Source organism: Mauremys reevesii, linkage group 3, assembly GCF_016161935.1.
Source record: "Mauremys reevesii isolate NIE-2019 linkage group 3, ASM1616193v1, whole genome shotgun sequence".
Taxonomy (NCBI): Eukaryota; Metazoa; Chordata; order Testudines; family Geoemydidae; genus Mauremys; species Mauremys reevesii.
This window is the reverse complement of record NC_052625.1, coordinates 44072364-44143285: the sequence shown is the minus strand read 5'-3', so window position 1 is coordinate 44143285 and position 70922 is coordinate 44072364. Positions and strand designations below refer to the sequence as shown.

The 70922-nt window shown below is 49.2% G+C and overlaps 1 protein-coding gene and 2 long non-coding RNA genes across 4 annotated transcripts in view; 2 read left to right on the top strand and 1 right to left on the bottom strand.

Annotated features, from left to right (window-relative positions):
- Positions 1 to 32574: 32574 nt before the first annotated feature.
- Positions 32575 to 39643, bottom strand: LOC120401826. The gene is made up of 3 exons (XR_005596764.1): positions 39566 to 39643; positions 36843 to 36930; positions 32575 to 32761 (listed from the first exon to the last, which is right to left on the bottom strand). It is a non-coding gene; the product is annotated as an uncharacterized LOC120401826 (long non-coding RNA).
- A 6753-nt stretch (positions 39644 to 46396) lies between these two features.
- On the top strand, positions 46397 to 62010 carry LOC120400169. Its single transcript, XR_005595576.1, has 15 exons — positions 46397 to 46442; positions 49828 to 49964; positions 50633 to 51134; positions 51542 to 51631; positions 51987 to 52115; positions 52418 to 52497; positions 52919 to 53028; positions 53225 to 53338; positions 54032 to 54136; positions 54573 to 54709; positions 54962 to 55055; positions 56030 to 56152; positions 56571 to 56746; positions 56900 to 59431; positions 60593 to 62010. It is a non-coding gene; the product is annotated as an uncharacterized LOC120400169 (long non-coding RNA).
- Positions 62011 to 67034: 5024 nt separating this feature from the next.
- NEK2 (NIMA related kinase 2) overlaps positions 67035 to 70922 on the top strand; it is a 12007-nt gene continuing 8119 nt past the window's right edge. For both annotated transcript variants that reach the window (XM_039532591.1, XM_039532592.1), the window contains exons 1-3: positions 67035 to 67143; positions 67603 to 67820; positions 70299 to 70539. In XM_039532591.1, the coding sequence (XP_039388525.1) occupies positions 67048 to 67143; positions 67603 to 67820; positions 70299 to 70539 (555 nt within the window). In that variant the 5' untranslated portion in view covers positions 67035 to 67047. The remainder of the gene's footprint in view (positions 67144 to 67602; positions 67821 to 70298; positions 70540 to 70922) is intronic.

Here is a 70922-nt window from a genome sequence, read left to right as displayed (position 1 = left end):
GGGTAGGCCAAAGCAGCAGGTCCAAACCCTCCTTGCCAGTGATGAATAGGCTGATGCTGCAGTCTGCCCCAGGATGTGGGGCTAGACAATGACTGGCAGTAGCCATACACTGAGCCAAGGTGGGGATAGAGGGTGGGGGTTCCCTGGGGAGGGGAGACCCTGAGAGAAAGGGGTTACCGCCGGGGGGCAGCACCCCATGTAAAAGGGCACCGGGGTCCAGGGAGGGACCCGGGGCCAGAGAACAGGCGGATCACTGGCCTGCAGAGGGCGCTCCGTGTTGGAAACCAAGCTAATTCCCCGGAGTCACCAGCAGGAAGCGCCGCAGGGGTGAGTCCGGCCCGTCTACACCACGGTGAGTCGACTGCTGCCGTTCCCCCATCAACTCTGCCTGCGCCTCTTGCGGCGGTGGAGTGCAGGAGTCAACGGGAGAGCACTTGGGGATCGATTTATCGCATCTAGACTAGGTAACAGAAAAATAGAACTCTTTGGAGTACACTGAGGCATCTTGCACAATCTGTAGAACAGTGCAATGTTTGTAGTTACGTCTACCTCTTTATTTCCCTTCTGGGTTTTGTTTGTGTTGTGTTTTTCTGTAATCAGTGAAAAGTGTATAGAAAAAAGGAGGTGAGGGGAAATGTGAAAGCTGAATTTAAAGCACTACTAGATCCAGTGCTGACCAGCCCTGTTCTCATGTGTTGAAAAAAACCATTGTTTTTAATTCCTGCTTAATATGAAAATGTTTGGGTTTTTTAAAAAAAATTCCTGCTGGAAAAAAAATGTATTTTTAAAAGGAAAAAAATCCCTCTTTGGCTATGAGAATGTCAGCTGTATAAGCAGGTGTGACCATATCATAACATACTGATCAGATATAAATCAATAAATTTTTACCTCTCAGGACTCTGATAATCTTGTACTTTGCTTTTCTGGTAATCTATTAATTTGTCTGGTGGATTCCTGGCTCAGCAAACACCAAGAATTTCAGCTGAGGCAGCAAACAACAAAGGTGACGTGTGTGCGCGCGCACACACACACACGCAACTTACAAAGGAATATCTTTGGCAAAACATTATGTACAACTGTGTGAAACTGACTCAAAAGCAGTCCTTTTTGAGGCTGGTTCAGTGGTAATACTAGGATGCAAGAAAGACGGGATTCAATTTGCAGTCTCAAGTTTGTTTTTCTCTCATTCCCTGGTTCTTTTCATCCCCTACCCCAAGCTGATAAGGGCTCAGAATGCTGTAAATATAGTGCATTTAACCCATATAAAGGAGAGACGAAGTCAGTGCCCAGCAATGCATTTCTCAACTGCTACCTCTCCATCTCATTGAGTGTAGGTTTCTTTTTAAGGGAGTCATGGCTTCATGTCCATCTTTATAAGCATGGTGTCCACAATGTTGGGACCATGAGTTGGAGGTAAAACATAACTGTAAGAGCCTGACAAACTCTGAGAGCCTGTAACGGGGTCTACTCCAGAGCCTCCTCATGCCCAATATGGGAATTAGCTCTGGTAGCCAGTGTGCCTTGCTCTGGTGGTGCTCTGCCCATCATCTCTTCTGTTCCTGGAACCATGTCCCTCCAAGGACTGCGACATCCTTTTCATGACACAGCTCTCCGGCTTTGTTGCACTCTGTGCTCCCCCAGTTTCGGGGGAATGTTCTGCAGTCCGACGGTTCAGCCACTTCCCTCAGTGGTGAGGTGGGAGAGAGACCCGGGCCTGCACAGGGACCCTGTAGATGGCCACCACTTGCTGCTTCCCCTCCGACTCCTTAGTAGATCTCTCTGGGCCAATTCCCTGCGGCCCCAGCACCCTCTTTGCCCTTTCCTCAGGGCCTCAGCATTTAGCTCCCTGGGTCTCTGCCTGCAGCACTGTTCAGTCCATGGTGCTTGCTGCCTTCAGCCTGCAAGGCAGCTGGTGGTCCTCCCTCCTCGAGCCCTTTTTTTATATGGGCCACCCCGGCCCTGATTGGCTGCTGCTCACAGCCCCTCTCTGGATGCCTCCTGAGCAGCCTCCCAATGGCTCTATTAACCCCTTAAAGCCCAGTGTGGGGCAGGCGCCCCATCACAGAGCCCAATTGTAGGGAAAATGTGTGACCCTGAAAAGGTCAGCATGGCTTCAACCATTGCATGGTCAAAGGAGAGAACATGCTACTCACTGTTTCTGGGAAGGGGCCCTGTTACTAATATCCCTGTGTAGATGCACCCCTTTAGGGGACTTCAGCCCTAGCCATGCATAAATTGACAACTGGATCCATTTTGGTTCTTCATGCCTTTCTGTTTTATCTCTATTTTCATACATAGCTACCTAGCTGATGTGATTGTTCTGCCCATGAGAGTGGGGCTGTGATGTTCCATGGAACCTCAAAGATAACTGGTTCGAATATCTTAAGAGGTGGCTAGAAAATGCTTATTTACTAACATTCTTAAACATTTTTCATAACTGATTTTTTGAAACATTCCTTGGAAATACCTGTCAGTTTGAATATTGGAGAGGACAAGGTGGGTGAGGTAATATCTTTAGTGGACCAATTTTTGTTGGCGAGAGAGACAAGCTTTTGAGCTTACACAGAGCTCTTCAGGACTGGGATGGGAAATGTACTCAGGATGTCACATCTTAATACAAGTGGAACAGATTGTTTTGCATAAGTAAACAACACATTTCAAGGGACCATTCAAGGTGAAGTGCCTTGTTAACACCTTGTGTGGGGAAGGAAGGGGGAGAAGGCAGCTGTGGCGGGTGGGGGGTTGTTAGTGGGTTATAGATTGTTATAAGCCATAAATCCAATCCATGATTTTTAGTGTCTAGCAAAGCTACGAATTTCAGCTCCCAGGCTTGTCTTTTGAAGGTGTTGTACAGTTTTCCTTTTAGGATGAGGACTGAGAGGTCAGATATGGAGTGATCGCTTTGTGAAAAGTGTTCACCCACAGGTGATGTGGTGTTTGTCTTTTATCATTTTCCTCTGTGAATTAATTCAGTAATATAGTGATTGTTTCATTTCACCCACATAGTTATTGGAGCATTTAGTGCACTGGATGAAGTACACCACATGCTGTGATAGGCATGTGTAGGACCCATGCATATTATTGAATATTCAACATTTTTAAATTGGCAGGAACAGCCATCTTTCACCCAAGAGTATTGAAAGAATTGGCAGAGGTGCTCACTGAACCATTAACGTTGATTTTTTTTATAAGTTTTGGAATATTAGGGAAATGTGAAAGGACTGGAAAAAAGTTAATATTGTGCCAGTATTTAAAAAGAGTAAATGGGACGACTCAGATAACTATACACCAGTTAGCCTAAGCAATCAGTAAATAATTAAAAGATGGTAGCATAATTAAGGCCAACCAACATAGTGTTATGTGGAAAAAAAAGGTCTTGTCAAACCAACTTGATACTGTGTTTTGATGGGATTACAAATTTGGCTGACAAAGGTAACTATGTTGATGATGATAATATGCCTAGGCTTCTGTATGCATTTGCCTTATTCCTATATGGTCTGATTTTTTTTTAAAAAGCACTATACAAAAATCAGTGTAGCACATATGAAATGGATTAAAAAACTAGTTAACTGATAAATCTTAACTAATTTTAAACAAAGAATCATCATCTTGTGGGGTACCTCCATGGATCTGTTCTAAGCCCGGCGCTATTCCATATCATTGGCAATTATCTGGAAGAAAATATAAAATCACTGTTGGTAAAATTTGCAGATGACGCACACAATTGGTACAGGGTAAATGATGGGGACAGGTCAGTTATCTAGACCAACCTGGATCACTTGTTAAGATGGACTCATTTGCACAACCTAATTCAGCCAAATGCAAGCTCCTCCATCTAGGAACACAGAATTAAGGTCATGGTTAAAAAATGGGGGACTCCATTTACAAGCAGTTACTCTGAAAAGGACTTAAGGGTCATGGTAGGTAATGTGTTGAACATGAGCTCCCAGGGCAGTGCAGTAGCTAAGTGAGAACCTGATCCTTGAATACATACAAGGGTATAAGAAATAGGGGTACTGTCTCCAGTTGTGTGATCCTTGCTTCAGAAAGGATGTTGACAAATTGGAAAGGGATCAGTAAAAAGACCCACAAGAATAATTCCAGATCGCCAAAACCTGCCTTACAGTGAGAGTGAAATCTCAATCGATTTAGTTTCTCCAAGAGAAGGTGGAGAGGTGACATGACCACAGGCTACATGGAGAAGAGATTGCTGATAATAGACTGCTCTGTAATCTAGCGGGCAATGGCATAACTAGATTCAATGGTCGGCAGCTGAACCTAGACAAATTGAGTAGAAATAATGCACACTTTTAACAATGAGGGCAATTAACCCTTTGGCTACCATTTCATTGTTACTTCCCAGCAGTAAGTTCAGTCAACTGACATTATTTTCTGTTCCATGCACATGTGCTCCTTTTGTGTTGAGGGGGTGACAGATATACAAAGGAGGAGCCCAAATGGCATCATCCTTCCCCCAGATTCTGCAAATGCTGCTTTTTGAGAGTAAGGGCTGCAGAGTGACTGCTCTACATACCATCATCTCCTCCAAATTTGCTGACAGTGCTGTGGCTAGTCAACAAGCACTCAGTGGTAAGAGCCCAAATTATAGCAGACCTGCCCCTCTGCATGCGATTGGGGGGTTATGCCGCTGGCTCTTGTGTGAGAAGGACCCTCCCCTCTGGATGGGGTGATAGCTCACCTGCAGCCACCCTGGCCAGTTTAGAACCTCTCTTCCTCCGCTGATGCACCTTCACTGGGGACAGCACGGCTTGGATATCCAGACCATCTCATAACCCTACTCTGAGGCTGGTTAAAGCACTTGAGCCTTGAATATGCTAAGTCTGCACTGCTGCCACCACTGGTGAAGCTACAATGATAGTAAATCATGGATCTTAAATTTTGCCAGGTTAGGCCTGACCCTCCAGAGCTCAGAGCTGAACCTCATGGAGCTTCCTAAGGGAACGTTTTCAATGCAGTCCAAGGTGTGATTGCAGCATGGATAGACACATCCGTGCTAGCTTTATCTGCCCTAGCATGGCTAAAGTAGCAGTGTAAACATGGCAGCACAGACTTCAGTGTGGACTGTACAATCAGTCTGGGGACCTTGGGGACAAACATGCATTGATAGCCCACCCTGAATCCCATAGTGCTGCAGCTACACTGTTATTTTTAGCGATGTTAGTGCATGTAAAGCTAGCTTGGGTCTCATGCTGCAGTCACACCTCAGACTGTAGTGCAGACATACTTAGGGGTAAGTCAACACTGCAGTTGGGCGCAAGCTTCCCAGCCCAGGCAGACACACTTGTTGCATTAGCACACTAAAAACAGCCGTGTGGACATTGTGTCTTGGGTGGCAGCTCAGGCTGTCAAGCCCACCTGGCCACCCCGCCCCCCAACACCAGGTCTAAAGTGGGATGCCTAGCCCAAGTCCCCCTCGACCTCCAGCATCCACACTGCTATTTTTATCACGCTAGCTCAAGCTCTGCTAGCACTATTCCAGGGGTCTCAAACTCAAATGACCCCGAGGGCCGCATGAGGACTAGTGCATTGGCCCGAGGGCCACATCACTGATACGCCCCCTTGCTGCCCCTGGCCCCACCCCCAATCCACCCCCTCCATGAGGCCCCGCCCCTGCCCAGGGTCTTCGGCGGCGGGGGGCCCCTTCCGTTCCGGGACCCGCCGCCAAAGTGCCCCGAAGGCCTGCGGGGGGGGGGTCTTTGGGGCACTTAGGCGGCGGGTCCCGGAACGGAAGGGGCCCCCCGCCGCCGAAGACCGGGCTGCGCTTCGGCGGCGGCGGGTCCCTCTTTTCCCCACCCCGGCCGGTCCCGCTTCCCACCCCGGCCCCGGCGGGTCTCGCTTCCCTTCCCCCCCCCCGGCCCGGCCCCGGCGGGTCCCGCTTCCCTTCCCCCGGCCCCGGCGGGTCCCGCTTCCCTTCCCCCGGCCCGGCCTGGCCCCGGCGGGTCTCGCTTCCCCACGGCCCGGCCCGGCCCCGGCGGGTCCCGCTTCCACCCAGGCCCGGCCCGGCGCTCCACTTCCCCACCTTACCTGCGCGTCTCGGCGAGGCCTGAGCTTCATCCCACTCAGAGCCGCGTGGTGAGGGGCGGAGCTGTGAGCTCCACGCCGAGCGCAGCGCTCAGCCCAGAGCTCCCAGCCCCGCCCCCTCCCCACGCGGCTCGGATCGGGGCGGGGCTCAGGCGCTCGGACGGAGACTCGGCGCTCTATGCGCCGAGGCTCCAGGAGAGGGGCGTAGGCGGGAGCCTCTGCTTTTCTCTTGGGGGCCCCTGCGGAGCCCGGGCCTGGGGCAAATTGCCCCCTTTGCTCCCCCCCCTCTGGGCGGCCCTGGGGAGCTCCGCGGGCCGCAGGGAAGAGCGGGCCGCATGTTTGAGACCCCTGCACTATTCTGTCTACCCAGGCGATGACTGTTGTTATTGCTGGTGGATGCTGCTCTCCACCCCTTATCTCCCATGAGCGGCAGGCAGAGCCTCCAGGGGAAGAGGTTGAGTGGGGACAGGTCCTCGGGGCAGAGCGCAGGCAGAGCAGGAGGCGGGGCCATGGTTTGGGCACGCAGGGCCCACAAAAGATTAATCCAGCCCTGTGGGTGCTGAGCACCTCCTATTTTTTTTTTTTTTTGTCAGTGGGTGCTTGAGCCCCAGAGCACCTATGGAATCGGCGCCTGTGCTCCCAGCTGCAGTGTAGACATACCATAAATGGCACATCCCTTCCCAGGAGGAAGCAGACAGCCTGGGCCACTGCTGGTGATAAAGAAAAAACTAATTAGCAGCTGAGTGGGAGAGCAAATGAGGCACAGCTGGAGACTGTCACAACTGTTTAAAGGAAAGTTCTAATAGTTACTTGACAAAACATGCAGTAAATGATTTACCATATTCATAGCAAAACTGTTAGATTAAGAAGCAGCATTTTCTAATAGAACTTGACCCAGCTTCTCTTACTGATTCAAATGTGGAGCACAGCTTTCTTGTCACAAACTCCTGTGTTTCGATGGGAGTTTCCTGTCTCTAGCTATTCTTGTTATATTAATTTAAAAGGCATTGGTATGGTCTCACCATTATTGTAAAGGAAGAGATTGTAAAAACGTAAATTGCAGTTTTCATTTTTCACTAGCGTGTTTTTCAGACTGCCAACCAAAACACTGCTTAGGCAGGGGTGTTCCTAGGTTACAAACGGTTGTTACGGTATCTGGAGCCAAGACAGAAAAGCCCTCCAGTAAGTGTGATTATGGTGAAAAAGGGACCTACCTAAAATGTAATTTAACACGGAGTCCTCACGTCTTTGAGTCAAATCTGCTTGCTTCTGTGACAAAAACAAGTTATTTAATTTTGCTAGCACTGCCAATTCGATACAATTGTGGGATTGACACCACAATTCTGTTTTGCCTTGTGCATTGCAGACAGCAGTCAGCTAAGTCCTGATGGCGGAGTCAGCTTCAGAGGCAGACAGAGATCACCTTGGTTTTCTGACACCAACTGCAGTTGGAAGAATCTCTTTGGTTTGTACACTGAGAATAGTTAATATGAAAGTCCTTCAACAGGGTGTACTGGCCCTGTAAGCTAGAGGGGCCAGAAGACACTGTTCCAGAGAGTTGGACTGAACAAAGGCCCAGGAAATGGCCTGGTAGCAGAAGAGAGGAAGCTGCCCTACAGAATTAGGAGCTGGATAGGGGAAAACCAGGACAGTTCTTTTAAGAGCCCAGGATTAGGAACCCTGTGGTGGATCAGGGCTCCCCTCTCTTCCAGACAATTGGCAGGAGCTCTCTGGAGGAAAGCAGTGGATAGACTGCCTTCTCCCTCAGCCCAAGAGAGACCCTGAAAGTGAAGGAAGCGAGGTCTAGAGAGCTGAGCTCCAGTCAGAAAGGTCTGGGACTGGAGGCTTCGGGTGGAGCGCACTGACAGAGGAAGAGCTCCGGGTGTGGCAGAACTGGAGCGAAGTATGAACTGTTGGAGTAGAATTATGGACTTTATGTTGTGGACCCACTGAGGATTTTTTGGATTGTTTAGTGATTTAAGGCCTCTGAGGTTTGTATGAACTTATTTGATATTAAGCCACTGGTAGTGGTGCTGTGAGCTACAACCAAGACACTGGAGTGCTAAGGAGCCCACACAAGGAGTCAAACGGCCAGGGTGCCTGCAAAACAAGCCGTGGCCACAAGGGGGACTCAGATAGTGACCACCCTATTACAAAGCCATCTGGGGACAATGAGGGGCCTGCTCAGTAAGAGGCTAGGTTAGAGGTTTCCAAACTGTGGGGCACGCTCCCCTAGGGAATGTGGAGGAACATTTTGGGGGGGAAGAGAGGGCATGGGTCTGCCCCCACAGCGGGGGTGGGGAGAGAATGCCACCCAGCTCCACTCCTGGCCCCAGCTACCGGCCTTGGCCCCCAGCTTCTGGTACGCTCCTGGCTCTGCCTCTGCCCCCAGCCTTGGCCCCCTTTCCCCGTCTGCATCCCCCGGAGCCAGAGGCCCACTCCCGGCTCTGGTGGGTGTGGGTGTGTGTGGGGACAAGGGTAAAGGAGGAGGCGCAAGATAAAAAGTTTGGGGACCACTGGGCTCGGGTGCATATTCTGTGGCAGAATAAGGCCCAAAGTATGGAATTTTTAGAGCCCCTTTCTTGTCTACAGCCCTAATCTGATTCTTTGGTTTTGTGGAGGCGCTTATGGCAATGGATTTTTTTAACTAAACACACACGTTATATAACATAAATGATACATCACGTTATTTTTATCTGTTACTCGTCCAACTTCAAAATCAGCCTTTTCTTTTGAAGGTTGAATGTATCATACTCTTGATACGAGCGACCTTCAAAATATTTCCCCTTTTGTTTTGTATCTCAGTATCTTCCAAACAGCAGCTTAGAAACGCATTAGAAATCTGAGAGCAGATCAGAAAGGGCAGGACAGCTCAGACAGCTGTTAGAAGCCAGGACATGTAAATTGTATAAATGGGGCAGTGCTTGGCATTACAGAGAGCTATTTTAAACTCCCTTAGTCATGGCCATGATGTCACTGGGTAAGAAGGGCCGTGGAGAACTTACACAAAAATAAATCTGGTATTTTGGAGCTGTTACTAGCTGCTATACTGCATAAATCATTTGGACTTTCTGAACAGATGAATGGTTAGATGCATACTCCTGCAGTAGGAGGAGTTGAGAGGTTGCACCTTCTGTCATTGGCAAGGTGACTTCCCTACATTTCCAACAAGGTTTTAAATTTGACCTAGGCCGCCCTCCATTCTGCAAGACAGTTATTAGTGAATACCTTAAAGGTAATATACGGGCAAACTAAACCCTGGTTTGTTTGGGTTGTAGCTAAGGTTTTTGGGTTTTTTTGTTTGTTTTGTATTAATTTAAAGGGATAAATTCCATTAGCAGAACTCTAACTTCTAGGATTTAATTTACACTCTAATTCTCATGAGAGGAAGAATGTTGACCAAACTGGAAAGAGTACAGAAAAGAGTTACAAGAATAACGGGGGTCTGGAAAACATCCCTAGTTAGACTAAAGAAGCTCAATCTATTTAATCAAAGAGCAGGTTAAGAGGTAACTTGATCATGGTCTACAAGTACCTACCTGGGGACGAGATTTCCTAGCGTAGACAGCTCTTGAACCTAGTAGGGAAAGGCCTAACAAGATCCAATGGTTGGAAGCTGAAGCTAGACAAGTTCAGACTAGAAATAAGACACAACTTTTCCACAACTTATCTAGGGATGTGATGGTTTCTCCATCACTTGCAGCCTTTACATCGACAGTGTCTTTCTAAAAGAGATGCTGTTGCTCAAACATAAATTATGGGTTTGGTGCAGGAATTACTAGGTAAGGTTCTATGGCCTGTGTTATGCAGCAAGTTGAATTAGAGTATTATAATGGTCTCTTCTGGCTTTAACATGTATGAAACTCCTAATTGCTGGGAGTCGTGTGGCTAAAACCCTTTTAAGCTTTGGAAATCTCAACCCAGGTCTCTGCCACCAGGAGATTACAAGCAAAGGCTCTGTTCCTGCAAACACTTACATGTGTGCTTAACTGCATGCACAGGCCCAGTGAAGTTACTCGTGTATATAGAGTTAAGAGTGAACATAAGCGTTTGCAAGATCGGGGTCAGATACTGTAAGTAAAACCTGAAACAAAATAACATTAAGGAAGGCCATCGAGCCACAAGGGATGGATTCTCTGGTGCAGTACCACAGGAAGAGGGGGCTACATTGTTGGTTAGGGGAGGATTTTTATGAGTTGTACAATCCAGTCATGTCAAGCTGCAGCAGCAGTACGTGAACGCTCCTGAGCAGACTGAGGGGGGGGGGGACACACCATAAAGGGGGGTGGAGGCAGGAGGATTTGAAGGACAAGTGAGGTCCTTGTGTGCACAGGAACAGGCAGCAGCCGATTAAAATATTAAACAGTCATAAAAATTATTCATTTCATATTGGATGCATTAGACTTTGGGAATAACTCTTAACAATAGATCTGCTCCGTTATGTAGACATAGGAACTGCCAGACTGAATCACACCTGTGGTGGTTCTTGTCCAGCATCCTGTCACTAACAATGGCCTGAGCCAGATGCTTCTGAGAAAAGTGCGAGTCGTCCTGAAGTGGGAAACTACACAATAACTTGCTTCCAAAGGAAGTTCCTGATCTCCTCTATTAGAGGTTGGTCTATGTCCTGACGTCTGAGGGTTTTCAGCCCTTGCGTTTTTATTCCTTTTGATGTAAGTAGGAGTATTCTCATGATCAATATAAATGTACAGTCTTTTTATGAATCTTACCAAGCTTTTGGCCTCATGGATACCTTGTGACAATGAGTTCTTGTGCTAGTCATGCCTTATGTTTTTTTTTTCAATTTGCTCAGTTTTAAATGCACTGCCTTTCAATTTCATTGGCTGTTTCTTTGTTCTTGTATTATGAGACTGGTACAGAGAAGGAGCTCCTGTTTAACCTTTCATTGCTTTACATACCTCTATCATTTCCAGCCTTTCTAGGCTTCCTCTGAACAAAACAGTCCTAAATGTTTCACTCTCTCTTCATGCATCTAATCACTTTCATCACCCACAGCTAGGGTGACCAGATGTCCTGATTTTACAGGGACAGTCCTGATATTTGGGGCTTTGTCTTATACAGGTGCCAATTACCCACACCCACCCCCTGTCCCAGTTTTTCACCCTTGCTATCTAGTCTCACTACCCACAGCCTAACCCCTCTACTTCTGCTGTATCAGCATTACATTCAAATCCCAAAGAAAACGAGTAACTTGCTAAGGAAATAAACTGTACAGCTAGAATACAGCCTGTGGCAAGCCTCCAATTTAATGTTAAACGTTATCCTTGGCCTCTGCCATGAGTGATCTCTTGGCTCTGACTAAACAGGTATGAATAAAATGGTAAATATATAATAGATAAAGCAAAAATCCCACTGACAGTTAAACAGAAAAGCACATCTCTTGTAGTCCTTGCTGAAACAATGTAAACGTCAAGTGTGAGAGTAACACAGGACAACTTTTACAGCACTTTAAGCGAATGCCTGACAATGTAGATATAGGTTAACAATTATTAACAATCATTATTTAAACACATAGTACTTCCCACTATCTGAAAATGAGTGATGCATACTGGGGGAGGGACAGGGGAGCCCCTGTATTGCGTCTTGTTCAAAAGCATTTTTCTTCTGCCAGATATCTAATAAATCAAATTATAAAAATAACCCCACAAGAGGGCAGGGGGTTGATCTCAGTTAAGCACTAATCCATTTATCTTTCATGCATCTTTCATACAGTTTCTTTCCATTATTGCCAGCTATCAAAAATATTTTACTTCATCAATGGTTTCCTTCTGCAATAAATATGTTCTTATCTTTCTCCCCTCCCTCCTTTATGCCCCCCGCCCCGTGAGGTCCTATTACTGAGTTATTGATATCACAGCTGCCTTTATGGCAGTAGTTCAATAGCTCTGTCACACACACAGTTATGACTTCTCCTTTTCTTTGAGCACGTAGTGAAGATAGTCCAAGGGAGAAATGTGTCTGAGTAAGCAGAAAATTGCTTCCTTTCTCCTTACCCTTTCTTATCTATTTAGGAGCTGATTCAGCAAAGCACTTAAATAGGTTTAACTTTAAGCTTGTGCTTGTAGCCCATTGAAGTCAATGGGCCGTAACCAGGTATTTAGAATTAAAGCTAGGATTGAGTGCTAACAGTGAAGCAGGGCCATTGACTGAAAGGTCTTTGGGGCAGGCTCTGTTTCTTACTGTTTGTACAACAGCCAGCACAGTGAGGTGCCTGGTTTTAGTTTGGCCCGCTGGGCGTTACTGTAATACAAATAACGTGTCTGAAGTCTTTATCTGTTAAGCACCAGTAGAAGAATGCAGAAAATTGCAGGTAAGTATCGCAAAAGGCTTCTGTCCTCTATTTTCCAGCTCACATGGCACTCTCTCTCATGGACACTTTGCTGTGTAAGAAGATACAGTACACGCTTCCTAAGGCAATGCAGGCAGTGCAGTGAAACCCAAACCTAGCAAGGTAGATATCAGGAGGTCAGAAGGGCCAATCTCACTAATTAGTGCAATCCTGGCTAAGACTACAGTTACACATTTTTACCTTTAATGAGCACAAGACTTACAGGGATTTAAATAGCACAATCATCCATTTTTATCTTCTGTGTTTTGTAAGCTCAGAGGAGGAGCAAGTAGGAAGCTGTAAAGTTAGCAAGGCAAGAGTCATAGTTCAATGGACAACGAAACGACTGGAACAAAACAACTGTTCATTCATCTGCTGCTGCCATCAGCAGCATGTGCTAAACTGGTTTGATTGAGATGGGTTGAAGGGATGACATTGTTATTATGAGGACTGAGATTTAACCCACCAGTTTTAAAAGTGATCTGCCTGGCAAAGAAAATGGGGTTTGTGCCTTGTTTGATCCCTTGGGATCAGGGGCGGCTCCAGGCACCAGTACGCCAAGCGCGTGCCTGGGGCGGCAAGCCACGGGGGGCGCTCTGCTGGTTGCCGCGAGGGCGGCAGGCAGGTTGCCTTCAGCGGCATGCCTGCGGAGGGTCCGCTGGTCCCGCGGCTTCGGTGGACCTCCCGCAGGCATGCCGCCAAATCCGTGGGACCGGGGACCTCCCGCAGGCAAGCCGCCGAAGGCAGCCTGCCTGCCGTGCTTGGGGCGGCAAAATACCTAAAGGGGATGTAGGAAATAAGCCTTGAAAGATGAGCTTTTTCCCTTTTTAAAAAGTAAGCAGGTTCTTTTAAAGAAATATAGATCTTGTCTGCATTCGTTTTTTTCTCCTAGTGGACTCTGTGGGTCCCTGGAGAACCCTAAGTTATGACAGTGGTTCACATCCTTTTCTACACCAAATAGGGTGACCAGATGTCTCGATTTTATAGGGACAGTCCCGATATTTGGGGGCTTTTTCTTATATAAGCTCCTATTACCCCCCACCCCGTCCTGATTTTTCACACTAGCTGTCTGGTCATCCTAATACCAGAAACCCCTCCCATTTAGTAATGGTGGAAGGGCAATGTGTTCACAATCCCCTGGCGCCTTTTGGGATGCAGCCCCCAGATTGAAATGCCTTGGTTCATGACATCAGATACTGGGGGAGTGAAGCTTACGAGAGAGGGAGGGGATTTTTAATCTGCATACTGGCAATCAGTGGGAGAAAGAAGAACTCTTGCTAAATCTTTAAACAGTCCTGTTCCTTCAGTTAAAGGCCAAGAGTGCTCCCAGTTCTCAGTGCTGCATCCTCAGTAAAATAACGCTCTGGCAGAACAGGAAAGACCAGAGTAAGGTTAATGGGGAGGGAGGGAGGGGGGAAATCTACCTGTTTTTTAACCAACCCGGCCTTCACTGTATCCTGTAAAGCAGCAAAAATAGCAGAAGCCCAGTGTTTTCACCTCTTCAGGGCAGGCCTTCTTTAGAGGTGGTTGGCTGTAGTTCCATCAGTATTGCCTAGTGCACATCACATTGGAGGGGTCTCTAAAGCATTGATTAATACGTGCCTAGATCATGCATATAATGAAATCCTGCTCAACTACTACATTTATGTCCTATATAGATGGGGCCCAAACAAAAATTGCAACCCCCTTCCATCTGAACTCTGGCACGAGGATCTAAGATGGATCTGGATCTGAGCTGAATTGTGCTGCTCACCCTTGTCTATATAGTGGTTTGCACCAAAACCCCAGATCCCAACATTGAAGGATTTAATATCCAGATCCCAGCTTCATACCTCAGGCTGATCTGTACCCTTTGATGTAAGCAACCTGGCGGCCTAGTCAGAAACTGAAGGTTAAACAAAACCTCCCACGTTTTAGCTGCATTTGAGGCTCTGGCGTGCCCACTGCCTATTAGTTGTTCTTCATACTCCAAACAGACTTGACACAAACATAATTGTACAGGCCAGACTGTGGAAGGGCCTCTGACTTCTGGCAAACTCTTTTTAGAATTCCTTTAAGATGCTAATTGTCTCGGCCAAGCACTTCCCAAATGTCAAATCCTTCTGAAAATCACCTGCCAAATCTCCCCATTCTTCACAAAAGGTCACAGAATGGCTCAGAAATAAAAACTGTGTTGCCACAAGTGAGTCCTAGATCGCTTAGAATATCAGGGTTAGAAGGGACCTCAGGAGGTCATCTAGTCCAACCCCCCTGCTCAAAGCAGGACCAATCCCCAGACAGATTTTTGCCCCAGATCCCTAAATGGCCCCTTCAAGGATTGAGCTCACAACCCTGGGTTTAGCAGGCCAATGCTCAAACCACTGAGCTATCCCTCCTTGTCCTTCAGCACCTGCAGAATCACATCACATTGTGCATAAGCTCAGTATTTGGGCTGCTCTTATTCCACTGGGCACCTATTGCCTCAGTTCTGCAAGGGGCTGAGTGCCTTTCACTTCCATTGACGCTGGGAATGTGCAGCTACCTGTAGTACTGGGCCCCTCTGTGTGGAGGGGATAGGAGGAGGGTTTTAATACCCATGGTGGGATTTCAGATTGACCAGTTCTGATGTTTGAAAATCTGGAGGCTTTTAGAGTCATACCAGATTGCTTCCATTGATTTTCCTCCGGTAATCAGTAAACTCCGCATCACAGCTAGTTTACCTACTCCTAAGCTGTCTACTCAGGTGACTATCAACTGGATGTGATATGGAGTCCTTATCTTCTGTGTTATTGGCTTAGCATCACTGGCGCTTGCTGTAATCTGTGTTTCTAACAGCCCAGATGGAAACCTATAGGACAAGGGTTTGTACAAGTGTGTGGGATGTAGATAAGGCCTTTGTATTTGCTGCTGCTATTGAAAGCTCTTACAATAAACATCTAACTTTTCCTGCTAAGTGGCCAAGGGAAAGCTGCCTTTTCACTATCCCAGCTCCGTGCCTGTGCTTTTCCAGTGCTGTGGGCAGATGCTGCTGCTAAAATCTTCACCGGGATTTTACCCAGTAGTGGCTGCAACAAGGTAGTTGGCCCCTTAAATGAAACTGGACCCAAGGCTCCTGTTCCAGACCAGGTGTGCCCTAGTTTGGTGTAATGAGACGAGTGGGGTGGCCCCAGGAGCTATAAACAAGGGAGAGCCCAAAGGTGTGCAGGAGTCCAGGGAAAGAGAGAAGGGGAGGAGCTGGTGGTTTCTAGGGAAGTAAAGAGGAAGAGGAGAGCTGGGCTGAGAGCTTCAGGGAGGGGATACCCCAAAGGAGGAGCAGTGAGCGTTCCCTAATGAGCCATGGAGCCAGAGGAGGCTCCTGAAAGCAGAAGGTATGTGGGGGTCACATGCAAACATCTCCAGGCCAGGGAGGGCTGAAGGCTGAGAACAGCAGGGAGATGCCAGCTGGCTCTCTGAACCAGACAGCTGAAGCCAGGGGGCCAGAAAGGGCTGAAGCTGGGGAGTGATGGAGGGGTGAGCTCACTAATGTCTCTGGGAAAGAGCTAGAACCATACCTGAGAATGAAACAGGGCAGAGAAGCACCCCAGCTAGAGGGGATGAGGTGAGGTGTGAGTGAGAGATGCTGGAGCCCTTCCTGAGGAGCTAAAGAGAGACCCTGGAGTTGGACCTGGTGTGTTGATGGAATATTGGGACTGGAAAAGTTGAATGTACTGTTTGGAAATTGAGGCAGGGGACACTTGCTGGGCCACCCTGAGGCCACAAGGGGGTTCACGGGTGCAGTCGTCCTATAACAGCAGCCATTGGCTACAGCTAGTTTTTATCATTGGTTGTTACTGAGATCACAGGGGAACCATACAGTGAAGAGGGAGGGTGAGAGGGGAGGATTTTCCTCACCAGCGACGTGCAGCATGGCTAAAAACACCACTAAAACACCTGGGAGTTGTTAAATACTAAAACAAATGTAAGGGGTTAGCGCCAATCAAAGAGAGCAAGAAAAAAGAGGAAGGGGGATATCATCACTGCAGGGGTGGCCATACTTAAAACCAAACGCTCTTTGAAATAGAAGTTGTAAGGTGATGGTTAAAAGTGGGGTAGGAGTGACTGAGAAGGGTGCGGGGGGAATGAATTGCAGAGCACAAGCTGGTGGTGCAAACAGGGGCGGCTCTAGAGCCCAGCGGGGCAAGCACCTGCCTGGGGCGGCCATTTCCCAGGGGGGCGGCAGGCTGGGCCGGTGGACCTGCCGCAGTCATGCCTGCGGGAAGTCCACCGGAGCCCGGGGACGACCAGACCTGCCGCAGGCAAGACTGCGGACGGTTCGCTGGTCCCGCGGCTCGGCTGGACCTCCCGCAGGCATGACTGCGGCAGCTCAACTGGAGCCGCCGGACCAGTGAACCGCCCGCAGCTGCGGGAGGTCCAGCTGAGCCGCGCGACCAGCGGACCCTCCGCAGTCATGCCCGCGGCAGTTCCGCTGCTCCCGCGGCTCGGGGGCGCCTCCCGGGCATGATTGCTTGGGGCGGCCAAATTTGTAGAGCCGCCCCTGGGTGCAAAGGTGGGGTAACTGGCTGCCTCCCTCAGGTGGAACACGTCATGGACAGATGCTGCAGGAACTCAGCTGGCCTTCGAGCAGCAAATCTATAGGCAGTCAGGGTCTCTATCACTAAGGCATTAAAAACCAGCTTGAAATCACCCCACACACCCCTCCCCAATTGGGCACTGCTGAGGTAAAGAACAGTCCCTGAAGTGACCATGCTCCTTTAGACAGTATTGTGCTACCTTTTCCCACCCCCACCAAAGTTACCCACTAGTGGGCACACTTAGCCATACCGTCCCTCTGTGTTTCTGACACCTTGCCATCCAACCCAGCTCACAGCTGATCTAGACAACTAGGTGGGTAAAGCGCCCACTGCCTTGTCTGCACCAGTGTTCTTATCATTACTACCACAAATTGAGTTGCATCTGCATTAGTAACAGTAGGAAATGTTAGGGATGCAAAGCCATGATAAGCTTTTAAGGGCTTCTCTTCACTAGTAAGTTCACCTGAGTTATGGCACAAGTGTTCCCATTGAAGAGTGCATTCAGACTTTGTGACTTGGCCGGAGAGCAAAACTGGATGTGATACGGAGTCCTTATCTTCTGTTATTGGCTTAGCACCACTAGCGTTTGTTGCAATCTGTGTTTCTAACAGCCCAGATGGAAACCTATAGGACGAGGGTTTGTACAAGTGTGTGGGATACAGATAAGGCCTTTGTATTTGCTGATGATGATTGAAAGCTCTTATAATAAACATCTAACTGGAGAAGACCCACCAAGGTCAGTTGGCAGCTTGCAGGGGGCACCAGAGGTGAGAAAAGAACTGTGATCTCACACCCTGTTACACCTTCCCACCCCATCGTGTCACACACGATTGAGGATGTTACAGCAACCGCCATGCAATGTCGTTATGCAGCATGGGTGCAGTCTCTCGTGCTAGGAAGTAACTGATGGTTGATGTGCTTGAGTGAAAGCTGTGGTGTGGCCACACCATGTATCTTTGAGGAGGACCTAGAATTCCAGGCATAGGCAAGTGAGGTGAATGATTTAAGCAGCGTTCCAAACTTGGCGGTGCTGGTATCGAGCATTCAGCCAACAACTCAGCCCTGCCCTCTTGCATGATCTTCCTTACCATGGGACGTGCAATACTGGTAGCGAGTATTACTGCAGCATTATTATTGCTGCATTCAGCGCATCCTCTTCACTTCTGGGTTCTCTTTCCCAGGGATGCCAAGAAAACCATTCTTTCTTCATTGGTGTAATTTACTCAGGCTTAGTTTAGGTAAAAAAGTTAGGTCAACTCAGCTACGTTACTCAGGGGTGTGAAAAATCCACACCCTTGAGCAACATAGTTAAGCCAACCTAACCCTCCCTGTAAACAGCGTTAGCTACCAACTCTCTGGAAGGTGGGTTACCTGCCCCGATGGGAGAACCCCTCCTGTCAGCATAGGTAGTGTCTACATCAGAAATAGGCAACCTGCGGCACGTGAACTGATTTTCAGGGGCACTCTCACTGCCTGGGTCCTGGCCACCGGTCCGGGGGGGCTCTGCATTTTAATTTAATTTTAAGTGAAGCTTCTTAAACATTTTAAAAACCTTATTTACTTTACATACAACAATAGTTTAGTTCTATATTATAGACGTATAGAAAGAGACCTTCTAAAAACATTAAAATGTATTACTGGCATGTGAAACCTTAAATTAGAGGCACACCACCTCTGAAAGGCTACTGACCCCTGGTCTACATTGAAGCACTATAGCTGCACAGCGGTGCTGCTGTAGCATTTCAAAGGTTGACAAGTTAGCAGATGTTAGAGTTTGGGAAGCTGTTGCTTAGGGGTTGTCTACACTCAAGTTGAACTAAACTGGTGCAAAGCCCTGGTGTAGACATTGGTAATTTGCTTTAAGAAAGGCCCATTTGAGCTCTCCCAGTGCTGTCTATACTCCACCTGTGTTTTCACACCCTGCTGCAGCGCTGCAAATTTGCAAGTGTAGCCAAGGCTAAATGAAATGTGGCCCTTTGCACTAGTTTAACTACAGTGGTTTAAAATCACACCTTTCAGTTCAACTGGTGCAATTCTGCATGTAAACCAGCATCCACTTTCCCCTCCTTGAGTAATGCAGCAGCAACACAAAGAGGAATGCTTCCTTTGATTAGTTGTATTGTGCTTTGGAATTTGCTTATCACAAGGAGATAGGGACGATCCCTTTTTGCCTGAAGTTAGTCTGTGTATAAAGAGGAAAGCCCATCCCTGAAATGTCTCTTGCTCTCTACCTGACCATTGCACACTGGTTATTGTTGATGAAGCATCATTACATAATTGTGCTTATGTTACAGCCAGTGAAACATTAGACCCTCATGATATAACATCCTGTATTAAAGAAGGAAGCAGCTTTGTCCTAAGTCAATGTAAGCACAGCTGAGGCATTGTTGGTTCAGGAAATTTTTTATTTTAAGTCCTGGAGAGAGTGTGAGTGTGTGTGTGTGTGTGTGTGTGTGTGTGTGTGTGTGTGTGTGTTTTTTAAATTGACATCTGAAACTACCAAAACTTCAAGCCCAGTAATCTGTAACTTAAGGTCAGTATTGGACAGCTACAGACATATTTATATAATATACTGCAACTTGGAATATTCAGACCTCAATTACCCAAACCTCCCTGTTGTGTGTTTTTTAAAAGGGTCATGTCCCCTGATGGTTACTAATTAAAATTTAAAAATTAAAGTGCTTTCATTTTTCTGAAGCCTCAAACTTATTAAATATCCCTGCTGAGAGAGACTGAAGATGAGAGACATAATGAGAATTCATCCAGTTCATCAGGGTACTATTGATCTTGACTTTGGGTATGGCTACACTTGAGATTTGCAGCGCTGGTGGAGGCTTTCCAGCGCTGCAATTAGTAACTGTCCACACCTGCAGGGCACATCCAGCGCTGCAACTCCCTGGCTGCAGTGCTGGCCGTACACCTGGGTCTGCTTGGGGTATAAGGATTGCAGCGCTGGTGCTACAGCGCTGCTCGTAAAGTGTGGCCACACACCAGCGCTGTTATTGGCCTCCAGGGTATTAGGAGATATCCCAGAATGCTTTTAACTAAATTACTCCCTTTGTTTTGTTATGCTGCCTCTTTGTTTTGTTGTGAACTCGGGAGCTGCTTATCTAAAAAACAAACACAGCTCCTGTTTGCCGTGATCAATCTGTAACTGACTGAACAATCAAATGAGATAAACCCACTACCTTGCTGTGAATGAGGCAGGCAGGGGGATGAGTGTTTGCTTGACGAGAGAAACAGCGGGGGCAGGGATGAGAAAGGGAGTCAGTTGGAGCAGCTGCTTATCTTGTCTGCAGGCTGTTTGCAGTTAAGAGTAAGGGGTTGGGAAAATTTTCTGATTTTGCAAGGCAGGGAGCTGATACACAGTGTCGGCTCCAAAAATCTACACTCACTCTCTCCCCCGCTCCCTGTCACACTGCACTTGAACGCTGGGATAGCTGCCCATAATGCATCACTCCCAACAGCGCTGCAAATGCGGCCACACTACAGCGCTGGTAGCTGTGAGTGTGGCCACACACCAGTGCTTTCCCTACACAGCTGTACGACCAGTGCTGTAACTCTCAAGTGTAGCCATACCCTTTGAAATCACTGGGCTACACACATGCTTACAGTTACATATGAGGCCTAGTGGATTGAGCACTGCACTGGGACTCACAAGACATGGTTCTTTTGCTGCTGCTGGATGACTGGGCAAGTCATTTTGCCACTCTGTGCCTCTGTTTCCCTTTCCTAGAAAAATTATACTGAGGTCACTTGTAAAGTGCTTTGAGATCTATGGATAAAAACCACCATGTAAGAATTAGGTAATTAATTAATGTGTGTAAGTACCTTGCTGAATCTGGGACTTAGGTTTAAACACTCACAAGAAAAGAACTCTCTCTTCTCTCCATAGATAAACCTCTGTTTCCTTTCACTCTCTCCTCCCTACACTCTGGTCTTATACCCTCATGCTGCCTTACTCCTTTTTTAAATTAGTGTCTCAAGCTTTTAAAAAAAACATAATTATTGTCTCCCTGCCCCACCCATCTCACCTCAATCACTAGCATTTCCTTCCCACACACACACTCCTTTTGCTGCAAATCCATCTCTCGCTTGTCACACAGCTGAACTGTCCTTCCTTTTAAACCCACCTTTAATCACCTTTACTTACATCCAAAATGTTGCCTCATCACCTGAAGTTGTTCACTAGGAAATGTTAGTTATGTTTCAGGCCTTGTCTATGCACACGAGCTTCATGGTTTTAAGTTAAACTGGATTTAATGAGACTGGTGTGTGTGTCTGTGTGGACTCTCTCATTTCAGTTTGAGTGGTTTATTTTAGGTTAGTTTAAACCAAATCCTAATCAATTTAAAATTAACTGAAATAAACACAGTTTAAAATTACTTTAAATTATTACAACTTTCAAGCACTGACAAGTCCTCAGACACTGTCTGGTTGCTGCACTATTATTTTTCCCATGTCCCTCATTTAGGGTTTGTGCCATCACATATCCTCTGTTTGGAGGAGATCTGTTTCTATCTCCTTCATATTGACCTAATCCTGCCAGATGCTGAGGAGCCCTTGACTCCCTCTGACTTTAGTGGGAGTTGAGGGTGCTAACAAATTACAACCTGAAAGGAGTAAGGGCGGGGCCTTGTACTCACTTTGCACAGAGCTGCCATGCTTTGATTAGCACTGGGTCATGTTGTGATGCTGTTGCAATGCAGAGCTGTGTTCTGTGGATCTCCACGAAGGGGCCTCCATCAGTAAGAGAGGTTTCTTTTAATATTATTTTCAATGTGACTTTTTTTTTACTTGGGTAAGGTTTTTTGTTGGTTGGTTTTTCCATATAACATTCCCTAAGCAGAGTGGATTATTCCCACTGGGTAAGCAGAAATTTTACAAAGCACTTTCATTTGGTTTGTTTCTTTTAAAGAAGTATCCTCAAGCAGCTTGGCAAGTATGTGAGGACAAAGGGCTCTGGGCCACTGGTGGTTTCATCAGACAGCTGACACAGAAACTGCTTCAGCTAAGTTTGTTTTTACTTCAGGGATCAAAGCCTTTAGGGAGCTGTTCCATATGCAAACGCTGGCACTGAGCCCTAGATGTCGGGTTTGTTTGCCAGGAGCCCTGAGTTATCCAGAACACTGAGTGGCACATGGGCAGATGTAAATAGTGCCACTAGATTAAAGTGTTTTGCATGCAGAGCACTTCATTCACAGTTACTTGTTATCTACAAAGAAAGCTAAAGCAGAACCAAGTTGTATTGCTTTAATATGGGACGGGATTTCTAAATCCTAGATACATGTAGCTCTTCGATGATCAGCTGGACCATACAAGTAATATAAAACTTATGACCAGAAACATGAACACTGCTGCATTTACAGTGTAAAGACACAACTTTGGCAGATTTAACCATATTCTTAACATTAATATTGTTTCATATTAATAATGACCTAAATATAATGTTAAGAATGCTTGCTTTTTTTTTGTTTTGGTCCCAACCTTTCCCACTCTGGGTGTAGGTTCTCACACTTTAAAGTCCATCAGAAACACTGGTCAAAGCAGCAGATCCTGATGGGTAAGCAGGGAGCTAGAGCAGGCCTGCTCTTGAAGGTGAATGAATCCTGCAGAAGTCAGGGAGGGGCAAGATTGCCAAGTATGTTGGAGAATGGTGGTCCCTCACCCAATGCCTGAGAAAGCAGTTTGGCTTGCTAATGGGCATGTTTGCTCTGGGGGCTGGGATGGAGTTTCATAACACCTTACTACTTACATTCTTAATTAAAAAAAATATATATATCTCTTCCCCACTTCTGAATGGTTCCATCCTCTCTACCCAACTTGGGCAGCTGAAACTGCAGACTAAAGTAGAGAGCAGCCCCAGGAGAAGAAAGCAAAGAGCTTGTGGAGATCTAGGGCTCCCCTTCCCTTGAGAAAACAGCCCTATTTCTTTAGCAGCGTCTATTCTGCTTTCTCCTAAGCTCCTCTGTTTTCTCCCTGTCTCTGTGCCTGGGTCTGCAGATTTGGTGTGGGAGGGAGGTGACCAGACAGCCAGTATGAAAAATCGGGATGGGGGTGGGGGGTAATAGGCACCTATATAACACTAAGCCCCAATTATTGGGACTGTCCTTATAAAATCAGGACATCTGGTCACCCTATGTGGGAGCCCCAGAGCAGGCCATCTGGCTCCAGAGAACTCCCTGCTCGCACCTGTTCTTTTACTCTCACCCACCCCTCTGGCAGCAAGAGAGAGCAGTCCAGCATGCATTTCCATTCCATCTCACAGGCATTGCTCTGCACAGGCAACAAAAGCCTGCTCAAAAGTTTTGAATTCCTATTTTTTCTGTGGGAAAGGATCAATTCCATATTTTCTGCAAAAGCCCCAAAATGGCCCAGCTCAGAGTAGCACTTGTGGCCTGAAGACGGAGGGGTAGGATAAGTAGATGACCTATGGCTAGGCTTCGATACCAGAGGCTAAGGAGGCTCTGTAAAGAGAGTGAAGTGAGAAGAGGCTTTGAGAGATTGGGGAAGGCCTGGTGGGCAGTTGGAGGGAGAAGAGATGAGGAGCTCAGGGATAGCAAGGAGAAGGAAGACAGACAAGCAATGGAGACCAGAAAAGGAACAGACCTAAAGTCAATGAGAATATTCCTGTACTTGAAGGTAATTCCACCTGAGGAAGGGCAAGAATGGGATAGTCAATAAAAGCTGCTAGTCTCCTGCCTGTGCTGCCCTGATGGCACACAATGGGGGGTGGGGGTGTACACCTCCAAGGGCAAGACTTAGTTTTTGAAGAACTATTTATTCTTTGAATTCTCACCTTTCTTAGGAACTTCCTGTGACATGCTGTATCTCAGGGGAACACCCTGCACCCCCATATTCACCCTTATAATACGATTGTGTGGTATCCCATGCAAAGTTTGTCATGTTGGGTGTCTTTGGCAAGCTCATGATGCACTGAGCATTGTTGTTACTGTAATGTTATAGGTTGTAATTTCATGTGTATAGTTCTGAGGCTGAAAATGTGTCCTCCTGTCTTAAAACAAGCCCAGGCAAAACTCTCCAGGAACAGAGGGGCAGTTCACACCTCATCAGGGCATGTATGGGACAAACCCAGCCCAGCCGCACAGAAATAAAGGACACTGGCCTAGACAGCAACAAAGGATCTGTTGGACTCTCGAGTGAGTCACCCTCCTTCCCTTGATCAGTCAGGGACTACAAAGAGATAATGCTCACCTGACCCTGAAGGGGGAGGGGAAAGCCAAGAGGAAAGAAAGAACCCGATAAAAGGGAGAGACATTTGCCATGCTCTCTCTCTACCATCTCCATCTACAGCCACTACCACCAAGCAACTGAAGCACAGATCAAAGGGGAGAGCCTGGCTGAAGAGCAACCAGCCAGCCTGTGATGAGAAGCATCTAAGTTTGTAAGGGCACTAAAAGTGTTAAGATCAGCTTAGAATGCATTTTGGTTTTATTTCATTTGACCAAATCTGACTTCTTGTGCTTTGACTTATAATCACTTAAAATCTATCGTTGGTAGCTAATACATTTGTTTGTTTGTTCTACTTGAAGCAGTGCGTTTGGTTTGAAGCATGCCAGAGTCTCCCCGGGGGATAACATCTTTGTAAAATTGATGAACTCCTATAAGTTTACAGTGTCCAGTGGGTATAAGTGGACACTACAAGATGGAGGTTCCTAGGGTTGTGTCTGCGACCGGAGATATTGGCTAGTGTCATTCATTGCACAATCCAAGCAGCGGCTGGCCAAGAGCAGTTTACATACTAAAGGCTGTGCATGAACAGCCCAGGAGGGAGGTTCTAAAAGCAGAGCAGGGTAAAGCTGGCTCCCAGAGTCGAGGATTGGAGTGACCTAGCAGCTCACCGCTCCAGATCACACCAGGGGAACATCACTCTTCCTGCAGGAAGAGTCCTCCCCAGCACCCATGTGTATACTGTGACCTCCTCACATAGCAGCTCACAGGCCCCTGCAAGGGCTGGATCCAATTGCCCCCACCCTGTGTTTTCAAAGGACAACTCCCGTTTTCAAAGATTCCCAACAAGAGGGGACCACTGTGATCATCTAATCTGACTTCCTGTTTAGCATAGGGCAGGCTGTCGATCGTTCCCCCTCCGCCCCCGGCAAACAATTCCAAGAGCAGAGATTTTAGAACAGCCATTCTCTCATTACATAATGTGTATAGCTAATAAGGTACTAATTGAATTGATTACCAAAACTGCATGCCTAACACAGGTTAGGGTGGAGCTGCTGGCGTGTATGAAATCATGTTGCCTTTAACTGGCTGCAATCTGGATTTGTATAAACCCCATTAACACTCTGTAAGCGCAAGTGTTTCATGAGTTATCACTTCTATTTTACAATAAACTATCTCCCAGAACTTGCTGTAAGTGAGTAATAGCCCCAGAAAGCAGAGATACCAGCTAAAAAGATGATTTCACTTTAGAAGATAGCTTGGTCACTGGAAAGAAGCAACATGACACACTTCACATTTCCATTACCCTTGAAAATGGAGAAGGTGTCGCACACAGAGTAAATGCAGGTATATTTGAAGTTGAGGGGAGAATTCAGTGTACCTATAGAATTATAGGACTGGAAGGGACCTCGAGAGGTCATCTAGTCCAGTCCCCTGCACTCATGGCAGGACTAGGTATTATCTAGACCATTCCTGAGAATCTCTGAGAATATGCCAAGTAATGTGGTAGCTTGATGCTTTAAACCCAAAGTTCCCAAGTATGCTCTCTGTTAGGATGTGAGAGAATATTTTATGAACCACCATCTCAGTTAGGGTGATCAAGTGTCTGATTTTTGACCAGAACACCCGGTCAAAAAGGACCCTAGTGGCTCCAGTCAGCACTGCCGACTGGGCCATTAAAAGTCCGGTTGGTGGTACTGAGGGGCTAAGACAAGCTAGTCCCTACCTGTCCTGGCACCGCGCTGCACCTCGGAAGTGGCCAGCAGGTCCAGCATTTATAATAGAGTTAAATATATAAAAAAAAGTGTTTTTAATTTATAAGGGGGGGGGGCGCACTCCAGAGGCTTGCTGTGTGAAAGGGATCACCAGTACAAACATTTGAGAACCACTGCTTTAGGTGCTGCTCGTTCTCTTCACTAGCTTAGGCAGGAAAATATCTTTGCTATTAAACCTGTTTGAATGGCGCTAGGAATTGGTGATGGATAGTTCAGACTGTTAGAGAGACCCATGCTCACCTCCCAACCCAGCACCAATGCTAGCATGCTACATATTTAAAAAAATACAGCTTGGCACCAGCATGATGTATGTGAGGTCTAGCCATGCCAAAGCACAGCCTCTTTTGTTGTAGTTGTATCCACTTTCTTTCTTTGTCAGCATAATGCCTCCTAAGGGTCAGATCAGAGTCTCTTAATTCCCTTTCAATCTAGCCCGAAAAAAGTTAAAATAAAAAAATTAAAAAAAAAAAATGTAAGCTTGATAGTTCATATCTTAAAATGATTAGAATTATCACATTCTCTTTAGTTTCTTGTTTAGTGTTCATGTATGATGTTTTAATTTAAAAAATAAGGAAATTCAGCGACCAAAGCTATGTTAAAGTGGAGCTAAGATTGAGAGGGTATATCAGTAATTTAGGGGGAAATTATGAGAACGTTGTAGTTATTGCAAAACTACATCTTTATAAACCCACATATGCATTAACCCTTAAGGAACTGGCTGATCCCCAAGAAGGATCCATCACTGACACCTTAGGGACCTGACAGTTCTTCTGGGTTAAGGGGAGGCTGCTAAAGGCCTGGAGTCAAGCGCAGGGGCGTTCTGCTCCCTGGAGGAAGGGCCTGATCTGGACTTCTGTCTAGGAGTGACTTCCTGCTTGCCCTCCTCTTCCTGGTCTGGAAACCCCATACCCACTCTCTGCCTTCGTTCCTACCATGCCCTGCTTCCTTCAGCTGCCAGCACCAGCCCCCTCCCTGAGACTGGCTCTCAGAACAGGTGCTGAGATCCTTGGGAGGGCAGGTTGGTGTCAGGGAAAGGCCAGGGGCTGAGAGCCCAGAGCAGTCCTGGGTTGGGCTCCCTGCTGATGTTCGAAGGAGGGTGTGAAGTACAAAGTTCCACATTTGCTGAGTGTGGGTGTCTGGTTGCATGACATGGACCCACACCTGGACAAGGGAAGTTGGAAGCATCTCCTTGGAGCTGCGGGGTGGGGAAGAGAAAGGGAAGTGGGGCTGCTTGAAGGGGGCAGGGAGAGCAGGGAGTTGAGTTTTCTTGATTCCTAGTACTCAAAATTCCAGGACTAAGCATTGTCACCCTCAGGGTTGTGTGGTTTAAGGTGTAAGGCTAACACCATACACAGCTCAGTAATGCAAAACATCACATGCATGTGAGGGAGTCCAGTTAGCTGTACTTTCAGAACCATAGAGCCCAACTCTCACTTCCATGGTGTAAGGATGCAATCTGCGATAACTGCACTGCTGTCCCTGCCATTACTCTGCAATGACACCAGTGAAAGTAAGGGCAGAATTCTGTGCATTAAAAAAATGTAACTCCTAGAATGATGTTAGCCTAGCCCTATACATTTAATGCATCCTTCCACTGCCAGATTGCCTTGAGGGTCTCTGACCAGGCTGCTACTGGAGAAGGAAGCACTCAAAAAGGAAAAAAAATGCCTCTCTGGATTGTGGAAGCAGCCATTGACTTCCTGCCTTGGGTAGCTTTGGCAGTTGTCCCTGATCAGAGGGGAATGGACCCTTCTGGTGGTATGCCTTCTGCCGCCCTGTGTAGATGGCTTCTTGGCTCAGAGTCAGAGCTGCCGGGAATGGACTTGGGGGTCAGGTGCCTAGAGAACACTTAAAAGCATAAAGTTGCCACTGTGTGTAGGCTTTGCAACACCTATGAAATGCAAGATCACCCACTATCCTGAGACCCTTTGCAACACAGAGGCTCAGTGAGGTTGAGATGAGGATGGGCTGGCAATGTTCATGGCAGAAATACCTCACAGTAATAGTTGTCATCTCCATTACTGAATTAATCCTGAATTGTAGCTCATCAGCTACTGATTAGCTTGAGGGAAGTGAAACAGTGTTTTTGCATCTTCAACAGAAACAGCTAATTAAGGCCTCTGAGGAGCCTTCCAGTGTGGGAAAGGAAATGTCAAGGAACATTTGGTCAAAGTCTCTTGAAACCCCTCAGAGAAACAATTATTCCTCTGGACTGTTTATCTCCACTATCTATTAATCGTTATCCTTGCAGACACAGGCACCAACTTTTATTTTTCCAGGTGGGTGCTCGACCCAGGCTCTGCCCTGAGACTCTGCCCCCACTCCACCCCTTCCCCTAAGGCCCCACCCAGGGCCGTCCTTACCCATACGCAAAGTACGCAGCTGCGTAGGGCACCAAATTTCCTTTAATGGTCCGGTCAGTGATGCTGACCAGAGCCACCAGGGTCCCTCTTTGACTGGGAGTTCAAGTTGAAAACCAGACACCTGGCAACTCCAGTCCCAGAGCACCCATGGAGTCAGCACCTATGCTTGTAGATGTACTGGAATAGAGATATGAAGATTTTTTTCCCTTAAAGTTAGGTGCTATCAGCCAAAGCTTGGGAGTATTTGGACCTAGCTTTAGGATATAAAGCCCAAATGATCAATCGTAGGTGCCTAAAGTTAGGTATAGGAGGAGGCATGGTCTGGGGGAAAAAACGGTTACTCACCTTCTTGTAACTGTTGTTCTTTGGAGGTGTGTTGTTCATGTCCATTCCAGTCAGATGTGCGTGCGTGCATGGGAGCCAGAAGATTTTCCCCCAGCAGTATCCATCAGGTTGGTCTGGGTGCCCCCCTGGAGTGGCACCATCATAGTGCTCACTATAGAGCCTTAATGATCTGCCACCCCCTCTGTTCCTTCTTGACAGCTACTCCAACAGCAAGGCAGGAGGGTGGGTATGGAATGGACATGGATAACATCTCGAAGAACAACAGTTATGAGGTGAGTAACCGTTTTTCCTTCTTTGAGTGCTTGTTCATGTCAATTCCAATCAGGTGACTCATAAGCCCAAGTTCAGGAGGCAGGGTCAGAGTTGTCCACTGACTGGAGCCCTGCTCGTCCGAAGGCTGCATCATCTCTGGCCTGCTGGGTAATCACATAATGCATGGTGAAAGTAGGTATGGAGGACCACATCACCGTTCTGCATATTTCCTGAGTTGGGACTTGTGCCAGGAACGCTGTTGAAGAAGCTTGTGTCCTAGTGGAGTGTGCTGTGAGTGGAAGGGCAGGCACCTCTGCCAGGTTATAGCATTCACGGATGCAGGATGTGATCCACCAGGAAATTCGTTGGGAGGAGACTGGGACACCCATCATCCTGTCGGCCACGGCCACAAACAGTGAATGGACATGCAGAATGGTTTCATTCTTTCAATGTAAAAGGCTAGCGCTCCAATGAGTGAAGCCTCTGATCCCTGCTGTTCGAGTGCAGCTTAGCATAGAAGACTGGGAGGAAGATGTCCTGGTTGATGTGAAATTGGGAAACAACCTTGGGGAGGAAAGCTGGATGTGGCCTGAACTGAACCTTGTCCTTATAGAACACGGTGTAAGGGGGCTCTGATGTTAGGGCATGGAGCTCAGATACCCTCCTGGCTGACATTACCACTACCAGAAATGCCACCTTGCATGACAAGTAGAGCAGGGAACACATCACCAGCAGTTTGAAGGGCAGACCCATAAATTTGGAAAGGACCAGATTGAGGTCCCAGCTTGGGGCCGGTTGCCAGATGTGTGGATATAGCCTGTCGAGACCTTTCAGGAAATGGCTGATCATAAGGTTGGCAAAGATCGACTGGCCCTCTGTGCCTGGATGGAAGGCAGAGATGGTGGCCCAGTAAACCCCTACTGATGACATGGACAGTCCTGCTGCTTGAAATGGAGAAAGTAGTTCAGTATGAGTGGTATACAGGCGAGTGTCGGGGATGAATGATGCTGCACCAACCAGATTGAGAATCTCTTCCACTTGGCAAGAAAGGTAGCCCTGGTGGAGGGTTTCCTACTGCCAAGGAGGACTTGTCTAACTGGGTCCGAGCAGGAGAGCTCCACAGGATTCAGCCATAGAGCTTCCATGCCGTAAGATGCAACGACTCAAGGTTTGGGTGCTGGAGACGGCCATGATCCTGAGTTATTAAGTTCAGGAGGAGTGACAAGGTGACTGGGACTTCCATGGACATTTCCAGGAGAGATGGGTACCAGTGTTGGCGGTACCAAGCTGGAGCTATCAATATCACTGAAGCCTCTTCCCTCTGTATCTTGAGGAGCACCTTGTGAATGAGGGGGGTGGGCAAGAAAACAGAGAAGACTGCCTCCCCATGGGAGGAGGAACATATCCGCAATGGAGCCTGGGCTGTGGTTCAGGAAGGAGCAAAACTGCTGGCGCTTCCTGTTGTGTTATGTGGCGAACAGGTCCATCTGGGGAAAGCCCCACCATTGGAAGATGGAGTTCATGATGTCTGGGCATAGGGACCTCTCATGGCATGAAAAGACCTGCTGAGACAGTCCACCAAAGCATTCTGTACTCCCAGGAGGCATGATGCTTGCAGGTGTATTGAATGAGCTACACAGAAGTCCCACAGCATGAAGGCTTCCTGGCACAGGCGGGAGGAGCATGTACTCCTCCATTTGTTGATATAGAACATCGCCATGGTGTTGTCTGTCATGACTGATACACATCTCCCTGTCAAGTGGGCTTGGAAAGTCTGGCATGCCAAGGTACACCACTCTCAGCTCTGACACTGATGTGGAGAGCGAGTTCCACCTGAGACCAGAGGCCTTGTGTCCTGAGGTCTCCCAGATGTGCTCCCCAGCCCAAGGCTGATATGTCCATCACTAGCGAGACGGATGGCTGAGGACCAGTAAAGAGGACCCCTGCAAACACTACCTGTGGGTCGAGCCTGGAGGGAGTAGAGGACCGGGTGAGGCACAGTCACGACCCTGTCCAAAATACCCCGAGCCGGCCGATACACTAAGGCTAGCCATAATTGGAGAGGCCGGAGTCTGAACCTGGCATGTTGAACAACATATGTACAAGAGACCATGTGTCCTAGAAGTTTCAGGCAATTCCTTGCTGTGGTGGTGGGAAACTGCCTGAGACTTTGAATGTCATCGCCCAGGGCCCGGAAGAAAGGTATGCCCTGGCTTGTGTCAAGTCCAGTACTTGTTGAAAGGGCCAGGGAGAGTCCAAAAGGGCCACTGTGCCAGGGGCTGCCACTGCGTGGGCCATGGTGCCGGGTAAGGGTTCCGGTCTTGTGATGACCTGGACTGTCTACTTCTGCTCCTATGAGATCGATAGGAGTCAGACTCCGAGGTCTCTGAAAAGGAGGACCATGGAGGATTGGTACTTCAAGGTGCTGAGGGTCCGTGCCAGGGCTCGGGGACTGACAAGGCTGCTGACCCTGTTCTGGCACTGGGGAGCGGGGTACCGGGGATGGAGAATGCCGGGACATCATTACGGGTTTTCCCCTTGACAGTGCCAGGGGAGCGACCGGTGCCAGCGACCTCTCCCGTCTAGGTGGGGAGAATGGTGCCATGAGCTGGAGCAGGTCCCAGGCTGCCTTAAATGCCAACAGGGTCAGCGGAAGGTTTAGTTGTCGGCTCGGCCTCGGCGAGTGAGAAGGGTCTGGACTCAACCACCCTTCCACGGGGAGAGGAATTGATGGGGCCAAAGTAGTGTGGCTTGACTTGGGTCTCACAATGGCTGGCTCCTTGGGTCTAGCTGGGGGGGGGGGAAGGGTGAATGACCCCTCTCCGGCCTCCTCGTCCTCTGCAGCACCAGCTATTGAGTCCAGTGCCTGCTTGTGGCATGCGAGCTGCGAGTGGAGCCACGAGGGTGCTGAGAGTCCTTGTCTTTACTCAGCACCAATCCCCGTGCCAATGGTGCTGGGGCCCTGTGTTCCGAGGAGGAGGTACTCGGTGCCGTGTCCGCCGACCCGGGATCAGACTGGGGCCAGAGTGCTGCTTCCATTAGTAGGATCTTCAGGCGCTGATCTCTATCTTTCAGTGTCCCTGGGTGAAACACCCTGTAGATCCTACAGTGATCCTTTTGATGGCTCTCCCCCAATCAGGAAGTGTGAGGATCGCTTCTGGGCATACACTTCCCGCAGACCTCACAGGCTTTGAAGCCAGGAGATCCTGGCATGCCCTAGTGCCGGGATAGCACTGGAGGGGAAGCCTCTCCAAAGGAAACTTAAGAATGAAGTAAAGTATTAACTCCTTAACACGAACTACAGAACTAATGAACTATATACAGACGTCCAAATTCGCTTGTCATGACAAGAGCAAGGGGAAGTTCCAGCTAACTGTCACTGGTGGTAAGAAGGAACTGAGGGGGTGGCAGGTCGGTAGGGCCCTACATTGAGCGCTATGATGGCAGCACTCCAGGGGATGCCCAGACCAACCCAACAGATACTGCTAGGGGAAAATCTTCCGGCTGCTGTGCACACACCTGATTGGAACTGACATGAACAAGCACTCGAAAAAGACGGGGGCATTGGAGTGGGATGTGGAAGAACGGAGTTCAATTCCAGCTCTGCACCTGACCTTGTGTGAGATCTTGGGTAACCCACTTCCCCTCTCTGTGCCCTGCTCCCCCTCTCACACTGTGTCTGTCTGGTCTATTAATATAGTGAGCTCATCAGAGCAGGGACTGTCCACAATGCAAACAGAATGGAGCCCCAACCCTTACTGGGGTCTAGGTGCTATTGCAATGTAAGAAAGAAATACTCATAACCTAAAGTCATAGGGAAGTATTTAGCAGAAAGTGATCTGGATTTTCAGAGGTGTTGAGCACAAAGCTTCCAGTCCTGGGTGCTGAGAACCTCTGGAAAAAAAAAAAAATCACACAACTCTTATTTAGATGCTCAGGTAGGAATTTAAATGTCTAAAGTTAAAGTCAGTGTTTGACAATGTTTTGCTTCTTTTGCCATGTGTACAGAGCAAGAGAAGTTCATTCATTGAAAAGGAAACACCCATTGGAAACTGATCCCTCTGTCTGTTCTCCATTTATCAGTTTCCACCACAATAGAGGTTCATGTTAAATCTTTTCTTCTCTCCTCCTCCCCCAATGTGCTGAATAGGAACTTCATGGAAAGCATCTTGCATTAAAAAAAACCCAAGACCTCAGTTACGTCCCCAATAAGAGATCACATGGGGATTTTGGTGGAGAAGCTTACGCTACGCTAGTTCATAGCTGCTGAGTGAGTGAGTTTTATGTAGTGGCTTTGTCTACTGAAGACACCATAGCATTTGACCATACATTAACATCTGGACCACCCTCAACACATAAAAGTTAAGAGATGTCTTTATCATCTGGTCAGTGTAGGATTGTGGGTATTGAAATCTTCTGGTACAGTGTCAAAGGGCTGGTCCTAGAACACAACCTGAGTGACTGGACTGTTCACTGGGGATCGTGTGGAACAACTGCTCTTGTTGCATAAGGATGTAGGGTGTGACTACAGGGATTAAAGGTCATCCTCTGTCTTGCAATGTGGAGCTTGGGATGGGAAGCAGAGCAGGGCATTGCAGATTGCTGCAGACAGTGGTGCTGAACAGTGCTCAACCCAGAGTAAATAAAAATAGCTTTATCATCACTACATTCCAGCTCTGTGCCTTACTGAGAAGGCCACCACAGGACTCTTGGTAGGTGTCAAAGAGGAAGCAGCCAGCCTGAGCCCCTCCACTGCCACCATTGCTGCCTTATGGCCCCTGTGTCCCCCTTCAAAGGGATGAAATGGAGGGTAGATCTGCATAGTCACAGAGCTACCCTTCCTGGTCCACCATCAAGCTCACCCTGGGCTGTAGTGCAGGGAGCCCTCTGTAACACAGCTGGTACACAGAGTGTAGAATGTCTGCATGGGATCCTAGCATCTTCCCAGCCCCCACTCACTAGTTCCCTGGTGCTTGGTGGACCCTGCACCTGTGGACGGTGGGGAGTGGATGATGAGTGAAGAAGAGTTTATTGGAAAGATGTCTGGTTCTGATGTCATTTTGAAATTACTAGGAGTTGAAATTGCAAATTCTTGTTGTTAAATTCTCCAGCCTATTCCATAAACTCTGGAATATAACTAATTAATAGAATCATTACCACCCCCAGCAGAGAGAGCACATTAACTGCATGAACTCTCAGGACATCAGAATTAGCAGATCAGAGAACGAGGTGGAGGATGCTGAGAAATATAATTAGCAAATTCTAGTGAAGTCAACCAAGAAAGGGCTTTATGCACTCACAAGCATTAGGAGGTTAGCTCATTGCCCTGGGGAACTCAGACTAGGCAGCTCCTCCCAGAGATTATGCAATGGGGATGCTTCCTTGGGGACCAGTAGGAAATGAGCTTTGGAGTTTGTATTTATTGAACCTAATGCAGCCTTTGAATCAAATGATCTCATAACTAGCGGTGCAGCCCAGCACCCAGAGCTCTGTCGTTTTGGCTGGAGTTATGGACCTGTGTGAAGGGTTTTTCCCCTACAGAAATTCTGCACCTACTTCTAATAACCTCTTTCCAGCAAGATTTCTTTTCTTTTAACCCTTGATAAACCATGGGCTGCCAAAACACTGACTTTTGAGCTTCAGAGCCATGTGGCTGCTCTCTCTCTTGTTTAGTTAACCAGATGGGGATAGACTTTTAACTGAAATGTCGACAAAACAGTATGGCCGGGGCTCTGAAAACCAGACTGTAAACATTGCTGTCAAAATCTCTTTAGACTTTGCCCCTTTCCTTTGGGAAGGGATCAGAATCCAGACCCAGCTCCAATTATAAATTATTCTTTTCTCTTCTTCCTGAAACTAGGGAGAAGCCTCCTCTTGGGATCCTCAGATAGAAAAGGAAAAATCTTTGGCTGACCAGGCCTCCTCAGGTTGCAAGGCTTGGAGCCCAACAATCCGGTCTTCATCTGCCCTTGAGCTCACCTTTAACACTCCAAGGGCACATAAGGCCTCTGCTGGAAAATACAATGTAGTGCTATATGAGCTAATTGGAGACAGCAATATGCAAGAGAGGAATTCTCAAGAACACCAATGTGCTATGCACTAACTGGTCTGTGTAGCCCCTGCTGGCACACGCTAAAAGTTCAAAGTAGTGCTGTTGAAACAGTGCTAGGTTGATGCACAGGATGGAATTTTGGTGTGCCCCAGACAGATATCGTGGGCCAATTAATGTGCAGCATACTTGTGCACTTTAGAAATCACACCCGTCTAGTATGCATTGCTATGCCATGTAGACGAGCTCCAAGATTCAGAGCAGTGACTGGTGCCACCAGTTGGAAAGACAGCATTACTGTGACTGTCCATACAGGACCCACTTTATCCTGAAATCCTCTACATTTAAAGGTAAGCAATAGCTTTCCTAAATTAGGGTTATCAGAGTCTGAGGGCTTATCAGGCCAATGTCCTGATGGACTGAGTCTTGATCTTAGAGGGATAAGTTACATGCAAATATAACACCGACAGACCCTGGTTGTCAGTGGATGGGATCAAACCTGGGGCCTCTGAAGCTTAGTGCATGAGCTAAAAGGCAACTAGCACTTAGCTAAGGCTGTAGAGCAGACTCACCTAAGTGAGTGGTCTTGGTGCCACTAGATGGAACAGAACACCACACCCAGGTGTGTGGGTTACACAAACACTAACATTCCACACAAAGGTCTTGGAATAGGTACTCTACATATAGGTAAATAGATGCTAAAATGCAGGAAGACTTCTTTTCTGTTTGTCATTGAAGAAGCAAAGCAGAAAGCTAAATCCTGCCTCTGCACTTGTAGAGTCAGAGGGGCGTTGGCAGGCTTGAAATCCTGCACAAGCAACACTGCATGCAATTTCCAAAGAGTGGTAGGATTCGGAATATGGTCAGCCACCACCTAAGGTATGGTCCACTGGGTCTGAAATTTTGTCACTAGGTCCTTGAATATAGAAGCAGGACTACCTTCTGATATCAGTGGCACATGAGTCAAATCACCTTACAGATTTGGTGGGAGAGAAATTCACAGGGCAGGGGAAGTACAAATTAACTTCCCTTTGAGTTTTGCAAAACTATTGGGAAATGTGACAGGAACAGGAGCACAACAAAAGTATCAGAAAAAATGTTACTAAATCTGGCTCTTTTAATACTGTTTAGCAGTTTTCCAGGACTTTAACTACTTAGGCAGGTCAGTAGAAGTATTTTCACAGCTAGGAAGCTTTTCTAAGGATTGGCTGTGGATTAGTGATCAGAAAGGGAAAAAACAAAACAAGACACCCTATACCTGTCTACAGAGCTAGCCATTTCAAACTTGATATCTACATTCTGATCAGTGGAATATTTGGGTGCTCAGATACTATATTGATAAGGGTTGGCTAGAGAAAAATGGAGTAGATATTCAATTCTTTAATGATCATTTTTAGAATTTTTCTCCTCAAGTTGTAGAGCTACTAAAAATCTCTAAATGTTATCAGAGCTAAAACTAGCTTTTGGAGGATGACATTTTATATGTATTTTGGCTCAACTGGCATCACTTAAGAAACCTGCAGAATCAGTCCCCAGATCATTACACAGACTTTTAGTACTGTGTAAGGATTATGATCTGCTACTGTTTGAGAGGAGGTGCGAAAGTGAGATTTTTGAAACTAAAAATTAAGTGTAGAGCCTTCCTAGTTCATATTGTACCTTTGGTATTTGTATTGCCCCATGTCATTACCTATTTATGATGCTTAGGATTTACTGTACAGCAAAAGGATCTTAATTTTAATGACTTCAATAAAATCAGAATTACCAATGATTCATCTCTGTTATTCATTAACAGCAAAACCACAATGTTTTTACATGGTATTAGTGCTGTTCTAGCCATGTTTGTCTTGTAATATTAGGACCTGAAGAAGAGCTCTGTGCAAGCTTAAAGCTGGTCTCTCCAATAAAAGATATTACTTCACCCACCTTGTCTCTTTACATGGTATTATTCATTTGCTCATTTTTTCTTATGGGTGCAGAGACAACAAGCGGTTTGTGCCTTGCTTTCTCCTCCCTGTGAAAATGAAGTTAAAGGCTGAGTTTTTCAAAGGAGATTAAGGGTGTTAAGCACCCAACTTCCATTGAGAGTCAGTAGCATTTGGGCACCGAGCTCCCTTAAGCCCATTTGAAGATCCGGACAAAATGATTAGTGGGACCATGCTGAGTGGAGGAATTATAATATGAGAAACTACTCTGTTCTAGAGAGACACTCTAGACCAGAATCTGTGGCTGTGGCACATGTAGCTACAGCCAGACATAGCCACAGCTTCACTGCTGTCATTATTCAAGCTAGCTAGATCCAAGCTAGCTCTAGTATGTCTACATGTGCTGCAGTCACATCTGATTGCAGCATAAACATACCTACAGTGGCTGATGTGTAACACAGACTGACTGATGGATTACATCGCCTTTTGTGTCCAATCCATAGAGGATATGGATCTGTAATAGCTCTCAGCTAACGAGACTGGTTTTCAATAAATATTTAGTTTTTTTAAATTTGAGTCTTACATCTATTCTAACATGTTTGTGATTTAATTTTAATCTGAAACTTACAGGTATCGCATGTCTTGAAAAATCCACTATTAGGCTTATGCAGATAAACAGTGTTAGGACTGGAGAAGAACTAGTCGATATCTAGGATTAGAATCTAGACTTTCAGCTCGACAATACTCAAAGCAGAACTACAGCTCATGGGTTGCTATTTGAATACAATGGTATATTGCAGGGTTTGTTTGTCAACATTTTGAATGAAAGAAAATATTCATCCATCTGACTCACCTTGAGGAGTGATAGTAAAGTGCCATCCAGTGGAAATTTGGTATAGCTGCAACATGACTAATAAAATCACAATGTAGTACTGTCTGGGTAAGCTTTGAGAATCTGCTTCAAGCCATTGTGTTTAGCACCTGTGGCCAAGATGTTCTGAAATAAATGTCTTAAATTAAGCTCTTAAATCCATATTTAGACACCCAAAAAAAGGGTCTGATTTTCAAAAGAATCAAGCACCACTGAAGTCATGGCAACTGCTGGTTGCTCAACGCTTTTGAAAGTAGGGACACTTAGTTTGATTTTAGGCGCTCATTTTTTAAAATCTTGGTAATTAACTTTAAGGATCAGTGGCCTAGTACAATACCAACCAAAGTTAATTGGAGTCATTCCATTGTCTTCAGCTGACATTGGATAAGTCTCCACATTCTGCCCCCAGTTGCTGTACAATTAAAAGACACTGTCAGGCCAAATTTGTCCCCATATTTATAAAACCTAAGATCAATATGAATGTTTCCATTATTTAAAAAAAAAAATACAAAGAAGCCAGTTTTTAAATAATTATAATACCTAGCTCTCATAGTGCTTTTCATCAAAAGATCTCAGAGAGCTTTACAAAGGAGGTCAATATTATTATCCCCATGTTAAAGAAATCTCTCACTTTTAATAATCAAAGGCTGTTTTTAAACATATACTTTTATGAAAATATTTGGCCAAGTTCTGCTCTCAGCAGTGTCCCTTTAAAGCAGTTTGCAATTGCCTATAACTTTGGACATTATTTTTGGTGCTCAATGTTGAAAGAAAAAGATGGTGGGACTGCAATGATGGCACAGCGCAGACCACGTTAGGAGATGATCAACCAGGGGCAGAACAGATCCACTGAAGCCATCAAATAATTGTTCTAGTCCTCCTTTCTGTTAAGTGTTTTGCTTTTTCCTTTAGTTTCCTTTGTTTAATTTCTGCTTCATATTTTCCTTCAAGTGAAAAAGGAACTTCTTTCATAAATTCAGAAGATCTGAGACTGCTCCTGTGGAGGCAAAGCATGGGAATTCTGCTCCATGGAGCATTTTGAGCACTGAGCAGTGCTTTGTCATATGCTAGATATCTATTTAGAGATATCTAGATGGTAGATATAGATGTATATATGGTATCTATGATATGTTATAGTTCAGTAATTAGATTTTATGAAACTTTATAGTCTAAATTTAAAGAATATTAATTTATAGTGGGGAGCAAAGATAGAAGCTTAGACACCAAGCAGCTGACACAACTTAGAAATATTTAAAGAATATCCTGACTTTCAAAAGACCTATCTGGGTATAAAATAAAAGTGTTTGTTGTGGCTTATTCTGCACAAATTGGGTCTTTTGTTATGGCTTAGGGCCTAATTGTTAGATATACTGAGTACCTGGAATTCCTCTTTGAGTCCATAGGAGTTGCAAGTGGTCAGAAGTCTGCAGTATCAGACCCTTTGTGTAATAGGTTTACAGGGAATGACTTTTGTGACAAAGCTCCAACCTTATCTCAGTGGTTCCCACACTTCCAGGCAGATTACGTTAGCCTCAGAGGCTCACTGTGACCCTCCATGTAGGGCTTCTCTCTCTAGAGGCAAGGGTCACATCCTACTGAGCCATTTTCATCATAAGCCAGCAAGGGAGGTGGGAAGAAGCAGCCCTCCCTTGCACAGTCTCTGTTGTCTCACTCTCTGTAATTAATTATTGGGGTGGGGGGGTGGAACACCACAGGCCCAACCTCTACTCCAGGCTCCAGCCCCTAATAGGAGCAGCTGGTGGTAGCTGACCTTTTGAAACAGGACAAGTACAATTCCCTGAGCCACTTCTCCACAGCAGCCCTCACTAACTCAATATCTACTTTACCCTTACCTCAGGGCCTCCTTCCTTGTGCCTGATAGGGTTTGTACTGCCCAGTTTCTCCAGCATCACAGCTTCCTCCTGCTGTTCCTTACACATGCATCTCCTTGACTAACTGGGAGGCTTTTAACTAGTTCCAGCCAGCCCTGATTGGCTTCAGGTGTCCCAATCAACCTAGCTATATCCACTGCTTTCTGGAATGATCTTAATTGGTCCCAGGTGTCTTGATTAACCTGGAGCAACTGCCATTTCATTACCATAGTAACAGGGATTTGTTTAGCCTGTTCTTCACTACTTTTCTATAGCCATCTGGCTTTTGTAATGAAAATAGCACCTACATGTTAATGTGTATCACGTAACTGCTCCAAACTCATCAAGAATAAGGCAAACAAATTGTAATTAGCCTACAACTGAACTTTCTGTTGTTGTTTCTATAGTGCCCTAGGTGTGCATGTTAGCGCCATCAATTCCTGGAGACAGTGTGACAGCAGACTTGGCAGAACGAGGGGGCAAGAGGTAACTGGGCAAGCTCTTGGGTAGTTCTGTTTACTGTATATTGGGTCTGAATCGCCTCTCATTTACATGTGTATAACTCAGGAAGTACTCCACTGCAGTCACTGGAGTTATACTGGTATAAGAAAGGTGGTAGGGGAGAAAGCTCAGGGCTTGGCTACACTTACAAGTTGCAGCACTGGTGGAGGCTTTCCAGCGCTGCAATTACACCCCGTCCACACTTGCAGGGCACAACCAGCGCTGCAACTCCATGGTTGCAGCGCTGGCTGAAAACCCGTCAGGGTTGGGGTATAAGGAATGCAGCGCTGGTGATCCAGCGCTGCTCAGCAGGTGTGGACACTCACCAGCGCTTTAAGTGTCCTCCAGGGAATAAGGAGTTATCCCAGAATTCCTGTTCAGCCACTCTGCTCATCAGTTTGCACTCTACTGCTCTTGCCTCAGGTGACCAGCCCTTTAAATGCCCTGGGAATTTTAAAAATCTCCTTCCTGTTTGCTGCAGCCAGGTGTGGAGTGCAATCAGTTAATCTTTCCAGGTGACCATGCCTCCACGTGGCAAACGAGCCCCAGCATGGAGCAATGGCGAGCTGATGGACCTCATCAGTGTTTGGGGGGAGGAATCAGTGCAGGCACAGCTGCGCTCCGGCCGTAGGAATTACGATATCTTTGAGCAGATATCAAGGTCCATGCTGGATAGGGGCCATGATCGGGACACACTGCAATGCAGGGTGAAAGTTAAGGAGCTGCGGAGTGCCTATTACAAAGCCCGCGAGGGTAATCGCCGATCCGGAGCTGCCCCCACGACCTGCCGTTTTTACAGGGAGATGGACGAGATACTTGGGGGTGACCCCACTGCCAATCCCAGGATAACGATGGACACTTCTGAGCAGGCTGGGGGACAGGAGGAGGAGGCGGCGGCGGAGGCGGAGGCGGGGGGGGGAGGAAACCACGAGTGAAGCTACTGGGATGGGGGAAGACACCCCAGAGTGGGCATGCAGCCAGGAGCTCTTCTCAAGCCAGGAGGAAAGTACCCAATCGCAGCAGCCAGCAGTTGCAGAAGTACAAGCAGAGGAGCGGGTTAACGGTAAGCGGCTTTTATTTTCTGGGTGGAAATGTTTCTGGAGAGGAAGGGGGGTTATGGCTGCATGCATGCCAGCCTCTAGATGTGGAATAGCCCGTTGATGTGGTCTATCACGTCGCGGTAATCTGCTTCAGTTATCTCAGCAAAAGTTTCAGCCAGAGCGTGGGCAATATGCCTGCGCAGGTTTATAGGGAGAGCCACTGTGTTTCTTGTCCCAGTCACGCTGACGCGTCCGCGCCACTGTTCCGTGAGTGGGGGGGGGATCATTTCTGAACACAGGCAAGCCGCGTAGGGTCCCGGGCGGAATCCACATTGCTGTAAAAGAGCCTCCCGCTGTCCCCTAGTGACTCGCAGCAGGGAGATATCTTGCAGGATTAACTCCTGTGAAAAATGTTGGGAGACTCTTTAGTGAAGAGATAGGTAGATAGTGAAGATCACCCCTGCAGCTGCATCTTCACTCAACCCCTCTATCACTCCAGATTACCCGAAGCAACCAGCCCCCCTCTATCAATCAAGCCCCACTTCTCCTTCTATAAGCACCCCTCACTCACCATTTCGTGGCTTCTGTCGTGTTATGCGTGTGGGAAAAGAATGTTAAAGTGCGAACTCCCTCAGTGTAACAATTCATGTCTGGAGATAGTGGATACAATGCTGCCCCTGTTAAATGTTTCATTTCTGGGTTTCTACAGTGACCTTGACTCCTGGAGTGGGCAGATGTTCCACAGCACAGAGGCTACAAAATTTGAGAAGAAATCCCTGAAAGAGCAAAGAGGACATGCTGAAGACTGTTCTTCATCACTCTGCTGCAGAGAGAAAGGAACTGAAGGAGTGGCGAGAGAAGGAAAGCATGATCCGCCAGAGACATTGGCGTAGAAACGCTGTGGCAAAGAAGAAAAGCACAAACCAGCTGCTAGAGATCCTGTCGAGCCAAGCGGACTCTCTCAAGGCTATCGTAGCCATGCAGGCAGAACAGTCCCGTGCTGCCCCACAGCCCCCCCCCCGTCCCAAAGCTTTTTTCCTTGTGCCCCAATGTCAGCTCAAACCGCCTTTCCCCAGCATTCAGTTTCTTACCACCACCAGCTGCCTCCAACACCTGTACGTTCACCAACCAGCCCTGATACCTACCACCCTTACCCTCTGCACTCAACCCCCATAACCATGCAGTATATGCACCCTGAAGTGCAGGAATCGTTAAACAGCACTCCAGACAGGACATATGCAAACTTGTGACTGTACAGTTCACCAACCCACACCCCTTCCCTCTTGTGTTCATGAAATGTTGTGTGTCTGTCTGTCTGTCAAGGAATTTTTTTTCTTTACAATAAAACAATTCTTGGCTTTGAAAACAGTCTTTATTATAGCAGATAGTGAAAGATACCTTAGCCCAGTAAAGAAAGAGGCACTGCAAATCATTTTAGGGATAATAGAATAACAGTGTAAACAGTGCAATTCACTCCCATGCAAGTCAGCAAACATTACTGTTGGCTTTCAGCCTCAAATTCTTCCCTCAAGGCATCCCTAATCCTTGAAGCCCTGTGCTGGGCCTCTCTATTAGCCCTGCTCTCTGGCTGTGCATATTCAGCCTCCAGGACTTGAACCTCGGTGGTCCATGCCTCACTGAATGTTTCACCCTTCCCTTCACAAATATTATGGAGGGTACAGCAAGCGGATATAACCGCGGGGATGCTGCTTTCCCCCAAGTCTAGCTTCCCATACAAGCAACGCCAGCGTGCCTTTAAACGGCCAAAAGCACACTCCACAGTCATTCGGCACCGGCTCAGCCTGTAGTTGAACCGGTCCTTGCTCCTGTCAAGCTTCCCTGTATAGGGTTTCATGAGCCAAGGCAGTAACGTGTAAGTGGGGTCTCCAAGGATCACAATGGGCATTTCGACGTCCCCTACTGTGATCTTCCTGTCTGGGAAAAAAGTCCCTGCCTGCATCTTCCTGAACAGGCCACTGTTCCGAAAGATGCGTGCATCATGCACCTTTCAGGCCAGCCTGTGTAAATGTCAATGAAACGCCGCGGTGATCCACAAGCGCCTGGAGAACCATAGAGAAATCCCCCTTTTGATTAAGGTACTCTGATGCCAGGTGGGGGGGGGGCAGAATAGGAATATGCGTCCCATCTATTGCCCCTCCACAGTTAGGGAAACCCATTTGTGCAAAGCCATCCACCATGTCCTGCACGCTCCCCAGAGTCACGGTCTTTCTTAGCAGGATGCGATTAATTGCCTTGCAAACTTGCATCAAAACGATTCCAACGGTCGACTTTCCCACTCCAAACTGGTTCCCGACCGACCGGTAGCTGTCTGGATTTGCCAGCTTCCAGATTGCAATAGCCACCCGCTTTTCCACCGTCAGGGCAGCTCTCAATCTTGTGTCCTTGCGCCGCAGAGTGGGGGCGAGCTCAGCACACAGTCCCATGAAAGTGGCTTTTCTCATACGAAAGTTCTGCAGCCACTGCTCGTCATCCCAGACTTCCATGACGATGTGATCCCACCACTCAGTGCTTGTTTCCCGAGCCCAAAGCGGCGTTCAACGGTGCTGAGCATTTCTGTGAATGCCACAAGCACTTTGGTGTCACACGGCAGGAGAATCGATATCGATATCATCGTCAGACTCCTCGCTGTCACTTTGGAGCTGAAGGAATAGCTCGACTGCCAAACGTGTTGTGCTGGCGACACTCATCAGCACAGTCCTCAGCAGCTCGGGCTCCATTTCCCACAGAAATCGCGATTCACACACAGAGTAAAACAGAAAGACACTCACAATGGCGCCAAATGTTGCCGGAAAGACAGAATGCTGGGATGTGAAGCGATGCACCACGGGGCGTTGGAACAGGAAGCGGAATGACCCACACACTTCCTTCCCCTTCCCACAATACTCAGCGCCAAAACGGCGCCAAAACGGGACGAGGTGCTCTGTGGGATAGCTGCCCACAATGCACCTCTCAATACAGCGCTGGAAAGTGCTGCAAGTGTGGCCACACTGCAGCGCTGGTAGCTGTCAGTGTGGCCACACTCCAGCGCTGGCCCTACACAGCTGCATGACCAGCGCTGTAACTCCCAGCGCTGCAACTTGTAAGTGTAGCCAAGCCCTCAGTGGTGGGCTGTGACCATTGGGACAGAGCTGGGTGTGACCCTGGGGACAAAGCTATGTGTGTATATATGTGTGTGAGTAGGTATTAGTGGTTGGTCTGGTCCTGGGCAACTTTAGCATGGATGCCTGGGTTCATCTGCACCCACGGAAATCATAAAACCAAGGGTGCACAAACAAGCAAACATACACCTCACTCAGCCTAGATGGGAGACCCTGAGGTGGGGGATCATGGTGTGTGGGAGAGCAGGCCTGCCCCACACTCCCCCGGTGGTAGTGGTTCCTATTCTGTGCAGCTGAGCCCAACTCCCCACTCCAGGCATTGCACCAGTTTGCAACACCACTCACTCAAATTTGGCCTGACCAGGCCAAACCTGAGCAGTGTTTTGACCCCATGTGACAGGTCACAATGTCTGGAGCAGGGAGTTGGGCCCCACCCCCGTGGGGAGCCACTGCTGCCATAGGCTATCAGAAGACCTACCGTTTTCTATTCCTGGCTTTGGGATCATGAGCAAGTCTCTTCACCGCTGGGTGCCTCTGTTTCCCCAACTGTCAAATAGAGCTAATCAAGGTTTTGTTTGTTCTCCCCATTTTACAGGGTGGGAAACCGAGACACAGTTGGGACCTGTCTACACTACAGGTTTGTAGTGCATTTGTAAGCTGCTGACCCCCACATGTTGTTCAGAGCCTATGGACAACACAGCTCCTAAAGGTGTGTTTCTACTGTGCTTATCCCCTATGTACCAGGAGGGTTGGACGGCCCTTTCTCACTGTGCTGTGGGGAGCAGGTCCTGGGTACTAAGGGTCCGAAGAAGCTCTCAATGAATTGGGAGAAAACATACAATCACTGCTGATAAGATTGGCGGGTGACAAAATACGGGCAGAGTGGTAATTACTGATGAGGAGAGGGCAGTGATACAGAGTGATCTGGCTCATTTGGCAAGCTGGACCCATTCAAAGAAAACCAGTTTGACCAGAGGCAAATGCAAGGTCCTACACCTAGCAACAAGGCATGCCGGCCACACCTCCAGAATGGGGCAGTGTATCCAGGAAAGCAGCAACTCTGAAAAGGATTTAGGGGCCATAGTGGAGAAGCCACTCAGCATGAGCTCCCAGTGTGATGCTGTGGTGAACAGGGCTAAAGCCATCCTTAGACGTAGAAGCAGGGCCATGAGTAGGATAGGGAGGTGACACAGCATCAGTGAGACTGATATTGGAATACGGCATCTGGTTTTGGTGTCCTCATTTGAAAAAGATGTTGAGAAATTGGAGCTGGGGCAGCAAAGAGCCACTAAATGTTCTGAGGGCTGGAGAAAAATACCTTCTAGTGAGCTATTGAAAGAGCTCAACCTGTTTAGCTTATCAAAAGAAGATTGAAAGGTGACTTAATTGAAGTGTTGAAGTGCCTTAATGGAGAGAAAATATTGGGTATTAAAGGGCTCTTTAATCTAGCAGAGAAAGGCATAACAAGACCCTATGGCTGGAAGGGGAAAAGAGACACATTCATACTAGAAATAAGGCACAAATATCCAACAGCGAAGATGATTCACCACAGGAACAAGCTACCAAGGAAAGTGGTGGATTCTCCATCCCTTGATGTCATTTAATGAAGACTAGATGCCTTTCTGGAATGAGTTTTCCCAAAAAGTAGCTATTGTGGTATACAGGAGGCCTGTGATATGCAGGGGGTCAGCTTAGATTCTCTAATGGTCTCTTCTGGCCATTAGAGATTTCTGAAAAACTGAGTGTAGCATTGGGAGCAGCCTCTGATATTTTACTGTCTAGCTGGCTTGCTTCCTAGAATGAACACTCATTAAGTGGGGTGATCCACCACAGGGAGTAGCTCAAACCTCCAAAGTGTCTGGCCAGCAGCAGGACATTAGCACTTCAGGGGAGGGGTTGGTGTGGCAGTGACATGACAAAGTTCTTTTGCAGGACCTCAGCCTATTGGTCAAAGGTGATGAGGAAGTGGTGACCTCACAGAGAGATGCTGACATCAGCCAGGCAGGACAGGGGAGCAGGGCCAGGGAAACCTCAGAGACTCCTGTGGCTTTGCTTCAGCAAGTCTCCTTCTCGAGGTCTCTCTTTGAGGACTGAGAGACTATTAGGGTTCACGTACGTGAGCACCAGGAGGAACCTCTTTCGAGTTTTCTCCTTTCCTTTGACTGATTTTACTAGAAAACAGATGTCCCTGTTTAGAAGGTAAGAGCCTCAGAGGGGTTTGGAACCTGTTCAGTCTGATCCATCTGGTGCCAGCTGAATTCTAGGCATGGAAAACACTAGCTTAAGGTAGCAGAATTTTATTTCCCACCAAGGATTTTGTCCTTTAGAATCACTGGGGACATTGGGGTTTGTCCATTTTGTTTTACCTTTTCCTCCATCCCTCCCTCCTTTCTCTTCATCTCTTACTTCTTTTGTCCTTTCCCCTGTTTCTCTCCCACCAACACGAGGGAGGGAGGGAGGGAGGGAGGGAGGGAGAGTGTGTGTGTGTGTGTGTGTGTGTGTGTGTGTGTGTGTGTGTGTGTGTGTGTGTGTGTGTTTGTGGCGGGGGGTGCTCTGCAGTTCCCATTGTGAGAGGTCCACCTAAAAATGTGAGGCTGAAATAGTGCTCGGACAGTGATCGGCTGAGCAGGGTGTTATTGACAGGGAGGAGACTCAGGTCCTTGTTGTTCTCTTTTAAGACCAAGTAAATAAGTCATAACCAGTCATATGTTTGACAAATTTTGCTGCTTCTCTGCATTAATGGTCTCTGAGTAGTTCATGATTGTCTCTAACATTCCAGTTCTCCTAAAATACTTGCTGAATAATTATTATGAACTGTTGTTGGTCTGGAGCTCATTTGAGAGCACTTTACTGAGGTCATTCAATGTATGAAATTCAAGAGCCAATGGTTAGTTTGAAAGTCGGGGCTCTTGGGTTCTATTCCCAACTCTGCCACTGACTTGCTGTGTGACCTAAAACAAGTCAATTCTCCTTTCTCAGCCTTAGCTTCTCCCTCTTTCTAGTAGGGATAACAATCTGCTCCTATCGACCTCAGGGTGGGTGGAGGATGGGGAACCATTGGAGAGTGTCAGTAAGTGCAGTGCATAATATGAGGTGTCCTGCCACGTTTACTCAGATCAGATTATGACATAATAGAATAGCTGAAATATTCTATTTTATTTTATTTGTATTCTATTATTTTGAAATTGTTATGAGCAGCAACTGCTTAGCTCAGACTGAAACCTCTTATCTAATTTTCGAGATCTAAGTGTCTCCTCTCTGTGTGCGACGAGACAATTTAACACACTGTGACAAAGAGGAGATGCTTTTGTTTTGCAACAAAATATTTTTGCAAAGAATGTTCATCCCACTTGTTATGATTTCAAGAAACAAACCGGTTTAAACAAACTGAATGGGATTTTCTGACAGAAACGGTTTCAGTGAAATTTCCCCACCATCTCGATTCCTGGGCTCTATCCCTGCCTCTGGGGGGTTTGTTGTCTGTTAGAACAGGAGTCAGGATTGGTGGCTTCTCTTTCTGGCTCTGCCACCGCCTTGCTGTGTAGGCCCTTGGGTAGGTCACTTCCCTTCTCTGTACCTCAGGTTCCCCATCTGTCCAATGCAGGGCTGCCTGGGGGGGGGGCAAGTGGGGCAATTTGCCCCAGGACCCGGGCCCTACAGTCCCCCCACGAGAGTTTTTCAGGGCCCCTGGAGCGGGGTCCTTCACTCGCTCCAGGGGCCCCGGAGCTTCTTCCGCTCCGGGTCTTCGGCGGCAATTCGGCAGCGGGGGGGTCCTTCTGCCCCGGGACCTGCCGCCGAAGTGCCCCAAAGACCCGCGGCAGGGGGTCCTTCTGCCCCGGGACCTGCCGCCGAAGTGCCCCAAAGTCCCGCGGCAGGGGGTCCTTCTGCCCCGGGACCTGCCGCCGAAGTGCTGGGTCTTCGGCGGCAATTCGGCCGCGGGAAGACCCCAGGTCCCCTGAATCCTCTGGGCGGCCCTGGTCCAATGGGAACAGGGACAATTCTTGAGCTCTGGGCAGCCATGAGCCTGAATGAGACAAGGGGCATTAAAACCCCCTTGTCAAGAAGAAAGGGGAGTTTCACGGTGTTTAGCACCAAGGAATTCTAAACTTTGCTAAAATGTCTACTCTGTGGAAACAAGAAATGGTCGGGGCCAAATTTTAATCATTGTCTTTTTTTAAAGCCCATTCAGGGGTGTGAGTCCCACTCTTTTGGGTACCTGGGGTTCTTTGCCAGGAGGAGAGAAGAAGTTCCTGCCTCCATTTTCGTGGCAGTGCCCAGTGCCCCAGTTCTCGTCTGAGATCCCTGAAAAAGAACATCTTCCCATCCATTAACAAGACAGTACCTATCTTTAAAAGGGGAACAAAGAGAACCCTGGGACTTACAGACTAGCCAGCATCACTTCCATATCTGGAAAGATCCTGGAACACATTATTAAACAATCAATTTGTCAGCACCTACAGGATAATTTGGTTCTTAGGACTAGTGAGCATGGATTGGTCAAGAACAAATAATTCCAGACCAATCCTGTTTCCTTCTTTGACAGGGTTACGGGCCTAGTGGAGAGGGTAAACAGTAGATGCGATCTATCTGGGGGTTAATAAGGCTTTTGACACAGTCCCATGGGACATTCTCACAAGCAAATGAGGGAAATGTGGTCTAGATGCAATTAGTATAATGTAGGTGCACCGCTGGTTGACAGCCCACACTCCAGGAGTCCTTCTCCATGTTTGGCTGTCCAACAGAGAGGGTGCACCTAGTGGGTCCAGCAGGGATAAGCCCAGAGTCCGGTACTATTCATTATTTTCATTAATGATTTGGAAAATGGAGTGGAGAGTATGCTTCTAAAATCTGCAGATGACACCAAGCACTTTGGAGCACAGGATTGGAATTCAAAATGCCCTTTACAAATTGGAGAATTGGTCTTCTTGAGCCAAACTCCATGGCTGGGCCCCTCTGTATAGTGAAACCCCAGAGCCAAACACTCCTCCTCCTGGGCAGTGCACTCCGACCTTTCATGGTCAGATGCCGCTTAGCACTGCCAGAGCAGCTTTTGCTGGGGGATTCTCCCAGCACTTTCCAATAGTGGGAAAGTATGAAATCCTCATTTGCCTGCTGGGGATAGAGCCATAGAGAGGGGAGCAAGTTGCCCAAAGTCCCACAGGTCAATAGGAAAACCAGCAATGGAACCCAGGAGTCCTGACTCCCAGTCCCCTGGTCCAGTCACTACAGCAGAGCACATGCAAAGGCAGAGGGACCGGACATGAGGGCCTCATTGTAATTGCCAGCTGTGGGAGGGAGTGTGCAGCAGTGGTTAGTGAAGGAGCCTGGAAATAAGGACTGCTGGGTCCCATCCATAGCTCTGACACTTGGTGTGACTCTGAGCCAGTAGCTTCCCCTCCCCAGGCCTGTTTCTCATCCCTAAAGCCCAGGGGGGGTTGGAAGGCTCCAGGAAGGTGTGTAAAGTGTCGGGATGTCAGGAGCTGGGAGGCGCTGTCACACTCACATTAGGAAAGTGTTCTGCACCCCCTGCTGCTGGCTGAGTTTCTCCATCCCTTGACAATAAGACAGATTCTTGTTTTCACAGCTAGTCAATCCTCAGTGTCATCACCCTGCCTGCTGACTGGGCAGGGTAACTCCTCAGGTCACCACCCTCTCCAGCCTGCCTTGGGCTTGCTGGTGACTCTGAACATCCGCCATCCATCGCTCCATCACCTAGAGCAAGTGAGTGGCATTAGGGTTCCCTGTCCGAATGGGGAGAGGCAGAAAGAGGGAGAGAATCTTTCCCAAAGGAGATTGGATTTGCAACCTGCCCCCAGGAGCCCCTGGCTCTCAGACCGGGGAGGGGCTTCTCCAGAGCCATCTCCAGTGTGTTTGGAAAGGTCCCAGCAATGGGGCTCCCAGCCCTTCCCTTGTGGGATACTGTTCCCCAGGCTGAGAGTCTCTGAATTGGGCCAGACCCCGTGAGCTGCTGAGCATGGAAATCAATGGGAAACAAGGGGGCCCTGGGCTTGCTATGCCTAGGGACTTTGATGTGGGGAATGGTTTCCCAGGAGAAGTCCGAACTCCTGGGTTCTGTTCCTTCTCTAGCCTTGTGGGGAGTGTGGCCTGGGACGTCAGGAGGGAGCTGCTTGTCCAATGTGACCGATGGTCTTTGTGACTGACCTCAGCGCTCGAAAAGGAGGAGACTCCTCAGGTCTTGCAGCACCAGGGGTGACAAGTTCAGATCATGCACTGAACTCCTGCCAGTGTATGGAGATTGCACTCCCTGCACCCCTGTGGGGGGAGGAGGAGCTGCTCTGGCTGGGGCAGGGATGGGGAGGGACCGAAAAGGCTGGTTAGTGAGACGCTGCCTTGACCCCAGACTCACGCCTGTTCCCGCTCGGTTCCAGGATGGGCAGGCTCCTGAGGATGTTCAGGTGGCTCCAGAGCCTGAGGGAAGCAGCTGCCATCTTCCCCAGGAGCAGAGTGGCCCCTCCATCCCCGCTGGCGGGGAAGGAGCTCCCGACCAGGCTAGGAGGTGGAAGTGCCCAGCCTTCTGGCAGAGGAAACCCACTTCCGGAGCAGGCACCGAGGTGGGAGAGGCACTGGCCAGGCCGAAAAGGAGCTGGCCCAGGATGCGGCGAGGCAGACAGGATCCAGCCCAGGAGGGGAGCCGGGCAGGGTGGCTCCGGGGCTTGTTGTGTGGGAAGCACCGGCCCCAGGAGCCCAGCCCTGATTCCCAGCAGGAGGCATCACCCTGCCCGGTCACTGAGGATCTTCCAGCCTCCCCAGGGCAGGAGGTGGAGGATCCCTGTCCCAGCACCAGCAGCTCAGCCCGCTCCCCATGGGATAGCAGCAGCGCCTGGGACTTGGGCAGCAGCGAGGCCGATGGGCGCAGCTGCTTTGTTCCAGGTGAGGAGCCAGGCTGGGCTCAGGGAGGGGTGAGGAGGGGACTGTGAACACCCCAGGCCCAGGCCCTCGACCAGTGCTATGGGGGCGGGTCCCCAGCCCAAGTGTCTGGCCTGAGCCACGGGAACCCCACTGACACTAGATGCTGCCATTTTGGTCCTTGATCCTCCAGTTGTGGGAGGGGGGCAGGCATCTCCCAGGGAATCCAGGACACTGTGTGTGGGGGGTGTCTTTTTGCTATGGGCTCCTGAAGGAGTTGGGGGCTGAAGGCATCACTGAGAGCGGGGAGTGTGGGGCCCAATCTGCCCTGGGTCCCGGAGGTGGGAAGGGGGCCCATTGCTCCACCATGCCCCTGTCCTTCCCCTGAGTGGCAGCAGGCATCACCCTATCCCCTTCTCTCCCTGGTGTAGGGAGAGGATGAGGAGGAGGAATGGATGGACGTGGCCACAGAGGAGGCTGCTTTCAAGAACATCCGAGAGCAGCTCCAGGGCTGAGAAAAGGTACGAACGTTCCTCAGCTTTTCTGGAACTGAGATTGTCCTGCCCCTTCCCAGCACCCTGACCCCCTGCAGAGGGTCTTGTCTCTGATGATCCACCAGCCCTAATGGGGACATTTCTGCTCCATGATCTGGGACCCCCAAGACGGGGGGTGTTTGTCACACACCAGCTGGGGTCTCCTCGCCCCACAGTCATTGTCCCAGTTCCTGACCCTGCTTGTATAGGAGTCGTGGGTGATTTGGACAATGGTCGGGTCCCCGCTATCCTCCATTCAGGCCTGAGTCCTGCAGCTGGTGTGGGTGGGGCAGGGAGGTCCCTGGCTAACTGGCTCTCTCTCCCCTAACCCCACTCCTGGTAGGTGCAGGATGAGGCCCAGCAGCTCATCTTCCTGCACGCCATCCACCCCGCGTGTCTCGCTGCACAGCAGAGAGGGCAGGACACATTGGAGCTGCAGTGCTGCAAGGCAGCTGTGGTGGAGAGGATGGTGGTGAGCAAGCCCAGCAGCTGAGGACAGAGACATGGGAGGGGAAGGGGGCTTTCTGGGCCAATGGATGGGGGATGGCTGGTGCTGGAGGGGCAACTGAGGGCAGGGATTGCTGGGGATGAAGATTGGGGGAAGAGACGGAAGAAATTCTGAGATTGGTCACTAGTGGGCAGGAATCGGAGGAGCGGGAGGCAGGTGGGGGGATCCTGCCGGCTGTGTGGGGTGCTGGCTTGTAATCTCCTCATGGGGAAGTGTCAGTGAGGCCCCAATCTCACATGCACCTTTGTCTCCTTTGGGTCTCACAGGAGCTCACTGAGGAGCTGCCTGATAACTCTCCACCCAGCACCGTCCTCGCTAACTCCCTGATTGCTGTGGGCAACCTCAGGTACCGAGACACTTCTGCCCAGTTCCCCTAACCCCGGTGCTGCTCAGGCCCAGGGCTGAGAGTCACTGCCCCTCCCACCCCCAGGTCATCTCCCAAGGGTAGATCCTCTGGCAGAGGTGATGGGAAAGTTCACTCTCTCCTGGCTGGGCTGTTCTTTTCACTCCAGTAACATTGCAATGGCTTTGGGGAGAGGCTCACTCCCAGGATCAGATACAGGAGGGGCAGCAGGGTCCAGGGAACAGTTGTTATTCCTGCCCTGCCACTGTGTGTCTGGGAAACCTTGGCCTTGTCATTCCCTGGCTCGGTGCCTCAGTTTCCATTCTCACCAGCCTGTGCCTATTTCCCTGCAGTTTCACATCCGTGTTGGTGCCAGTCCCACCCCGCACTGCACAGTCTAATACCGGCTCCTCTCTCTTGCCAGCACCATAACACCTGCCCTGGAGCCAGAGCTGGAGACACACCTCCTTCGAGCTGCCCCGCATGCCATCCGTCTTCACCCTGAGCACGGAGAAGGACACCACCCAAGTCCAGGTAGATCATGCTAAAGTCATGGATTGAAGAGCCAGCTGTCATCCTGCCATGAATCCTTGCTAATTGTGTGCAGTGGGATGTGAATGAGAGAGGCCAGGATATGTTTTGGGGTCTCACCAAACCCCTCTTCCCATCCTGTGGCAGGTGTAGCCCCACTTTCCCTAACTCTGACCCATGGCTCTCCCTTGCTTTGCAGGATCTGCATAGGGTCTTGCCAGACCTCCTGGATGCCATGTTGGAGAACCTGCTGGCAGAGTCCCCAGACACCGACAGGCTCCACTACATCTTGGAGATGAGCTCGATGAGAGGGGTGGGGGAAATTTTACCTTAACTCTTAGATCCATTTTCCAGTCTGTTCTCCTAGCTGGGCCCCCAGTGGGCCATCCTTGTTCAGGGCACTCAGTGCAATGCACTGTCAGGCCATTCCTCCTTGAAGGACAGAGGAAGGAGCTGGGACATCAAGCCAGAGCTCTGCCTGGTTCTGTTGAGCACTAACCACAGGGCCCCTGGCTGGCTTGGGGAGTGAGAGTCTGAACCCCTCCTGTGAGATCCAGAAGATGGTCCTCAGAGAAGAATCACAGGCTCCTTCCTAGAGAAACAGGAGGATCCCAGAGAATCAGTCCTTCTCTCCCATGGGCTCTGAGATTCCTGGGGAGATTGTGCTCACACTCAATCCCTTCACCCGACCAAGGACTTGAGAGACAGGGAGTGGGGAGGGGTCTGTCTCCTTCCTGGTGAGCTGTTCAGGAATCAGGAGTTCAGGGAGGATGAGACCAGCCCCGACACTGAACATTGTCCCAATCTAGAGAGACAATGACATGTTGTGAGCTGCAGGATACAAGCATTGTCCTGGGGGCAACAATCCCCTTCTAAAGCTCTGCAATCAATGAATCAGATATTCCACCCTGCACACAATGTCTCAGCCCCTGGGGGATGGGGAGGGGCTCATTAGCACAACACGTGCACCTGCCCATTGATCCTGAGCTGCCTCCTTTCCCCACAGCACATTAACTACTGGATCGTGTCCAGGGTGTCACGGGAGAGAGCCAGGGCCATTAGGAGCAGCACGGCCCTGCTCAGATCCACCATTACCCTCCCTGAGTTTGATGTAAGTGACCTCTGACCCCAGCTTCCTGACTCCAGGCATAGGTGGGCTGGCTCCAACGGGCTGTAGGATCTGCTGCTGCAGGGGCTGTGGGTTAGGAGTGTTCCTCTTGGGGAGGCAGAGTCAGAGCAGAGAATGAGCTTGGCTTGAGTCAAGTTCTTCTTGTCCTGGTTAAGTGGTGACTCTGGGCTTTTAAGGGGACCATGCTCCAGGTTCATCCTGGAGCAGCTGGGGAAGCAAGTCCTCATGGAGGGCCCTGCCCACATCCCTGTGCTCCAGGCTCCCTTGCGGGCAGGGAAAATTAAGGGTATAGCTCTAGGTCCTGTCCTTTAGCATCTCCTGCAGAGGGGCTGAGGGGAAGGAGAGTCCTGGCCTGGGGGGGACTGGGAGCTGGCAGGAAAATGCTGATGGAGTCCCCTCTCCCCCTCCCTTCCATTAGAACTCAGCAGAATTTCCCAGGATGGGTCACCATGTGGCACAGCTGGCTCTGTTCATCGGTGACCCAGACAAGGACATCAGCCGGCAGGCCAGGGAGGAGGTTTACCGTGCTCTACCAGCTGCTGCTGCACCAGAGGGGTAAGGAACCCAGCTAGGAAATGGCACACAATAGAAGAGTGAGACTGGGACCCCAGCCAATTTCTCTTAGACTGACCCCGGCTGGAGGATGAGTCTCTGTGTGTCTCTGTCTCTGTTCTTCACCACACCCTGTAATTCTGTTGGGCCAGGCATGCAGCAAGGACTCTGCTCACTGTGCAGCCACCAATGGGATTGGAAGGACACAAGCACTGCAACCAGACTGAGAAATGTGTGTGTGTTTCTTTTTCCCAGGGCTGACCATCCATGAGACGAAGACCTGTGGTGCTGGGACTGGCACCGGGACAGCAGGCTCCTGGGCTACAGGAACACAGCCAGGGTGGGGGAGGTAAGGACACTTTGCCAGGGCATGACACAGCTCAGGGAGTGGAGGTGGCCTAGTGTTCGTGTCACCTGAGCCACCATCCAGAGTTGCTCCCATCACTGGCAGCCTGAGAGGCCAAGGACTGACGGGTGATGGTGACTGACCAGGCAGGGCTGAGGCACATAGGCGGGGGAAGCTTGTCCTGCTGCTGGCAGGGCTGGACCTGCTGTAGAGAGAATGGGAGTATTCAGTCAGCAGGGGCTGCTGATCTGCCCCATTCACCAGGGCTGCCATCCTGCGGCTTCAGCAATAGTGGCTGGGATGACTTGGGGAAAGGTCTCAACCTTCCCCATCCCAATTCACTGCTGCCAGAATCCATCCTGCCCCCCTGCAAGAGCCCCCTCCCTGCCCAACCTGGGTGGGGGTGGAGGGTTCTAAGAACTTGAGCTGTGGATTGGAGGTGGAACAGCTGTCAGGGCACTGAGGGGGAGGTGGCAGGAGCTCACCCTACAAGGAGGGGGGTTGGCACTGGAGGTCACTAGAAAGGACAACAAGATTCCATTCTGGGGATCAGGAGGGTGAATCCATCCCAAAGGGTACGTCCATACTACCCGCCGGGTCGGCGGGTAGCAATCGACTTCTCGGAGTTCGATATATCGCGTCTCATCTAGACGCGATATATCGAACTCCGAACGCGCTCCCGTCGACTCCGGAACTCCACCACCGCGAACGGCGGTGGCGGAGTCGACGGAGGAGCCGCGGACTTCGATCCCGCGCCATGAGGACGGGTAAGTAGTTCGAACTAAGGTAGTTTGAGTTCAGCTACGCTATTCACGTAGCTGAAGTTGCGTACCTTAGTTCGACCCCCCCCACTAGTGTAGACCAGGCCTCAGAGGTGGGCAGGTGCTGGGTGGAAATGCTGCTGGTTCCAGGTGCCCTTAATCCCCTTGATTCTTCAGGGGCGTCTGAGTCTCTGACAGGTTCTCGTTCCTTTGCAGCAGGAGGACGTCACAGCAACATGATGCACCAGCTCCACATCATCCGGCACTTGCGCCAGGTGCCCGAGGCATTGCAGGGGCTGTGCCTCTGAGGCCACCAGCAGCTCCCGCTCCCTGCTGCAGGTACTGCTCTGGCTCACTGTAAATGGGGGGCTCGTGGAAGGGAAAATGGAGCCCCTTGGCACTCACAGAAACTCTCTCCCCTCTCTGTGGAGCAGGGTCCTTCCCTCTGCCCCCCAAATTCCTTCATCTGGGGCAATAGCTCTTTCCCTCACACCCATTCCCCTCCCCCCTTTCCTCGGTCTATCCCCATCCCATTCTCTCTGCTCCCAGGCAGAGCGCTCCCAGGCAGAGCTCTCCCTGACCCATATGGTGCAGAAGGGCAGTTGTGTCAGGGCCATAGCGACTAGCCCCACTGAAGCTCGGAAAGCTCCACTTTTGAGGAGGTGGTGGTGGGACAGAGGCTCAGGGCTAACTTCACCTCCTTCCCTTTATTCTCCCCTTGGCCCTTCTATGGGATCTCTGGCTGTGAAATGAATAGGAGCCTCCTTCCCAGCTGTCTTCCAGGCCCTGGGATCTGGTACAGCCTCCCCGACAGGCGCATCCTACAGCTGAGCCACCTCACAGAGCTGTGGGGACAGGTCACTTCGTCCCATCAAACCAAGCAGTGCTGGGTCTCAAAGAGGCTAAGATGGAAGGCCCCACTCCCTCATGGAGGTAAGAGCCATTTACTCCTTGGGGCATGTGGGTCTCTTGGGGGAGAAATGGGATCCCTGATGCATAGGTTGGCTGGGAGCTTCCCCCGTCCCTGGCTCCCAGCTCTGGGACAGAGACGGCTCCATCATCGTACCACCCTGGTTTTGTTCCTAGGAAGGGGCTCCCCAGAGATGTCCTCGAACCTGGACTCCTGAGAGCGTTTCCGGCAGGAGGCTCCTGCCCCTCGGGCACGAAGAGAGCATCAGATAGTCTAGCTCATATGACATCTCCGGTCTCCAGCTCCACTTGCCGCAGCAGGGCAAACAAACCCATCAGCTCCCAGAATGCCAACTCTTTGACCTCCTTCCACTCCGCAGTGGAGTTTCTCCAGCCCCCCTCACCACACCTGCCAGCCTCTGAATGATGAAGGGCCTGAATGTCAGGGTCACCAAAACAAGCAAACTCCAGTTCCAGGCAGTGGGGCCTGTGTGTACTCAGCCCCTCTGGAAACCAGGTCTGATATGGGAAGCAAGGACCCCAGACCAGTAACAGTAGGAGTGGACAGAGCAGGCCTGTAACAGGGTGCTTTCCCCTGGGCTGCACAACCCGGGGCTTAGTCAAGCAGATTACAGAATGAGCCCTAACTGAGAGACACCATGTACCTCCCCCTAAAGAGCCAGACATCAGTGGTGATATAGCCCCGCTGGTGTATCAACTGGAACGAGAACAAGGTAGGAAGTTCAGTGCAGCAAGGAAAGCCTAGAGGGGAACTTGAGAAGAGAGGTAGGAAGTGCCCAGGGAAAAGTGCAGCAAAGAGAAAGGAGCAGACCTAGCTGTTGGGCACAGGACCCTGGGCTGCTACCGATGTCAGGGTGGGACTGGGTTCCCCTACTGGCTCCAAAGAAGGGGGCGTAAACGCTCCTGGAGAGGGTTACCAGGCCCAGCAAGAGAGCTGCAGGCTAAGCAAGAGCCCCAGCAATGGCAGAAGGACTTCTTTCTGTGGAAAGTCCTCTTTGGACGTTTAGTGTGAGACAAGCTGGGCCCCAGAAGGGTGGACTAAAGGTGGTGACCTGGCCAGAGGACTGAGTTACCAGGCAGAGAAACTGCCATGGTGCTGGAGTGACCATGATGGGGGACACTAGCCCAGAGAGAGGGCTGTGATGCCATGCCTGGCCGCCAGGGGGACACGTAACGGTGAGTAGATTCGTTTACGATTGGCATAGTCAGGAGGATTGAATTCCCCCTGTGATCGGTGAGGGCTGATGGAAGTCTTGGTGCTGAAGGAAGGTCTGTCCTCCCAAGCGGGTGTACCGAGGGACCAAGCTGGTCACTGGATTTCCCACTTCAGTTTCAGGGACTGGTTAAGCAGCCAAAGCAGATCTAGCGGTTTCTCCAGTAGCTCCCAGAAAACCAACAGAAGCAGAAGGAAGTGCAGGAGAAGTTACAGACACTGCAGCAGCAGCAATACCTGTGAGAGATCCTGCAAAGGGAAATCAGCCCCGGGTCTGCTATGCCCATGGACAAAAAGAGCAGACACGGAGAGCATGCCTGGGCTGTGCTGAGAAAGTTAGCCCAGGAGAGCAGGGCATGAGAAAGTGTACAAGCATGGCCTAATGGCAAGATGGGGACAAGAGTTCTTTGTTTTGGGTGCAGAGAAGCAGGCCATAACAAAAGACACCGCCTGCTTAGGAAATTGCTGAGTGGCAAAACGAGGGGCCGGGGCCCCAAGAAGGTAGAAAGAAAGGAGAAGGTGTCCTCTGACACAAACTCACATGAGGCAGGCAACGTGGAGGTGGCAGGGATGGCCGTGGACCTTGCAGTCCCTCCATCAACACACCCTGTTGGGTGCTGCAGGGAGGTGAAGGACAAAATGGTTGGCACAGAGATGAAGCAGACTGAAGTAGGGACAAACACAAGGGTGGAGCAGTCCACGGTGGGTTCTCAGACCCTGACGGAAAAGGTTTTGGCGTATGCAGCGGCAGTAACAGAAAGACTATAGAAGAAGCTAAAGGCTTCAGAACAGGCTCTGCAAGCAGTTGTTAATGAGAATGAGTGGCTGCAGGAAGAGCGAGCTGGCAGTGGAGCTGGAGACACTGTGTGCGCAGGCTGTACAAGTGCACAACCGGTGACAGCGACGAGATGACGAGGGATGAAGCTTGGACAAAAATAGAACTTCCCCCTGTGTGGGCCAGGTTCTAAGGAGAAGAGTATATAACAGGGGGGCTTGGCCTGTGGGCTATAAAGCCTGGAGCTAGGCCAAATGGATTACAGAGTGAGATCCACCTGAGGGGAAAGCCAGGGAAAAGCTCAGCAAAGGTACAGGAGCAGGCCTAGCTGTTAGGTACAGGGCCTTGGGGCAGAGCCTAGAATCCAGGGTAGGATTGGTTCTCCCATGGTCTCTAAGAAAGGGGACGTAGAAGGCCATAGAAAGAGCTACCAAGGCCAGCAAGGGCAGGCCGAGCCAAAGTCAGGCTGAGGAAGAGCCCCCAAAGGTACGGAAGACCTTGTTTCTGTTAAAGACATTTTTGGACTTTTCGTTTGGGATGAGCGTGACCCAGGAAGGAGTGGACTAAAAGACAGTCACCTGGCTGAAGGGCTGTTTTCCCAGCCAAAAAACTGCCAGAATGCCCTAGCGACTATCGGTGGGGGTGCTAGCCCAGCAAGAAAGCTGTGACAGCAGGCCTTGCCAGGAAGGGGCACCTGTCGGTGAGTGAACTCTCTTACAAGCCTGCTTCCATTATGGAAACAGCCCGGTATTGGAGAGTGGTGAGGATGGCCTATGGGAGAGGATGGCTGGAGGGGTCATACAGGAAGGGCAGCAGGGTCCAGTGATGAGAGCAGGGAACAGGTTGTACTGCAGCCCTGCCACTGATCATCCTGGCCCACATTAAAAAGTGTTCAATCCTCTGTTCTTTCTTCCCAAATCCCTGCCCTCCTTGCCCCACACAGGCCTCAGCCCTCTGTTCTCTTTTTTGACTACCACTGCACATTGAGTGGATGCTTTCAGAAAACTATCCACAATGAGTCCAAGATCTCTTTCTTGAGTGGTAACAGCTAATTTAGACCCCAGCATTTTATACGTAGAGTTGGGATTGTATTTTCCCATTTGCATTACTTTTGCATTTATCAACATTGAATTTTGAACATTGAACATTGCCATTTTGTTGCCCAGTCACCCAGTTTGCTGAGATCCTTTTGTAGCTCTTGGCAGTCTGCTTGGGACTTAACTATCCTGAGTAGTTTTTTTATCATCTGCAAATTTTGCCACCTCATTGTTTACCCCTTTTTCCAGATCATTTATGAATATGTTGAACAGCATTGGTCTCAGTGCAGACCCCTGGGGACACCACCATTTACCTCTCTCCATTCTGAAAACTGCCCATTTATTCCTACCCTTTGTTTCCTATCTTTTAACCAGTTACCAAACCATGAGAGGACCTTATGATGTACCTGTATGGCACAATAATTCTGCATTGAATCAGTTGATTCAATTGCTTATTCTTTGGGGTTCAGACCCTCTGTTCTCCTCCTGGGGTGACAGAACCCTCATTGTCACACCTGTCTTTCAGGCTCCCAAAGTCCAAATTGCCTGCTATTCAAGGGCTGAGGGGTAGTGCTTGTATTGCCCCCACCCCAACTGCTTTCCCTATGGGAATCTCCCTAGAGCAGAGGAGAAATCTGCTCTTCTCTTAGGATCAGACCTAGCAGTAATTCCACCCACCCTGGCCTCAGCTCAGCTACTTTGTTTACCTGGGATCAGGGACCACTTTTGAAGGCCTTAGTGTGTTGGTTGAGGTGGGAGCTAAGGCTGAAGCTCCAGCAGTTTCCACCAAAGAACACCACCCTGTCTTTCTGTGGTCTGACTAGGGCTCACCATCCATCTTGGAGCTGAACACCAGATAGGAGCTGATAGATTGTCCTTGGTGGGCCATGTTCTTGTGTGTGATGGAGTTGTGTGGCAGAGAGGGCCAGGAGCAGATGCACTGCGCTTGGCCAGGACCAGGCTAAACAGCCTGTAATGCTAGGTGAGTCAAACCATGGCCACATATAGACACTTGGGCATCCATGGGGACTGAATCTGGGCGCTTCGCTGCCAAGAGCACAACTCACTCCAACTTGAGGTCATTACGGTAGTGACCCCTGCCAGCCCCTCTGAGGGGGGTCAGTATTAACTCTGTTAGCTGGTGCACAGGGATGGAAAGCAACTGGCTGCAAGGTCACACACAACGTCATTGACAGAGGCAGGAAGGAAGCATGGTACTGATACCAGTCCAGCTCCAACCACTAGACTCCACCCACTTCCAAAGTCAGAGAACCCAGGAGCCCTGACTCTGACAGCTAGGCCTTAAATGACAAGACCAAACTCCCTCCCACTCAGGAAGCCATAGAAGAGATCATCTGCTGAGCTCCCCTTTGCAATGCCACTGTCAGAGACCATTGCTAGTGGGTGCCAAGTGACTGAGCAGGGAACTCCTTGAGAGACTCCTAGAGACTTGCAGGTGTTTCACTGTGACCCTCTGGGAGCTGTGGAAAGAGACCTGCATTGAAGAAACTCTCCTGCTCTAACAAAGGGTTTCTGTTCTCCTAGATAGTCAGCCAGTGAGGCCAGTCACAGACTAATGCAGTAACAGGGTCCAGGCTCAGTGTCATGCATTCCTCTGGGCTGTGACAAGCAGGATTTGAGCTGCAATGGATCCTCCTGTGCATGGGCTGAGTGGGCAACCTCTCTACTGCCTTATCTGGTTCCCAGCCCACACGCACTAAGGAGGAGGTGATGGACTTACCCCAAAGGTGGGTGTGGGAAGAAGCAGAGTGAAGGGGTGATCAGAGAGCCATCCCATAGCATTCCTCCTGGAGTCACTCCGACAACCACCTGGCTCCTTCCTGCCGTAGGCCGCAGCCCCTAGGTTCCATAGGGAATTTCTGAACTAACCCTCTAGAAAGCTGCCTCTGGCTCTCTACAAACTCTCACAGCCCTGTCACGAGAGGTAAGGAATAAGGTCCTGCCTCCCACAACTGCTCAGGGGAATCCTCTCAGAGAAATCAGTGCAGGGTTTTCTGTATCTCTACAAACAGATCAGTTTGTGTGGTGTTGTCAAGAACCTACACACCCCTTGGCAGCTCTTTTTAGAGCAACATTAACTCACACAGGGATTTCTGCTCTAAGTGCTCCAGGCCTGAGGGAAGGATTCTGTGGAAAACAGGCCTTTCCTTTGCTCCAATCCAGGCTCTGCTCTTCTGATGCTGCAGAGCTGATAGGGAAGGCTTGAGGGTTCCTGGTGAGCAGGGGCGGCTCTAGGCACCAGCGGGCCAAGCGCCCGCTTGGGGCGGCATCCTGGGGAGGGCGGCATTTGGCCCCGGTGGAGCTCCCGCCGGCATGCCTGCGGCAGGTCCACCGGAGCCCGGGACGAGCGGACCTGCCGCAGTCATGCCTGCGGCGGGTCCCGTCTTCCCGCGGCTCCGGTTGAGCTCCCGCAGGCATGACTGCGGCAGGTCCGCTCGTCCCGGGCTCCGTGGACCTGCCGCAGGCATGCCGGCGGGAGCTCCACCGGAGCCAAATGCCGCCCTCCCCAGGAAGCCGGAGCCGCGGGAAGAGGGGACCCGCCGCGGGACTGGGGAAGGGCGGCGCAGCGCTCCGCGCTGCTTGGGGCAGCCTACTTTGTAGAGCCGCCCCTGCTGGTGAGTATGCTGCAAGACCAGCAATCCCATTCTGCCTCAGCCCTGGGGATACATTCTCTTTCTCCCCTGGCACCTTCCAATGGAGGGAAGAAAGGGACATGTGAGGTGGAGTCTCTCCCTGACTTACAGATAACCTGTCCTGCAGTCACACAAGTGTGGACGCAGGGGAATGCTGTGCTGCAGTGTATGTGCCCTGCAAGATATCACTTGTGAAGGGAAGCAACACTGCTTTTGGCATTGTCATCTGGGCAATAAGGAAGAGGAGTTGGAAATTCTCCCTGGGGAGCGGACATGGGGAAACCCAGTGGGACAATGTCTATAACTGGAATGTTAATGTAGCTGGTTACAACCCACTGAGGTAGGAGAGAGAGGGTAAAAAAAGTGGTAGGCAGGGTGGTACTTTACATTAGACCAGTGGTTCTCAAACTGTGGGTCAGGACCCCAAAGTGGGCTGCAACCTCATTTTAATGGGGTCACCAGGACTGACTTAGACTTGCTGGGGCCAGGGGCGAAAGCTGAAGCCTGAGCCCCACTGCCTGAGGCTGAAGCCAAAGCCTGAGGGCTTCAGCCCCGGGCAGTCAAGCTCAGGTTGCAAGCCCCCTGTCTGGGGCTGAAGCCCTTGGGCTTCGATTTTGGCCTCCCCAGGCAGGGTGGTGGGTCTCTGGCTTTGGCTTTCCCACCCACCACCTGGAGCTGTGGGGCTTGGGAGGGCTCAGGCTTCGGTCCCCATTCCTGGGGTCATGTAGTAATTTTTGTTGTCAGAAGGGGGTTGGAGTGCAATGAAGTTTGAGAACCCCTGCATCAGACACATCATTACCTGTTTTATGTTCTTGGTCATTGAGAACCCCAGGACCTCGAATGGACAGGGATCAATCTGCTAATAACACAGCCCAGCAGGGGAACTGGTGGGGGGCTGACACAGGTCACTGAATCCAAACCAGCAAGCAGGAAATGTTTCTCCTTTTGTACTTGTCTGTGACTTGTGGGAAGAAATGAGGTTAGCACGGGGGACTTCCTATTGGGAGACAGATGGGGGAGGTCTCACATAGCCAGGAGTAAATCATCCTTGGAGATTTTGAAAAATTATAGATACTTTTCTAATACAAAGTTTTGTACCCAACTAGGGGTGGGCTCTATTGTGGGCCTCCTTGTAGTGGATAAAGATGAACTGATCACTGGACTGGATGTTTGTGGTTGCTCTGGGGCCACTAATCATGACTTGACTGTATTCAGTAAGGACCAGTAAGGAGGTTTTGGAACAAACTGATAAATTAAACAGCAATAAGTCACCAGGACAAGATGGTATTCACCCAAGAGTTCTGAAGAAACTCAAATGTGAAATTGCAGTACTAACTGTGGTATGTAACCTATCCTTTAAATCAGCTTCCGTACCAGATGACTGGAGGATAGCTAATATGACACCAATGTTTAAAAATGGCTCCAGAGACGTTCCTGGCAATTACAGGCCACTAAGGCTAAGGCTTCAGTACCAGGCTTCAGTACCAGGCAAATTGGGTGAAATTATAGTAAAGAGCAGAATTATTAAACATAGATAAACACAGTTTGTTGGGGAAGAGTGGACGTGGTTTTTGTAAAGGGAAATCATGCCTCATGAATCTACTAGAATTTTTTGAGGGGGTCAACAAGCATGTAGATAAAGTTAAAAATTACTTAGACAAGTTAAATGTCTTCAAGTCACCAGGGTCTGATGAAATGTGTCCTAGAATACTTAAGGAGCTGACTGAGGAGATATCTGAGCCATTAGCAATTATCTTTGAAAAGTCATGGACGACGGGAGAGATTGCACAAGACTGTAAAAGGGCAATTATAGTGCCAATCTATAAAAAGGGAAATAAGGACAACCTGGGGAATTACAGACCAGTCAGCTTAATTTGTGTACCCAGAAAGATAAGGGAGCAAATAATTAAGCAATCAGATTGCAAACATCTAGAAGAAAATGAGGTGATAAGTAACAGTCAGCATGGATTTGTCAAGAACAAATAGTGTCAAACCAACCTGATCACTTTCTTTGACAGAGTAACAAGCCTTGTGGATGGGGGGGGAAGTGGTAGACGTGGTATATCTTGACTTCAGTAAAGTTTTTGATACTGTCTTGCATGACCTTCTCATAAACCAGGGGTCGGCAACCTTTCAGAAGTGGTGTGCCGAGTCTTCATTTATTCACTCTAATTTAAGGTTTCGCTCGCTGGTAATACATTTTAACGTTTTTAGAAGGTCTCTTTCTATAAGTCTATATTATATAAACTAAACTATTGTATGTAAAGTAAACAAGGTTTTCAAAATGTTTAAGAAGCATAATTTAAAATTAAATTAAAATGTTGATCTTACGCCGCCAGCCTGCTCAGCTCGCTGCCAGCCTGGGGTTCTGTTCACCTAAGCTGGCAGCGGGCTGAGTAGAGCCTGCGGCCAGGACCCCGGGACCTGGGGGCGGTTCAGGGATCAGGGCAGAGGGCTGGGGGAGGGGGTTCAGGGCAAAAGGCTGAGGTGCGGGGGGTTCAGGGCAGAGGGCTGGGGTGGAGGGCAGAAGGCTGGGTGTGTGGGGGGGTTCAGGGCAGAGGGATGGGACTGTGGGGATGCAGGGCAGAAGTCTGGGTGTGTGGGGGGGTTCAAGGGTCAGGGCAGAGGGCTGGAGGGTATGGGGTGCAGGGCAGAATGCTGAGTGTGTGGGGGGAGTCAGGACAGAGGGCTGGGGGACATGGGGGGTGCAGGGCAGAAGGCTGTGTGTGTGGGGTCAGGGCAGAGGGCTGGGGTGCTTGGCTCGTGGGGGTGCTCCCAGCCCCCTGCCCTGAGTGGCTCATGGCAGGGAGCTGGAAGGGATAGGCCCTGTTCCACCCCCTTCCCCAAGGCCCCGTCCCTACCTCTCTCTGCGTCCTGTACGGAGCTGCCTGCACACTGCCGCTCTTCTCCCTCCCCTTCGCAAGGGCCATCAACTGATTGGCTCAGGGAAGGAGAGGGAGCAGGGCAGGAAAGCACCACGCTGGGGGAAGAAGCGGGCGAGGGGGAAGCTTGGCTGCCGCAGAACCAAGCTTCTGCCTCCTGCCCCCGCAGGGGAGAGCGGTGGGCGGGGGGGCTGAGTTACGCTGGGGGCCAGGACCGCGGCAGGCAGCTGCGTGCTGCTCAAAATCGGCTCGCGTGCTATGTTTGGCACGCGTGCCTTAGGTTGCCGACCCCTGTAATAAACAAACTAGGGAAATGCAACCTAGATGGAGCTACAATAAGGTGGGTGCAAAACTGATTGGAAAACCAGCCCCAGAGTGTAGTTATCACTCCACAGTCATGCTGGAAGGGCATAACAAGTGGGGTCCCGCAGGGAGCAGTTCTAGGTCTGGTTCTGTTCAATATTTTTATCAATGATTTAGATAATGGCATAGAGAGCACACTTAAAATGTTTGCAGACGATACCAAGCTGGGAGGGGTTGCAAGTGCTTTGGAGGATAGGATTAAAATTCAAAATGATCTGGACAAAGTGGAGAAATGGTCTGAAGTAAATAGGATGAAATTCAATAAGGACAAATGCTAAGTACTCTACTTAGGAAGGAATAATCAATTTCACACATACAAAATGGGAAATGACTTCCTAGGAAGGAGTAATGCAGAAAGGGATCTGGGGGTCATAGTGGATCACAAGCCAACTAAGAGTCAACAGTGTAACTCTGCTACAAAAAAGCAAACATCATTCTGGGATGTATTAGCAGAAGTGTTGTAAGCAAGACATGAGAGTAATGCTTCTGCTCTATTCCATGCTGATTAGGCCTCAACTGGAGTATTGTGTCCAGTTCTGGGTGCCACATTTCAGGAAAGATGTGGACAAATTAGAGAAGGTCCAGAGAAGAGCAACAAAAATGATTAAAGGTCTAGAAATCATGAGCGGTGAGGGAGAATTAAAACATGAAAGTACACAAAGGTTGTTATAAAGAGGAGGGAGAAAAACTGTTCTTCTTAACATCTGAGGATAGGACAAGAAGCAAAAGGCTTAAATTGCAGCAAGTGAGATTTATGTTGGACATTAGGAAAAACTTCCTGTCAGGGTAGCAAAACACTGGAGTAAATTGCCTGAGGTTGTGGAATCTCCATCACTGGCGATTTTTAAGAGCAGGTTAGAGAAACACCTGTCAGGGATTGTTTAGATAATACTTAGCCCGGCCCTGAGCGCTGGGGCCAGCACAAGAGTGCCAGGGGCAGACTGCCAGCTGTAGGCATTTGCTGCATCAGGTAGCAGTTTTTTACAATAGCAGCGTATCAGTAACTGCTCCAGGTAGGACATTGGTACAGGCAGCAGCTTCCTACGTTGCGGTCAAAGGGCGGGGTCACAGCCGCGAAGCCCCTGGTGGATGGGAAGCGTCCGCCTGCTCCGGGGGCGGGGGGAGTCCCAGGCGGAGCGACGCCAAAAGGGGGTGGAGCTAAGTCTCCTGAGCCTTCCTCGCGCCGCCGTGGTTGCCTAGCATTGATAACGGCCGTTATGTGGCGTATATTGTTTACAGGACAGTAGCCAATGGGAGGGCGGATGGTGGCGGGTGGGGCTTCGGCGCCGGGCCAATGGGCGGCGGGGGCGGCGCGTTTAAACGACGACGGCGATAGGTAGCTGCGTGGTCGCCGTTCCGTTGGCCGCGCTGCGAGGCGCCATGCCGAGCCGGCCCGAGGACTACGAGGTGCTGCTCACCATCGGCTCCGGCTCCTACGGCAAGTGCCAGAAGGTGCGGCGCCGGGCGGACGGCAAGGTGAGCGCTGCGGGGGGGCCGTGCGTGTCCCGGCGCCTCTCTGCTGCCCCGAGGGGGGCGGGTGTTCTCGCCTCGTCAGCGGCTCCGGCTGGTCGCGGTGTGACGGCGCGTCAGTCCCCTCCCGCCGCTCGCCCCCGGGCGGGCTGGGCTGCGCTGAGCTCCCCGAGCTCGGCCCCTGCGGGTTCGGGTCTCGCTGCGGGCGCTGGAGCCGCGGCGCCTCCAGGGTGGGGCGGATCCGCTGGGGCGGGGACACGCAGCGCCCCGCGGGCCGGCTCGTGGCAGGTGAGTGGAGGCGGCTGCTCGGCAACGCGTAAAGCTGCACGTTGCTCTGCCGGGCTCCGGGCGCTCTCCGCCGGCTCCTCCAGCCCAGCCCAGCCAGCTCGTGACTTGACTTTCCAAGCGGCTCCCAACGGGAGCGTTCGTGTTTGTCCGCTAGCCACGGTGGAAACTGTCTTCCAGGTCTTGGTTTGGAAAGAGCTCGACTATGGCTCCATGACAGAAGCCGAGAAACAAATGCTTGTTTCGGAAGTGAATTTACTCCGGGAGCTGAGACACCCCAACATCGTCCGGTATTATGATCGCATCATTGACAGAACCAACACAACCCTGTACATCGTGATGGAATATTGTGAAGGAGGTGACCTGGCTAGTCTCATTGCAAGATGTACAAAGGAAAGGCACGTGAAATCTGTTCATGGGGAGGGGGGTCTCTTGCTCTCGCTCTCCCATCTAAACCTGCGAATTTACCAGAATTAAGCTAAATCAAAATGCATCTCTTTGTAATCCATTAGAAACTTGGGTTTGATACATTTAATCACCTCAGACTTCTAAATTCTCTCAAGTCTCTCCTTAAGGTATAGAAAGGTTGTTTGGGTTTTTTTAAGGTATAGTTTAGTGGCAGTTGTGTTAAACTGACTTCTCTTGATAAGATAAGGAAAACTGAAGTACTTGATACACACAGGAATAGTCACTATTGCATTCCCTTGTGTGAGGCAAAAACCTGAGAGTCCTGGTATAGATACCCTGCTATGACCACTAGAGACCCAACTGTTAGGACTTGTGGGTTCTATTTACTCTACTACTGACTTGCAGTGTGACCTTACTAAGTCTTTGAACCTGTGTGCTTTAGGTTGCCCATCTGGAAAATGAATATTACTTAACCTTGCAGGAGTATCATCACTCTTCTTTTTGGGGGAAGAATATTATAAATGTTATAACCTGAATAGTTATATGGATCAAAGCTATATTGGAAAAGCTACCCTTGTACAAAATGTTTACGTTCAAAGCTATTGCAAGGATTTAAAGTAAAACTAAAAAGAAATTTGGTAAACAGTCTCCGTTAAAAGCAAGCTCAAATATTAAACCTGCCTCAAAGCCTCTTTCCTGTCTTGTGGGCTTTAGAATTGTGCTCAAGGTGTGGTTTTTTGTTTTTGTGTTTATTTTTTTTTCCCCCTCTTGAGTTCACTTGCCCCTAACTGTGAGAACCATCTAAATGAGAAATGGTGAAACTGTCCTACCAGTGCTCACTGCTTCAGCTCAAACAGAGTTCTAATAGAATGTTGTCTGGTGTGGCTCTAACCATATACGTCTCAGAGCACTTTAGGGTGGGTGACCTTGACAGCTCCTCCATGCTGTCTGTTATATGTCCCAGGATGCAAAACTAAAATCACAAGTTGAGACTGAATTGAGATAAATCACTTGAATTGTTCTACATAACAATGCTCTGGGCCCATTATCTTACAAAAGGGGGAGAAAGGAATGGACTTCCTGAAACAAAAATGGGATGGCTGTGGGGCACACTTCCATAGGGGATTAGGTGAACCCAGCATCTGACCTTCTTCTATGGGAAATGCTGCCTAACTCTCATCATTGAAAAAAGCCATTCTTATGGTGGAAAGGCCATCAACACTGATTCTCTTGTATCTAGTATACACCACCACAAAAGGAAATGAATGCCTTAAAACAAAAACCCCTGTACACTGTGTGCCATTTTTAATTTCAGAAAGGTGCCAAAACTCCAAGTCCACTAGGTGCTCTGAGAGTAATCCCCAAGGCCAATATTTTGGTGCTGCTGAAGCCTTCAAAACCCCTATTTGGCTGCTGCCTAAAGCCCTGAGACATCTAAGTATTTCTGTCGGGGAGCAGGCTCACAGTTGTATTGTTCTAAGGAATAAGACAGGTGTATAAGTGCCAAGCCCTGAGGCATTGCCATGCATATCTTGTCTGCAGCACCTAATTGATAAGGGTGCTCAGAGGTTGCTTGAACTCCCACATAATAGTTGAGAGGTGACCTCCCTTATCCCAAGGATGAGATCTGGGTTCAATTTCCCCTCTGCCTGATATGGAGAAGGGATTTGAACTTGGGTTTCCCACCTCTCAGGGGGTGGGGGGAGTGCCCTAACTGTTGAACTAGTCATTCTCTCTGTCCCAATGAATATTTAATTGTTTATACACTGTGGATTGCTTCAGTAGGAGAAAGTGAGACCCACACCAGCATAGCCCAGGGGTTTGGACACTCACCTGAGAGGTGGGAGTTTAAATTTCCTCTTCACATAATGCAAGGTCTCCCACATCCCAGGTGAATGCTCTAACCAGTGGGCTAAATACTACAAGGGAAGTTCTCTCCCCTTCCCCTTGCATTCCCCTGCCCCCTTCCAAAAAAAACCCCTCACAACTTAGGCACCCAACTCCAGGAGAGAGTTCACTGCTAAGAATCCCAAGCAGAGAAGTCAATTTCCCTCTAGGCTAGAGTTAAGCCACACCCCTCAAAGGGATTTAGGTGTCTGAGACCCAACCTCAGCATTACCTGTTGGAACTGCATATGCTATCCCTGCCTACTGTGCTGGCTTTTTTTGTAAATCCTATTCTTGGGTATCTAACTCTCTCTCCGTGCAGTGGGAGACTAGGTGCCTAAGTTGTGGATTCCACTGGATGGGAATGTACCTAAAAGTTAGCACTGTTGCAACACTCCCATTCCTTTGTGGCTCTAGCCCTCTGTTACTGCTATTTACTTGGCATGGTAGATATTTGGATACTATACCCATGTGTGGTAGTACAAAACCCTAAGATGGGAACAAATAATTGGAGGGTGATTTATATACTTACTGTGTTTACAAGATCTATATTACACTGTTAAATAACTTCTTCTTTCATAGACACTACTTAGAGGAAGACTTTGTTCTCCGCATGTTGACTCAGTTGACCCTGGCCTTGAAGGAATGTCACAGACGGAGTGATGGTGGCCACACTGTGTTGCACCGTGACCTAAAACCAGCAAATATCTTTCTAGATAGCAAGCACAATGTGAAACTTGGAGACTTTGGATTGGCTAGAATATTGCACCATGATACCAGTTTTGCTAAAACATTTGTTGGCACTCCATATTACATGTCTCCAGTAAGTGTTCCAAGATCCTGGTTTCTTCTGCAACACCTTGCTTTTTAACAGAATTCCTCAACATCTTTAAGTTTTTTAGTTAATGAAACCTATAACGAAATCTTGGTTCCTGTAGCCAACTCCTTTTTAACAAGGGACAGACCTTTAAACTTGTGTTTTGCAGGGGAGAAGCTTGCTTGCAACAATTCTGCATCATATATCAAATGGTCTTGTTAAGATAGTTAAGAGCGAAGCAGACTGTGAAGAACTTCAAAAAGAGCTCACAAAACTAAGTGATTGGGCAACAAAATAACAAATGAAATGTAAAGTGGATAATTGTAAAGTAATGCACATGGGGGGGGAATAACCCCAACTATACATATGATATGATGGGGGCTAATTTA